Source organism: Taudactylus pleione, unplaced genomic scaffold (genome assembly GCF_031769625.1).
Source record: "Taudactylus pleione unplaced genomic scaffold, aTauple2 ptg000422l, whole genome shotgun sequence".
Taxonomy (NCBI): domain Eukaryota; kingdom Metazoa; phylum Chordata; class Amphibia; order Anura; family Myobatrachidae; genus Taudactylus; species Taudactylus pleione.
This window is the reverse complement of record NW_028284824.1, coordinates 1,868,422-1,937,470: the sequence shown is the minus strand read 5'-3', so window position 1 is coordinate 1,937,470 and position 69,049 is coordinate 1,868,422. Positions and strand designations below refer to the sequence as shown.

The following is a 69,049-nucleotide window of genomic DNA, read 5'->3' as shown; positions in this document are numbered from 1 at the left end:
CTAGGCGTTAGTGATTCACCACAAATCATGGTAATGTACATCACTAGGCGTTAGTGATTCACCACAAGTCATGGTAATGTACAGCGCCAGGCGTTAGTGATTCACCACAAATCATGGTAATGTACAGCGCCAGGCGTTAGTTATTCACCACAAGTCATGGTAATGTACAGCGCCAGGCGTTAGTGATTCACCACAAGTCATGGTAATGTACAGCGCCAGGCGTTAGTGATTCACCACAAGTCATGGTAATGTACAGCGCCAGGCGTTAGTGATTCACCACAAATCATGGTAATGTACAGCGCCAGGCGTTAGTGATTCACCACAAGTCATGGTAATGTACAGCGCCAGGCGTTAGTGATTCACCACAAATCATGGTAATGTACAGCGCCAGGCGTTAGTTATTCACCACAAGTCATGGTAATGTACAGCGCCAGGCGTTAGTGATTCACCACAAGTCATGGTAATGTACAGCGCCAGGCGTTAGTGATTCACCACAAGTCATGGTAATGTACAGCGCCAGGCGTTAGTGATTCACCACAAATCATGGTAATGTACAGCGCTAGGCGTTAGTGATTCACCACAAATCATGGTAATGTACAGCACCAGGCGTTAGTGATTCACCACAAATCATGGTAATGTACAGCGCTAGGCGTTAGTGATTCACCACAAATCATGGTAATGTACAGCGCTAGGCGTTAGTGATTCACCACAAATCATGGTAATGTACAGCGCTAGGCGTTAGTGATTCACCACAAGTCATGGTAATGTACAGCGCCAGGCGTTAGTGATTCACCACAAGTCATGGTAATGTACAGCGCCAGGCGTTAGTGATTCACCACAAATCATGGTAATGTACAGCGCTAGGCGTTAGTGATTCACCACAAGTCATGGTAATGTACAGCGCCAGGCGTTAGTGATTCACCACAAGTCATGGTAATGTACAGCGCCAGGCGTTAGTGATTCACCACAAGTCATGGTAATGTACAGCGCCAGGCGTTAGTGATTCACCACAAATCATGGTAATGTACAGCGCTAGGCGTTAGTGATTCACCACAAATCATGGTAATGTACAGCGCCAGGCGTTAGTGATTCACCACAAATCATGGTAATGTACAGCGCTAGGCGTTAGTGATTCACCACAAATCATGGTAATGTACAGCGCTAGGCGTTAGTGATTCACCACAAATCATGGTAATGTACAGCGCTAGGCGTTAGTGATTCACCACAAATCATGGTAATGTACAGCGCCAGGCGTTAGTGATTCACCACAAATCATGGTAATGTACAGCGCTAGGCGTTAGTGATTCACCACAAATCATGGTAATGTACAGCGCTAGGCGTTAGTGATTCACCACAAATCATGGTAATGTACAGCGCCAGGCGTTAGTGATTCACCACAAATCACGTAATCGAGTCTGCAGACAGCCCACTTTCCTGGAGGACACTATGAACAGCTCTTCTTCGCTGCTATTTGTCAAAACTACCACATGCATAGAATAAAACTTTCATTTTGCTGTAAGTTCGGGGGAGCTGCCCTAAATTCTGAAGTGTCCCAGACATTTGGGGAGATTGGTTAAGTGTGGTTTAAGAGCCACAAATTGCCAAGCAGTATAATAATGAGGGAGCAGCACAGATTGTATATAGCATTGCAAAAATATGGTCACATATACATTTTTTTCACAGACATCAGCCTGATACAGAGACAGACGCAATGTTGATATTTTCGCAGAACGAGCAATTGTTTGCTAATTGCGCATGCGAACACCAAAGTGTGCAGCGATTACTCCATACATGGGAATTTACTTGCAGAGTGAGTGACAGGTAGTTAGCGTTTGGGGGAGGTAATGGGGGGGGAAGGGGGTGGTAGTTAGTAAAACGCATGCCTGTCTAACCGTTTAAACGCCATTCCATGGGCGTGCATAAATTGGCCACTGAGCTCTCATTTGCAGCATGAGCGCCCTCTGCGGACTGATATTAGGCAGCACTGGAGGCGTCCCTATGCTCGGCTAAGCTTTGGAAGGCATTAGCATATTTTAGCAGCTGCAATCCGTAAGAGATCGCAGTCGCGAATGCATTAGCGTACATCTCTGAATCAGGCCCTCAATTTTTAATTCCTGTAGCTGGACCTATGAAGAGTTTTGCTTTTAATCATTGTGTTCGGTACTAGTTTGCTGCAATTTGGGTGCAATAATAACATTTTTGAAAAGTCTGCTGAAGAATACATGAAAGAGTTGTTTTAGAGATCCATCAATTGCAGAGTTTGACTAGTGCATTTGCAGAGAACTGGCATCCTGGGTTCTGAGATATATACAGGGTCTGTTTACTAAGCAGTGTTAGGAGACAGAGTGCAAAGTGATCAGAAAGTGATAAGGTGCCAGCCAATCAGCTCCCAACTGTCATCTCACAGGCTGTGTTTGAAAAATGACAGTTGGGAGCTGATTGGCTGGCACCTTATCACTTTCTTATCACTTTTCACTCTGTCTCCTAACACTGCTTAGTAAATAGACCCCACGGTCTTATACTGTTATAATATGCTAATTTCTATAGCTTTGTATTTCACGCACAAATACAAACTGTAGGCATCATACGATTCTCCCACTGACAAAGCATCTGTCACATCAGGTTACAACAAACCAAATGAGTGCAGTAACATCCCCCTTCTACTACTAATAATGAAAGTGACCAAGCGCAAACAAGGATATAGGACCTGATTTAGAGTTGGGAATAGAGTAATAAAGAGCAAGTAACCGTGCGTCTTGGTAAAGCTATGCTGCATGTGCAGAGAGCTTTAGATGTGGGAGGGGTCTGTCCTAACTGACATCTAATTTGCAGTGTAAAAATAAAGCTGTCCAGCATTTGTGGGCTACATGCAAAAGCAGCCAATATTTACCCTACATGCAAAAAAAATTGAGCTTGCATTGCAACATGGTTTGTCCAGGTACACAGTTACTTGCTATATCTTACTCTATATAATAAATAATAATGATATTGCTGACTGTTTACAAAGACCCTCATCTGATTAGAGGAAAATACACAATAACTCTCATTTATGAACATTGCTTTTAGGTGAAAACTTGCAGAAAACCATACCAACCAGTCTGACATTTGCTTTCATTATCTAACTTGTAGTAGATAAATAAAAGGTCATTTTTGATTGGCCAATGTGTTTTCACCTAAATATAACATTTGTAGATTGACATCATGTCTGTCGACCACATCTGGAACATTAGCTGAATAACAGATGCTTCTTTTTAGCAGTGTCAAAAATTCCATATACACATATAGGATAGAAACAATATGTCCGCTTACAGCAGATACATGTCTGTAGGCAAAAAAAACCACAGATGGTAATAAATTACCAAATAGGAGCGCTGCAATGGGTGATTTTCAGTAAATTGAGAGCAGCTAGAAAAATAGGGATCGTTAGTCCCTTACACAAGGAAAAGCATACAAATAATACCAGCGCTCAAATATGATGACATAAAAATGTAAACCGTTAAAATCAAAAAAATAAAATAAAATATACACATAAATTACAAATAGTAAAACCAATACACTGTATGAAATTGGTAAAAGACAAATACGTGTTCTGGGCAATAAATGGACATGGAGTTGGTCCACCTCAAAGGCTGTATATGATCCGTTAGGTGAGTGTAATTAGCAGTGTATTTTGCCACAATATCGCACTGCAGCCGTGTTGGTAAAGTCTAGTACTGCAATAGTCTAGAAGTGGCAGAGTCCCAAATGGTGGTATAGTGAGAGGAGGTGTACACTCTCAATAGGAGATATAGTTACCAGTGTCAATGTCCTCAATCAAACGGGGTCTTGATTTTTAGCAATGCTCTCAGAGCTCTCGCAGATAAGTGGTCCCCCTGGGCATGAATTCTGGTCCAAAAATCCAGAATCTCCAATAATGGGTAATCCCACCAAAGGATTTGATTAAGCTGCGGTTTTACGCAGCGAAACGCGTCAGGTTTGGCCTAGGATTTGGCCTACAGGAGACCACCCATACCGCTTCACTTACATTTGTTTCCCTCATTTTGGTGGGATTACCCATTATTGGAGATTCCGGTCAAAGTGTCAACTAATTCCCTAACTGTAAATACTTTCTGGCAGTATATATATCATACAGAACAAAGTAACTCTGTCCTGAGATATTTTGCAACATACAGCACTTAACACATCGAGTAGAGGTCCAACTGTGGACAATGCAAGGAGCGCATGAACTGTTTTCCTTCACCATAGGTGTATGTGCAAGATGGCATATGCGAAGTCTCCAGCTATAATTGTTAGCTTATTTGGATCACAACATTAGTCATGAAAGACAAAGAAGTCTTTTATCTGGTACAAAACCCCAAGTTTAAGCATACAGAGAATGGGTAATACTGATTTATAATGTTGACATTTATGGTGTCGGGATGTTTAAAATGTTGACATATGAATTGTTGTCATTTGCTTTAGGGTTAACAAATCGAGTTATTTGTAGGGTTAGGGATAGCATTAGCGTTTTCCGTTAGGGTTAGCATTGTGGATAAATTGTAAATAATGTGTTGACATTACAATCGTGTCCACATTACATCAGTGTCGTTATGGTCAATGTTGACATTCTGAACATATGCACATTCTCAGGTAGATCTAATGAACAGAGACCTAATATACCAAACCCAATTCCAGTGCTACAAGCTGGGGAGCTAATCTTCCCAATATTAGAGCACAAGAGATTTGTGGGAGGGATGTATCAAGCTGTGAAAGAAGTGCAGAAGTTGCCCATAGCAACCAATTAGCTTCTGCCTATCTTTTTATAGAATGTACTTGATAAATGCTACCACAAAGCTGATTGGTTGCTAGGGACAATATCTCCACTGGTCCACTTCTCCACTGTTTTCACTGCTTGAAACATCTCCCCCACGTCCCCAAAAGACGAAGAAACTCCACAGACATGTACAAGAAATGAGCGCTGCATGGAAAGCAGTTCAACATATTCAGTTACTGGGGAAACATCTCAGAGTGTTCTCAGACAACAGAACAGTGGTGACCTTCATAAATCACCAGCAGCAGAATTATACAGATGTTGGAAGTAGCAAAACTGATACCTTGAATGGAAAAATCACTTTCAGCGTTCCAAGTCACAGGGGCTGATTACCTAAGCCAGAGGCAGGTTATTCCAGGAGAATGGTCTCTACTGCAGAAAGTCTCTCAGCTGCGGATAGAAAGCTTTTTCCTACTGCAAATGGATATTATGGCAACAAGTCAGATTGCCAAAGTACCAAAATTCTTCTCTTGATACAAAGTTCCAAGGACAGTAGGAGTGGATGCATTGTCAAGAAGGTTCCATGTGGCCTGTCTTCCCTCCATTTCCTCTCATCCACTGAGAAGGATCAAAAAGAAAACTAAGGTGGTAGCAGATCTTCCATTTTGGCCATAGCTTTCATAGTTCTCAGTTGCTTGGGGGATGCTTCTGGAGGAACCATGGCATCTACCTCCTTGTCCAGATCTGTTGTTTCAGGTTCTTGTCTTTCTCTCAAATGTGCAATAACTAAATTAATGGGATGGAAATTGAGCAAGAACTGCTCAGAGATAAAGGAATATTGAACTCCGCAATCAATACACTCCTTGCGAGCATTATGGCATATAACAGAGTTTGGAAGACCTTTTTTCACATGGTGTCAATGTTAAATAATTCCATCTAGAGTTACTTTTCCAAAGATACTTAATTAATTTTTTTATAGGTTGGTCTCCATAATATTCTTGGGCCTGATTTCTGATTTGGATGCAACTCCAAATGTGGACATATCCCACGAATATTTGCAGACTGAATATGCACCACAAAAAGCAATTGCAGACTGAGCATGGTGCAAATGGGACTTTCACATTTATTAAAATACAATTCTCTTGTGTATATGACACAATATCATTCTATTGTGTACAAATAGGGTACACACTTCTGATTCCTAGTGCAAATTATATTGTTTTTGTACTGAAAATATGTAGATACCCATTTATATTTGCCTTTATACCATATATACATTCTGAGTGCATATGTGTAGCTAGTCTCTAAAGGAGCTCCAGCATGTGCGCGACTGTTTCTTTTACTGTTTTTTCCTAATGTTTTGTATAATTTTTCAGTAACCATTGAACCTGTTCCTGTTGGAGAAGCGGCTAAGGATTATCTAAACCTTTTTGTTAACCCAACACTACTTTCTGGACTCACAGAACTTTGCAAACAGAAACCAGCTGATCCATATGTAAGTTACGTTTATGAATCCTACAAACATCTGCGTGTTCCCTGCATGTTTTTATGTCTCTGTATGAGTAACAATATAACTTTGATGTTTTGTTTTTTCTATTACATTTTAAAAGATAACTTGACTACTTTTGCTGTTAGTATAGATGACGGGAGTTTGTATAATTGAACAATGTATTATGTAATATAATTATGTATTATGTTTTGAAGTCATTGAACCAATTCATATACACCAAAATCTACTAGGTGTGGATGTTTTGATATTCTTACGCATATAATTTTCAGGTACTGGAATTGAACAAGTATTCCTATTATACCAATGCCACAATTTACTTACATTATTCCCTCAGTAAAATTTCTTTGAATTCTAAAACTGGGTACACACCTGAAGAAATATTGGCCCTCATTCAGAGCCGTACGCTCTGAGCAGAGCGCACGCTCTGAATGAGGGCCGCCCTCAATTATGGAGCGTCCTCCTGGACGCTCGTATAGCTGTGGGTCACCACCCACAGCCTATACGAGCGTGCAGTTTGATGGCCGCGATGGTCGTGACCATCGCGACCATCGAAACTGCGAGCCGGAGCCTGCGGTTGAGGTTTTCAACCGCAAGCCCCGGAGTGATTTTGGCTCTACCAGAGCCAAAATCACTCCCACTGACATCACTAGTGATGTCAGTGGGCCGGCTTCTGACGGTAGGCGTTCCCGTGGGAACGCCCCCGTCAGGGAGGCACGCCCACCAAAGGGGGCGTGCTGTCAATCAACATCGACAGCACGCCCCCTTTGATCAGACACAACGAGCGAAGGAAAGTCCTTTGCTCGTCGCGTCTGGCGCATGCGCACGACGGAGCTCCCGCCGTCATGCGCAGAGCACAACATCGACCCACTTGCGAGCGGACAGCCGCTTGCGAGTGGGTCTGAATCAGGCCCATTGTTCGTTCGAACGATATATCGGTAGCGTAGCGGCGATTGCGTACACCCAATATGTCTGTGAACGACATCGTATAGACATATCAGATCGGCCCTGCAGCACAGACAATGCCCTCTGGCTGTGTGTATGGTCGACCATCCAACCGCCCGTACAATGCCCGACATCACAACTGAGCGGACAAATTTAAATGCTTGCCCTGTTGTGATTTATTTACATAAAGGTGTGCTTTGCAATGTTTGTTATTTTAGGTCTAGGGATCAAGATTTATCAACAAACAGTACATAAAGTGTCTTCCTTGTTTGAATGAGGAAACACCCTTCAGTTGTATACGTGAGCCTGTGCATTTTGCAAATGCTAAGGAGGTACTGAGAAATTTGTTTATCTTCTATCATTTATTTTTTTTTAAACAGCTCCGCTAAAAATTCCAGTTGATCTGTGGGTGTTAATGTATTTAGAAGCTAAGATGTTCCTACTTAACTTAGCAATACGATACAATAAAATCGTTCCATTATTTCAAATAAAATACTAAGAGGGCGTAAGAGATATGAGATGAGGCGGAGGCACTGAATAGTTAGATGAGGTGAAGGGTATTCGGTCCCAAGGAGAATTTTGGTTATTTTACCATACTTTAGTGGCATTCAATAACAAAATATATACTTGAAATAATTATAACAAATCAAAGTAACTACGATGTCAATGTATTTTATTTTTTTTTTCCAGATCTGGCTTGCTGATTGGCTTCTTAAACATAATCCTAACAGACCTGATGTTCAGGATGAAACGATTATAGAAGAATAAACGAAAAATAATCATTGGGGAAGATAAAAATTACCAAGCCTATAACTTGATTAAATAAAATTGGGTGTGCTGTACCATTTTGTTTTCATTTTTGTTAATATTTAAGTAGCCAGTCTGAGTACTGACACAGTCTGGGTTCCTTCTCTTTGATCTGTATGTAACTCTCCCGCTCCACCACTATCCTGCAGAGTTCACTTGCTTTTTAAAGGGCTAAAGTTTTGATAAATATATCACTTTGCTCATAGGTGGGTTCACAGGCAGTGAGGGAAGACTTACTTTTGTATGGTGGTTGATAGATGACTAAAGCTAGGTACACATCTGAATGATCCGGCAATCTTGCAATGGGCTGATACGATGTAACTATATTTCTTCTTCAGGGTCCATAGGGTCCACAGAATCTACCTTGGTGTATGTAGTGGAAACGATCCATTGCACACAACAGCTTACAGCTTTGAAGCTCCCACCATGCACTGGTCCTCCTCCCTATATATCCCACCCTCAGCCACAGACATTCAGTTTTTTTGTTTGGTGCGCGGCAAGTATCCAGACGCACCTGCTATACTGCTGGACTGCCTAGGCAGTCCCAGGCTTTTTTATTTTATGATTTACTTAGTTTTTTTGAACTACTGAGTTTAGCAGTACCAGGCGTCGGTAAAGACGCAGGTACTGCGACTCCCACTACCTCCGCCGGGGCCGAAAACACCAGTACCACTATATGCCCTGAGGTTCTCGGCGGGCCTCAGCATGGCTTAGCTAGCCCCTGTGCTGAGGTCCGGACTGCAGGTCTGGCACAGAGAAGACGGGTAAGTGTGCGGCAGTCCTAACAACCGGTGTAGGAGACGCATCGGGTGCAGCTGCGGGTGAAGGCCTTGTGTGACGTGTCCTCACTAAGGCGGCTGGGACCTTATTGTCTGTCACCGGGGATGGGTACTAAACGCACTAGTAAGCGTTTACTACTATGAGGCCAACGTACCCGTGCCGTCAAAATCCCAGCTTAGGGGAGATAAGGTGCTCCTCCCCCAAACCAGACAAAACTTGTGGTACGGAGTTCAGATCCTGGCTTGCTATATTTGACCACCTTGTGGTGAGACGCTCGCAGATCGCGTTTGTGTATACTGCTGTAGCAGTTGGTCTCAGAGGTTGGTCTGTCTCCCCGTATATCTCTCCCTTGGGTCTGGTATATAGCACTCTATATCCTACCATTACCCCGGCGGGGCTGGTCAGTTGATTCAGAGTCCTTTTGCAAATAGCAATTGTGCGTATTTATGCATTGTATGTGACTTTAATGCTAGCTGCTGTATTTGTACTGCCTTTTTGTTTTCAAACTATCAGTTATACTCATCACTGTGTTTCTCCTCATCCCTCTGAAAGATGTGGGGGGTTTCATTGATAAGAAGTCACACTGCATTTACAGTGCATCCGGAAAGTATTCACAATGCTTCACTTTTTCCACATTTAGTTATGTTACGGCCTTACTCCAAAATGGAATAAATTCATTATTGTCCTCAAAATTCTACACACAATATCCCATAATGACAACGTGTAAAAAGTTATTTTGAGGTTTTTGCAAATTTAATTTAAAAAAAAAACGTTTAATGATACCGTTTATCGTTCAAAAAAATCGTTCACTTTCAGTTTTGGTCTGAGTTAAAACGATGACCGATTTTCATTCATGCGCGTTCACATTTGTAGTTTAGTCAGACTGACCAAATGAATGATTTTCATTAAGGGAATATGTAAAAATCGTTTGTGGTTCAAAAAAAACGTTCATTACACTTCAAGAAATCTGACAGATAATCGTTCATAAAATCGTTGGTAACAAAGTCTTTGTGTGTGTATGCAGCTTAAGAAATCACATGTACATAGGTATTCATGGCCTTTGCTATGAAGCTCAAAATTGAGCTCAGGTGCATCCTGTTTCCATTGATCATCCTTGAGATGTTCCTATGGCTTAATTGGAGTCCACCTGTGGTAAATTCAGTTGATTGGACATGATTTTGAAAGGCATACACCTGTCTATATAAGGTCCCACACTTGACAGTGCATGTCAGAGCACAAACCAAGCATGAAGTCCAAGGAATTGTCTGTAGACCTCCGAGACAGGATTGTCTCGAGGCACAAATCTGGGGAAGGGTACAGAAAAATATCTGCTGCTTTGAAGGTTCAAATGACCACAGTGGCCTCCATCATCCGTAAATGGAAGAAGTTCGGGACCACCAGGACTCTTCCTAGAGTTGGCTAGCCATCTAAACTGAGCGAGCGTGAGAGAAGGGCCCTAGGCAGGGAGGTGACCAAGAACCCGATGGTCACTCTGTCAGAGCTACAGCATTCCTCTGTGGAGAGAGGAAAACCTTCCAGAAGGACAACCATCTCTGCAGCAATCCACCAATCAGGCCTGTAGGATAGAGTGGCCAGACGGAAGCCACTCCTTAGTAAAAAGCACATGGCAGCCCTGGAGTTTGCCAAAATGCACCTGAAGGACTACCATGAGAGACAAAGATTGTACTCTTTGGCGTGAATGCCAGGCGTTATGTTTGGAGGAAACCAGGTACCGCTCATCACCAGGCCAATACCATCTCTACAGTGAAGCATGGTGGTGGCAGCATCATGCTGTGGGGATGTTTTTCAGTGACAGGAACTGGGAGACTAGTCAGGATAGAGAGAAAGATGAATACAGCAATGTACAGAAACATCCTGGATGAAAACCTGCTCCAGAGTGCTCTTGACCTCAGACTGGGGCGACGGTTCATCTTTCAGCAGGACAACCAGGGCCGGTTCTACCATTACGCATGGTACGCAGCTGAGTAGGGCGCCTCAGCTGTGACCATGCGGGCAGACTGTGTTTCTGTGACACAGCTGCACCGCGCGTGTAGCGCTGACCGGACGGAGTTCTGTCAGCACTACACAGTGACAAACACAGGCGCCGGCAGTTGTGTGTTTGTTTTGATTGTCAGACTCTCATTGGCTACTGTGCCCACTGCCGGAGCCGGACTGGAGCTTTCCAGTTCCCGCAGTGGGTAATGTGAGAGACGTCATGGGGTCGCTCCCATAATGCAGAGCGGCCCGGCCCAGACTGAGGAGCGGATGGTGGGAGCGGGGATTCAGGTAAGTGGCTTTATTTTTATTACATGTGTGTCTACTTTGGGGGGGGGGTTACTCCTGGGGCACTGCATAGGGGGGGAACCTCCACTGGGTGCACAACAAGGGGGGGGGGACTACCACTGGGGACACTGCATCGAGGGACCACTGCTGGGTGCACTATATAAAGGGCAATATTGGGGGCACTACATAGGGGGGAAACTACAATAGGGGCCACTGTTTAAAGGGCACTGCATAACGGGTACCACTATTGGGGGCACTGCATGGGGGAGTACTACTGGGGGCACTATATAAGGGGCTTACTACTGGGGGCACAAGGGGCACTGCACAAAGAGGACCACTACCAGGGGCACTGCATAGGGGGGCGCAAAATATACTCACTTACCGAAAAATTTGGGCTAGGGCCGGCCCTGAGGATGACGACCCTAAGCACACAGCCAAGATATCAAAGGAGTGGCTTGAGGAAAACTCTGTGAATGTCCTTGAGTGGCCCAGCCAGAGCCCAGACTTGAATCCAATTGAACATCTTTGGAGAGATCTGTAAATGGCTGTGCACCAACGCTTCCCATCCAACCTGATGGAGCTTGAGATGTGCTGCAAAGAGGAATGGGCGAAACTGCCCAAAGATTGTGGCATCATATTCAAAAAGACTTGAGGCTGTAATTACTGCCAAAGGTGCATCAACAAAGTATTGAGCAAAGGTTGTGAATACTTATGTACATGTGATTTCTTAGTTTTTTTGTTTTTTTAAAAAACCTTTTTAGAGGTGATCATTATGGGGTATTGTGTGTAGAATTTTGAGTGTAAATGGTGCAGGGAGCTAGCGCTCACTCATTTGTGAAAATGAACAGACCAAAATTGTCACTTTCTATATCAATTTATTGAATTTTTAAAATTTGCAATAAAAATTGGCATATATAATGCTTATCAATTATAAATGAATAGGGTTACTAATACCGGTATACAGACAATAAACAACACAGACATAAAAACATATATAGAAAAAATGATTTCAAAGTCCTGCTGATAAAGAAAATCCAGCAAGCTGTAAAAGTAAGTCTATATGATATAGTAGGCACTTGATAGTAGATCTAATTAGATACTTTTGTTCGCCTACAGCGTTTCTCACCCGACACAGAAGGCAAAAATCAGTGATACCAGTTCCCAAAGTAGAAAAAATGGTTTTACCTTCTCCCGGGTGCAGCGTTTCCCGGTCAGAGTATCGTTGCTGGGATCACTTATGGTGGTGTGAGTGAAGTAGGCAGAGAGGAGCTTGTATATATATATATATAAGAAGCACACAAATACCGAGCGCTGTCAGAGAGCTGCTGGTATATAGGGGATGTAAGCCCCTAAAAAAGAGTAACACAGATAAATGAAAAAATACCAGCGCTGATGTATATAATAAAAAATATATCAATGGACAGTTGATATCCTTATAAAAATCAGTTTAATACACAATAATCCTAAAAAACATCATCTATATGTAGAAAACGGGAAGCAATCGGGAAGCCGACTGCCTATATACCGGCAGCCGGCTTCCCGACTGTCTTATCCCGGCATGGGTGAAATGCCGGGCGTCTAGATGTAGACGCCCGCATTTCCCCGACGCCGAGAGACCGGCATCACGATCGTAGTGATGCCGGGCGCCGCAAGCGGACAGCCGCGGGGGGTGGGACTTAGGGTTAGGCACCCCCCGGGAGGTATAAAAGCACACACACCGCGCTGGTATGAAATGAATAGGAATATGAATAAAAATAGAAATATATTGGAAATTTAATATAAGCAAAAATAGGCAAAAAAATATAGTAATGAAGATAAAAATAAAAACATATCAAAATGAGCACATAAATGACAAAAATTCAGAGATAAAAAATGAATGACTAGCACATATACACATAATAATGACAGTTGTACTGGTCATGAATCAGAATAGACGATTCCTGCATGGAAAAGTTCCAAATTAGCATGTGAAGGATGTTTGGATACACTTGCTTGGAAATGGAAAAATCTGGAGCTTATATAGCAATAAATGGCTTGAGTGCTAGAAGTGTTAACCCCGTCGGGCACACAGTGCTGAAAGAAAATAGTACTCGCCAGTTCCAGAGATCTCAATCAATTGCAGGTGGAAATAATAGTGTCTCACCGGCTGAACAGTGTATGGCTGACCAAGTCGGAATATTCAGGGACACGTTGTCTCAAAGATCTGGTATGGTGGGTCTCCGTCCGGCTACACAGTCTGGATACCTGCCGGGGTCAGAGCCAAATGAACGCTGGGAGGAGATCCAGGTAGGAGTGAGCGCGGCCGCGACTTGTGGATTCTCCTCGCGCCGGAATTATACACTGGGAACCGGAATCAGGCACTACGGACACTGACAGCACTCGGCAAAAACAAGTTGCAGGACAAGGCACTTTGAATAGATAAGGACAGCAACGCGTTTCGTCCCGTTCCTGGGACTTTTTCAAGCTGATTCCGGTTTTTCAAGCTGATTTTTCCTTATAAAAATCAGTTTAATACACAATAATCCAAAAAAACATCATCTATATGTAGAAAACGGTTTAGGTTTAGGGCTCCCGGGGGGGACTTAGGGTTAGGCACCCCCCCCGGGAGAGTTAGGGTTAGGCTAGGGGGAGGGAGGGATAGGCACCCCCGGGGGACTTAAGTTTAGGTAGCGGGGAAGGGGGTGGTTAAGGTTAGGCACTTGGGGGGGAAGTTAGGGTTAGGCACGAATTCTGGTCACATGATAGAATTTACGAGGGTGATGGGATTTGGCGTTTTTTGTTTAGTATGCAATGTTAATCATCGATCATGTGACCATATACAATCTTATGGTCATTTAGGAAAAGTGTTTAGCACTTTGGGGATATGTAGTCCCATGTAGATTAATTGTGCTGAATATACGTGTCCGATATATTTAGATGTGCCAGTTATATGATAGATTATAATAATTGTGGTTTATAGGCCTTATAGAGTTAATAATCATCGGGACTTCTGGGACATGTATTTCTATGTATGTAATGTGTGTTTTTTGGCTGCTTTATCTAAGTATTTTCGGTCACGTGATAGGATACATGAGGATGATGGGACATGTAGTTTTTTGCCTAGCTACACAATAGATAGCAGCGGTAATGCAATTTTCTATATTATTCGGGATTCCTCATCCTCATTAAAAGATCTGACTTAAGAGTTTGTATACTAAGCCATGTTATTATCATTATTACGTTTGTATACTTCCGCGTCCCGGCGCACTTCCGGGTCGCGTGACTTGTCACGTGATACGGGTGTCTGCCGAGATGCGGAGTATTGGATGTAAATCAGTATTAAACTGACATATATATATATATATATTTCTGAATATTGGGATTTGTGACATGTAGGATTTATATTATTTATATTTATTAAACATTGGACAGTTGATTTTAATCAATTTGATTAGTGCTAATGATGTTATGGTGTTTAATTGATTTACACATGTGCCACTGAACTTTTAATGAAGAACCATATAAATACACCACTCTGGGTCACTTTTGGATATGCTCCTGAGGAAGCTGGAGGTATATTGAGCCAGCGAAAGGCGTTGAGTTTACAGACCCTGGGACACCCCTATTCTTTGCTGGTACTACGTATGCTGTGGAATCTTCATCCCTGTTTACTTTGGCACTATCAACATTTTCCGGTGGACTATCACAGCCCTGCAAAACTATCATTAAGGCTGCTGCAGGCTGCCAAGGACTGTGACAACTTGTGAATTTAACCGGTAATTACATCGCCTAAGGGATACAAATATTTTATCTTATTCTATCCAGCACTTGAACGGTCATAATCTGGAGGGAGTGCCCATTAAGGACTAACTTATTGGTTCTAATATTTTTTCATTTTTTATTATTTTTTATTTTTAATATTTTGTGGCTACATCAATCATGCACATGTTTTCTACATATAGATGTTTTTTTAGGATTATTGTGTATTAAACTGATTTTTATAAGGATATCAATTGTCCATTGATATATTTTTTATTATATACATCAGCGCTGGTATTTTTTCATTTATCTGTGTTACTCTTTTTTAGGGGCTTACATCCCCTATATACCAGCAGCTCTCTGACAGCGCTCGGTATTTGTGTGTTTCTTATATATATACAAGCTCCTCTCTGCCTACTTCACTCACACCACCATAACAGTGATCCCAGCAACGATACTCTGACGGGGAAACGCTGCACCTGGGAGAAGGTAAAACCATTTTTTCTACTCTGGGAACTGATATAACTGATTTTTGCCTGCTGTGTCGGGTGAGAAAGGCTGTAGGCGCTGGTATTTTTTCATTTAGAGAGGAGCTTGTATAATTACCGGCTCCACGATGTGGCAGATTCCGGTCAAAGTAGCTGCACTGTCCCGAAAAGAGCACTTCAAGTAGCAGGATGCAGTGGTAGGACGTCTGCTGGCAGACCGTTTACACACTGTATGAATTCAGCGTGTACCGTATTCCCACAAGGCAACGCGTTTCACCCATCACAGCGGGCTTCGTCAGGCAAGGTTTGGGGATTCTGCTCTCCTGTCTTTTTATACTGCTCGCAATTGATACTTTAGTTCATTGGGGATTAGATAATACACGTGCACAGCTTGTCGAATGATTAAATCTGGATGGATAGTAGTTCTCATTGTTTTAACTCTATATTCACACATATATTTATTTGTAAGCAGCAATTCCTGGAGAGTCATAACAAATTCATATAAAAAGACTTCAGCCAACAGACATTTAAACAAACAACAGAACAAAACATAAAACAAATAGCAATATTGTATAAGAATACATCATTGCTACATTAAATTCTAAATTGGATTATAAAGGTCACGTTTTTACAAAATGTTACTAAGTTGTTTGTTACATGATATAGTGACAGGAAAAAAATTGCAAGGGTTTATTTGTAAGAATAATAGAGAAAAAAAACGAACTTATTTTATATTTATATTCTTTATCAGAAGGATCCATAACACAAATATATGTATATTAATATAAATACATACAGAATATATAAAAAAAATATATGTTGAATTTTTTTTTTTACTGTGTAGGAACATAAATAAAGAGGGGGAAGGGAAAGGGGAAGCGCATATCAATGTGGTAGAATATCCAAATGTAGTATATCCAAAGAGAATCCTTTAACAATAGATGGTCATAATTGGTAAGGGGGGGGACTACAGGGACTGTACAGAAAGAAGAAGAAAGAAAAAAGAGAGAAAGAGGTCAGTTCTTAGAATGGAGGAATAAGCAGAGAAAGGATAAAAAGAACAAAGGGTTATGGAGAGTAGACGATAGTTATTGTTTTAGAAAGGGTGCAATCTCAAAATCGATGTTCAGACCTTCTGGGGTAAGTGTTTCCATTTCATAGATGATTCTAGTTTCTTCTTTTGTGAGAATGCTGTTAACATCACCTCCTCTCCACGGGGGACTAACTTTCTTTAGGCCTACAAACGTCAGAAGGCTAGGATGGTTTTCATGTTTCTCTGTGAAATGGACCGGAATGCTGTGATTTTCTTTTTCTTTTTAATGTTACATAAATGTTAATTAATTCTTACAGATGGTTTGCGAATCGTCTTGCCGATACATTGCAGGCCGCATGGACATTGAATTAGATATACAACTCCTTTTGATTGGTAATTTAGATAATCCTTGATAATAAATTCCTTGCCATTGCTACTTGAAATAATTTTATTTATAAGTTTGGTATTGATTTGAGTTTTGTGACAAGCTATACACATTCCACATTTTCTAAAGCAAGAACTGTCCATAGGTAGCCAAGTATTGCTCTTTGTAGTAGTTCCTTCTTTACAATAGCTGCGTACAAGAGTTTAGCCTATGGTAGGGGCTTATCTGTATACTATTTTTGGTTTATCTGGCAAAAAAGGTTTAAGATCAGGATCAGATCTCAGTATATACCAATGTCATCATGCAGAAAAAGAAGAAATTTACCCGAGATCTGGATGACTATAATCATGATTACAGACGTTGGAATCCTAGAGATAACAGAACAACTACCTCAAACTATTTTAATAGAGAGAGGATGGATAGAACTTCATGGAAGGGAGAACACACAACCTACCCTAGAGATTTGAGAACAAATAAAGCATACTATGGAAGAACTTCAAACAAAGGGATGAACCATACCAAACGAGGTATAACAACAGTACCTTCGCAGAGTGAAAATTATAAGAATAAATATAGAGATGTTACATATTCTGAGATTGTTAGAATATTGGCAAAGACAAAAAAAGAGAAGTTATAATAAAAAGCCAGAGTCACGTGATGGGGAAAAGAGGCAAAAGGAAAATAGGGGAGAGGGGGACACACCTGCAAAGTGAAAGTAGTGGCAGCTTTTCAAGAGGTGTGCAGATAGTTTGAAGGAAAAGGAGAACAAGCGCTCTTCTACTAATACTTTGCACTGGGGGCTGCTACAGCTCAGTAGGTCACCCCACCTACATATAAATTAATGTAAATGGTGCAGAGAGCTAGCACTCACTCATGTGTGATAAACTGTCACTTTCTATATCAATTTATTGAATTTTTAAAATTTGCAATAAAAGACTTTGCAATAAAAATTGGCATGTATAATGCTTATCAATTATAAATGAATAGGGTTACTAATACCGGTATACAGACACTAAACAACACAGACATAAAAACATACATAGACGATTCTGTATCTAAATATCTTTACAAATGGGAATAAGATTGAAACTAAGATATTTATAAAAACTGTAGACTGCAATGGCTACTTGAATGCTACCAGCAACCATCACAAAAAATGGATATCGAATGTACCACAAGGTCAGTTTAGAAGTATAGACGAAATTGCTCTAGACGACTATACAGATCAATCTGAAATCCTATTGAAACAATTCAAAGAGAAGAACTATGATGAAGGTAAACTCAGAATGGACCAAGAGAAGGCAGAACTTAAGAATAGAAAAGACCATCTATCATATAAGAGGAAAGAAGGAGAGAAAAGAGAGGATGAGATTATGTTTATTTCAAATTTCTCAGGACAAAGTGCCATATTAGAGAAAAGTATTAGAGGTCATTGGCATATACTGAGATCTGATCCTGATCTTAAACCTTTTTTGCCAGATAAACCAAAAATAGTATACAGACGAGCCCTTACCATAGGCTCAACTCTTGTACGCAGCTATTGTAAAGAAGGAACTACTACAAAGAGCAATACTTGGCTACCTATGGACAGTTCTGGCCTTAGAAAATGTGGAATGTGTATAGCTTGTCGCAAAACTCAAATCAATACCAAACTTATAAATAAATTATTTCAAGTAGCAATGGCAAGGAATTTATCAAGGATTATCTAAACTACCAATCAAAAGGAGTTGTATATCTATTTCAATGTCCGTGCGGCCTGCAATATATCGGCAAGACGATTCGCAAACTATCTGTAAGAATTAATGGACATTTATGTAACATTAAAAAGAAAAAGAAAATCACAGCATTCCGGTCCATTTCACAGAGAAACATGAAAACAATCCTAGCCTTCTGACGTTTGTAGGCCTAAAGAAAGTAAGTCCCCCGTGGAGAGGAGGTGATTTTAACAGCATTCTCACAAGAGAAGAAACTAGAATCATCTATGAAATGGGAACACTTACCCCAGAAGGTCTGAACATCGATTTTGAGATTGCACCCTTTCTAAAACAATAACTATCGTCTACTCTCCATAACACTTTGTTCTTTTTATCCTTTCTTTGCTTATTCCTCCATTCTAAGAACTGACCTCTTTCTCTTTTTTCTTTCTGTACAGTCCCTGTAGTCCCTCCTCCCCCTTTACCAATTATGACCATTTTATTTATTTATTAACAGTTTCTTATATAGTGCAGCATATTCCGTTGCGCTTTACAATTGTCAACATTGATAGAACAAAACTGAGTAATAACAGACAGATATATAGGTAGGAAGGCCCTGCTCGCAAGCTTACAATCTATAGACCATCTGATGTTAAAGGATTCTCTTTGGATATACTATATTTGGATATTCTACCACATTGATATGCGCTTCCCATTTCCCTTCCCCCTCTTTATTTATGTTCCTGAACAGTATAAAAAAAAATTCAACATATATTTTATATTTTTTATATATTCTGTTTGTATTTATATTAATATACATATATTTGTTTTATGGATCCTTCTGATAAAGAAAATAAATATAAAATAAGTTCGTTTTTTTTCTCTATTATTCTCACAAATAAACCCTTGCAATTTTTTTCCTGTCACTATATCATGTTACAGACAACTTAGTAAAATTTTTAAAAAACTTGACCTTTATAATTCAACTTAGAATTTAATGTAGCAATTATGTATTCTTATACAATATTGCTATTTGTTTTATGTTTTGTTCTGTTGTTTGTTTAAATGTCTGTTGGTTGGAGTCTTTTTATATGAATTTTTTTATGACTCTCCAGTAATTGCTGCTTACAAATAAATAAATATATTTGTGAATATAGAGTTAAAACAATGAGAACTAATATCCATCCAGAATTAATCATATGACAAGCTGCCCACCTGTATTATCTAATCCCCAATGAACTAAAGTATCAATTGCAAGCAGCATGAAAAGAGCTTCAGTACAGGAGAGCAGAATCCCCAAACCTTGCCTGACGAAGCCCACTGTAACGGGTGAAACGCGTTGCCTTGTGGGAATACGGTACACGCTGAATTCATACAGCGTGTAAACAGTCTGCCGGCAGACGTCCTACCACTGCATCCTGCTACTTGAAATGCTCTTTTCGGGACAGCGCATCTACTTTGACCGGAATCTGCCACATCGTGGAGCCGGTAATTATACAAGCTCCTCTCTGCCAACTTCACTCACACCACCATACTGCATAACAGTGATCCCAGCAACGATACTCTGACCGGGAAACGCTGCACCCGGGAGAAGGTAAAACCATTTTTTCTACTTTGGGAACTGATATCACTGATTTTTGCCTGCTGTGTCGGGTGAGAAACGCTGTAGGCGAACAAAAGTATCTACTATCAAGTGCCTACTATATCATATAGACTTACTTTTACAGCTTGCTGGATTTTCTTTATCAGCAGGACTTTGAAATCATTTTTTCTATATATATTTTTATGTCTGTGTTGTTTAGTGTCTGTATACCGGTATTAGTAACCCTATTCATTTATAATTAATAAGCATTATACAGTCAGGTGCATAAATATTGGGACATTGACAGAATTTTCATATTTTGGCCTCTATTCACCACCACAATGGCTTTGAAATGAAACAAACAAGATGTGCTTTAACTGCAGACTTTCAGATTTAATTTGAGGGTAATTACATCCAAATCAGGTGAACGGTGTAGGAATTACAACGGTTTCTATATGTGCCTCCCACTTTTTAAGGGGCCAAAAGTAATGGGACTATCAACTCAAAAGCTATTTCATGGACAGGTGTGGGCTATTCCCTCGTTATTTCATTATCAATTAAGCAGGTAAAAGGTCTAGAGTTGATTCTAGGTGTGACATTTGCATTTGGAATCAGTTGCTGTCGACTCTCAATATGAGATCCAAAGAGCTGTCACTATCAGTGAAGCAAGCCATCATTAGGCTGAAAAATCTAAACAAACCCATCAGAGAGATAGCAAAAACATTAGGTGTGGCCAAATCAACTGTTTGGAACATTCTTAAAAAGAAAGAACGCACCGGAGAGCTCAGCAACACCAAAAGACCCGGAAGACCACGGAAAAGAACTGTGGTGGATGACAGAAGAATTATATCCCTGGTGAAGAAAAACCCCTTCACAATAGTTGGCCAAATCAAGAACACTCTCCAGGAGGTAGGTGTATATGTGTCAAAGTCAACAATCAAGAGAAGACTTCACAAGAGTGAATATAGAGGGTAAGATGTAAACCATTGGTGAGCCTCAAAAACAGGAAGACCAGATTAGAGTTTGCCAAACAACATCTAAAAAAACCATTACAGTTCTGGAACAACATCCTATGGACAGATGAGACAAAGATCAACTTGTACCAGAGTGATGGGAAGAGAAGAGTATGGAGAAGGAAAGGAACTGCTCATGATCCAAAACATACCACCTCATCAGTGAAGCATTGTGGTGGTAGTGTCATGGCATGGGCATGTATGGCTGCCAATGGAACTGGTTCCCTTGTATTTATTGATGATGTGACTGCTGACAAAAGCAGCAGAATGAATTCTGAAGTGTTTCGGGCAATATTATATGCTCATATTCAGTCAAATGCTTCAGAACTCATTGGACGGCGCTTCACAGTGCAGATGGACAATGACCCAAAGCATACTGCAAAAGCAACCAAAGACTTTTTTACGGCTAAAAAGTGGAATGTTATGCAATCGCCAAGTCAATCCCCTGACCTGAATCCGATTGAGCATGCATTTCACTTGATGAAGACAAAACTGAAGGGCAAAATGCCCCAAGAACAAGCAGGAACTGAAGACATTTGCAGTAGAGGCCTGGCAGAGCATCACCAGGGATGAAACCCAGCATCTGGTGATGTCTATGCGTTCCAGACTTCAGGCTGTAATTGCCTGCAAAAGATTTGCAACAAAGTATTAAAAAGTTGAAGTTAGATTTAGGATTGTTTAGTTTGTCCCATTACTTTTGGCCCCTTAAAAAGTGGGAGGCACATATAGAAACCGTTGTAATTCCTACACCGTTCACCTGATTTGGATGTAATTACCCTCAAATGAAATCTGAAAGTCTGCAGTTAAAGCACATTTTGTTTGTTTCATTTCAAAGCCATTGTGGTGGTGAATAGAGGCCAAAATATGAAAATTCTGTGAATGTCCCAATATTTATGCACCTGACTGTATATGCCAATTTTTATTGCAAATTCTTTTATTGCAAATTTAAAAAATTCAATAAATTGATATAGAAAGTGACAATTTGTGTCTGTTCATTATCACACATGAGTGAGTGCTAGCTCTCTGCACCATTTACATTCATTTATATGTAGGTGGGGTGACCTACTGAGCTGTAACAGCCCCCAGTGCAAAGTATTAGTAGAAGAGCGCTTGTTCTCCTTTTCCTTCAAACTATCTGCACACCTCTTGAACAGCTGCCACTACTTTCACTTTGCAGGTGTGTCCCCCTCTCCCCTATTTTCCTTTTGCCCCTTTTCCCCATCACGTCCCCCTGCCTTTTATTATAACTTCTCTTTTTTTGTCTTTGCCAATATTCTAACAATCTCAGAATATGGTATTTAATAAAGAGGAATGTTTAAAGCACTAGAAACTTTTTTTTCCATCTAGGGCGATACCCCCAGAACAACCAATGGTTTCAGAAAACAATTTCTGTAGCCTGTATTTAAAATTAGAGAGATTAGAGACTACTGAAATGAAACAATGGTGGGAGAGTATTACCCTATCTCGTTATATAGAACATAAAATGATACCAACATTTAACTCAAAGAATGAGAAGTTTTTATCTCTGTGGAATGAAGTCCATGATATTTGCTCATTTAACCTTATGAAACTAATAATTGAAGATAGAGAAATTGCCATAAAAAATGCTGAGATTGAAGAAATTAGGAAAAGATTAGAACCTCTAAAAAATTTGGAAGATTTTAAAATTTTAGAAATCCTTACTAACAATAAATTGAAAAAATAGAAGATGTCATCATGCAGAAAAAGAAGAAATTTACCAGAGATCTGGATGACTATAATCATGATTACAGATGTTGGAATCCTAGAGATAACAGAACAACTACCTCAAACTATTTTAATAGAGAGAGGATGGATAGAACTTCATGGAAGGGAGAACACGCAACCTACCCTAGAGATTTGAGAACAAATAAAGCATACTATGGAAGAACTTTCAAACAAAGGGATGAACCATACCAAACGAGTTATAACAAGACAGTACATATGCAGAGTGAAAATTATAAGAATAAATATAGACACAGTACCAGTACCCATAAATGTTGGATAAAAATGAGGAAAAAACAAAGTCTTCATCAGGACTATATTATCCGCTTATAAAGGAACCCAACTTTAACAACTCTTTTCAACAACAACAAAGAAATCGAGATTCTAGAAAACATCCAGATCATTTGAACACAACCGATAAAGAATATCGAAGTTCTAGACGACAAGAAAATTAAACAAAAGGGAACATCGATGTAATAGAAAGCTTCAATTGTGGTAGAGATGATCAACAAGCAAAATTAGATCTCTCAGCCCGTGCTCTTATGGAACGTCTAAATGAGAAAACCACTAGAGATCTATACAAGATATAAAAACACATGATGAAGCTGAAGATTATTTGGATAATATTTTAGAACTAGCTCAAATGAGTGCATCCATGCAGAACATGGGAGCAATCCCGAAAATAAAGTCCCAGGAAAGACCAAACAGGAGACGAAAAAGAAGTTCTTCCATAAGCGTGGGAAGCGAGGAGGAATCAAGACAAGAAATAAGAAGAAGAAAGAGAAAATTAATGAAGAAGCAAAAACGGAGGGGATACACAACATAAGTAATATGTATTGAAAGAGACAGAAATAAAAATTCTATACAAAGGCCTGAAATTTGCTCCTACGAATAAATTACAAAAGTTTGATACTTACATAACTTGCAGAAATTTGTAAGAAAAATGAAGTTGAAAAAATTCTATAGGAATCAAGAAAAACCTTCCAAAAACACACAGGTATGCCAAGAACAAACATCAGATGGTTATAAACATACCAAATTTAAGGATCAATCGACTTTTTACCAACAATTCCTCAAATGTCATGCTATCAAGATTTTCCAAAACTTAGTGGAACAAGACATTAAGAAAGTTCCGAATAATTTTTACACAAATAAGAAAGGAAATGGAAACAAAAGAGGAGAGTGTAACATCACCCGTAAAGAAAGAGAGGCATTAAATCTTTGAAAGAAAATAAGGATATTGATATCAAACCCGCCGACAAGGGTGGGAAATTGGTAATCGTGGATCGGGAAGATTATGATAAAGAGGCACAAAAACTTCTAAGTGATGAAACAACATACCAACTTTGAATAAGAATCCAACGGAAGACTTCAAAAGAGAACTAGCCAGTATCTTGAGAATTGGACTCACAAGTGGAGTAATCAACAAAACTGAATACAATTACATTTGGCAAGAACATCCGATTCTACCATTCCTATATCATCTACCAAAGAAACATAAGGATCTAGAACACCCACCAGGGAGACCTATTGTGGCAGGTGTAGGCTCCCTAACTACAAATCTATCAGGATATATTGATAGTTTTTTACAGCCTTTGGTAGTACAACAACGCAGTTATCTAAAAGATACCACACAAGTTCTACTTGAATTGGAAAAAATACAATGGAAAAACTCTTATTTATTGGCCACCTGTGACATTAAATTTCTTTACATATGTATAGAGCATGTGAAAGGTTGCAAGAATGTTAGAAAAATCGTGGAAGATAGTTCTGGCCTTGATAAGGTTCAAATTGACTTTATTATGGAAGTAATTAATTTAAATTTGAAACACAATTTCTTTTGGTATGGGAAGAACTTCTACCTTCAACAGTGGGGGACAGCGATGGGAACTAAATTTGCGCCGTCATATGCCAACCTCTTTTTGGCTCAATGAGAAAACATCTGGACAAATAACAATCTAACTAATCTGATATTGTGGGCACCCTATATTGACGATATTATCATCATCTGGAATGGAACTAAAAATTAACTGGAAATGTTTATAGAAACTATTAATAAAAACGATGTAAACTTGGAGTTCACAAGTGATATAAGTGATGAGAGAGTCAACTTCCTGGATCTAAATATCTTTACAAATGGGAATAAGATTGAAACTAAGACATTTATAAAAACTGTAGACTGCAATGGCTACTTGAATGCTACCAGCAACCATCACAAAAAATGGATATCGAATGTACCACAAGGTCAGTTTAGAAGGATACGACAAATTGCTCTAGACAAGAAGACTATAAAGATCAATCTGAAATCCTATTAAAACAATTCAAAGAGAAGAACTATGATGAAGGTAAACTCAGAATGGACCAAGAGAAGGCAGAACTTATGAATAGAAAAGACCTTCTATCATATAAGAGGAAAGAAGGAGAGAAAAGAGAGGATGAGATTATGTTTATTTCATATTTCTCAGGACAAAGTGCCATATTAGAGAAAAGTATTAGAGCTCATTGGCATATATTGAGATCTGATCCTGATCTTAAACCTTTTTTGCCAGATAAACCAAAAATAGTATACAGACGAGCCCCTACCATAGGCTCAACTCTTGTACGCAGCTATTGTAAAGAAGGAACTACTACAAAGAGCAATACTTGGCTACCTATGGACAGTTCTGGCTTTAGAAAATGTGGAATGTGTATAGCTTGTCGCCAAACTCAAATCAATACCAAACTTATAAATAAAATTATTTAAACTAGCAATGGCAAGGAATTTATTATCAAGGATTATCTAAACTGCCAATCAAAAGGAGTTGTATATCTAAATCAATGTACATGTGGCCTGCAATATATCGGCAAGACGATTCGCAAACTATCTGTAAGAATTAATGAACATTTATGTAACATTAAAAATAAAAAAGAAAATCACAGCATTCTGATCCATTTCACAGAAAAACTTGAAAACCATCCTAGCCTTCTGACATTTGTAGGCCTAAAGAAAGTAAGTCCCCCATGGAGAGGAGGTGATTTTAACAGAATTCTCACAAAAGAAGAAACTAGAATCATCCATGAAATGGGAACACTTACACCAGGTCTGAACATCGATTTTGAGATTGCACCCTTTCTAAAACAATAACTATTGTCTACTCTCCATAACCCTTTGTTCTTTTTATCCTTTCTTTGCTTATTCCTCCATTCTAAGAACTGACCTCTTTCTCTTTTTTCTTTCTTCTTCTTTCTGTACAGTCCCTGTAGTCCCCCCTCCCCCTTTACCAATTATGACCATCTGATGTTAAAGGATTCTATTTGGATATACTATATTTGGATATTCTACCACGTTGATATGCGCTTCCCCTTTCCCTTCCCCCTCTTTATTTATGTTCCTGAACAGTAAAAAAAAAAATTCAACATATATTTTTTATATATTCTATTTGTATTTATATTAATATACATATATTTGTTTTATGAATCCTTCTGATAAAAATAAATATAAAATAAGTTTGTTTTTTTCTCTATTATTCTCACAAATAAACCCTTGCAATTTTTTTCCTGTCACTATATCATGTAACAGACAACTTAGTAAAAATTTTTTAAAAAGTGACCTTTATAATCCAATTTAGAATTTAATGTAGCAATGATGTATTCTTATACAATATTGCTCTTTGTTTTATGTTTTGTTCTGTTGTTTGTTTAAATGTCTGTTGGTTGGAGTCTTTTTATATGAATTTTTTATGACTCTCCAGTAATTGCTGCTTACAAATAAATATATGTGTGAATATAGAGTTAAAACAATGAGAACTACTATCCATCCAGATTTAATCATTCGACAAACTGTGCACCTGTAAAGGATTATCTAATCCCCAATGAACTAAAGTATCAATTGCGAGCAGTATAAAAAGACAGGAGAGCAGAATCCCCAAACCTTGCCTGACAAAGCCCGCTGTGACGGGTGAAACACGTTGCCTTGTGGGAATACGGTACACGCTGAATTCATACAGCGTGTAAACAGTCTGCCGGCAGACGTCCTACCACTGCATCCTGCTACTTGAAGTGCTCTTTTCGGGACAGCGCAGCTACTTTGACCGATCTGCCACATCGTGGAGACGGTAATTATACAAGATCCTCTCTGCCTACTTCACTCACACCACCATACTGCATAACAGTGATCCCAGCAACGATACTCTGACCGTGATACGCTGACTCTGATACGCTGCACCCAGGAGAAGGTAAAACCATTTTTTCTACTTTGGGAACTGGTATCACTGATTTTTGCCTTCTGTGTCGGGTGAGAAACGCTGTAGGCGAACAAAAGTATCTAATTAGATCTACTATCAAGTGCCTACTATATCATATAGACTTACTTTTACAGCTTGCTGGATTTTCTTTATCAGCAGGACTTTGAAATAATTTTTTCTATATATGTTTTTATGTCTGTGTTGTTTAGTGTCTGTATACCGGTATTAGTAACCCTATTCATTTATAATTGATAAACATTATATATGCCAATTTTTATTGCAAATTCTTTTATTGCAAATTTTAAAAATTCAATACATTGATATAGAAAGTGACAATTTGTGTCTGTTCGTTATCACACATGAGTGAGCGCTAGCTCTCTGCACCATTTACATTAATTTATATGTAGGTGGGGTGACCTACTGAGCTGTAGCAGCCCCCAGTGCAAAGTATTAGTGGAAGAGCGCTTCAAACTGAAACTGAAATTTGAGGACAAAATTTAATTTATTCCATTTTGTAATAAGGCTGTAACATAACAAAATGTAGAAAAAGTGAAGCGTTGTGAATACTTTCCGGATGCACTGTATACTGTACACCTTATTTTATTATTATTTATTTATTACCAGTTATTTATATAACGCACACATATTCCGGTGCGCTTTACAGAGAATATCTTACCATTCACATTTGTCATGTCTAAAGGTGTAGGTGAGAAGGATGATATGCCAGTACTAAGATCATGTGTCTCTTGTTTTGCAGGCCTGTCTGAGCAGGATGTTAACCAGGATGGATTATGTAGCCTCTGTTGTAAACAGCTACCTAGTCAAGCCAGTACATCTAGAGCTCCAGTGCCAGAACCACCCGGGTGGTATCAGGTTTTGTTTCACTTGGTGGACAAAATCGCAGAAGTGCTGGCTCCGGCTGCGGTATTTCTCCATGCTATGGGGTATTCACAGCAGTTGCATCCTTCTATGTATATACCCCCCATGAATCCGTTGGTTTATTCTACTGCTCACTCTAGTCAGAGTATGCCACCGTCTGTAGCTGCTCAGCAGCCAGATAGACAGGTGGTGGCAAAGCAGGGGCATAACAGGTTGCCTCATAACGACCCGGAATCCTCTTCAGCGTCTGAAACTCAGTTCTGTGTCTTACTCAGTGGAAGAAGACCATCAGTCTCTGTTGCTGAAGGACAAGAAACTGTAAGAATTGTTGGTGGAATGGTATAATAGGAACATGCAGATATGCATCCTGAATGTCCAGGGAAACCATGTAATCCCCCAGCTCCATCGCCAAAATAATTGACCGGAGAGTTTCCATATGAAACTTGGGTACATAGATAAACCTGTTGAGGGTTTTTAGATTTAGTGCAGGGCGATCAGCTCCATTTGGTTTGTGAACCAGAAACAGATTGAATAACCCCTTCCTTGTTTAGACAGGAACGGGGACTATTACCCCTGCAAGTAGCAAGGAGTGAATGGTCCCCTGAAAAGCTAAGGCCTTGTCCACATCTGATTGGAGATCTGTGCAAAAACAACTTCTGGGGAGGATGTCTCTTGAAAGTGAGGGCATACCCCTGAGACACCACTTCTCAGACCCAGGCATCAGTTATTGTAAACAATCCGCAAACTGAAGTAGTTGGCCTCCCACAACGGGATCCCCAGGAGGGCCGAGGGCTTGTTGTCCAGCTTGGAAGCTGGAAGTCCTGCCGGGCCAGACCTTTTAGTTTGTCGCTTAGACTTGCGAAAAACTAGTTGGCCTAGAGCAAGACTGTTCCTTTGCTCATCCCTGAGGATGGAAAGACTGAAAGGAAACCTGCCTAGATTTAGTATTTGACTTAGATGGAAGACCTGCAGATTTTGAAGCTGCCAGAGTAGTGATTAAATTATCCAACTCTGCTCCAAAAAGTACCTTTCCATAGAGAGGTAAGACTTCCTGCACCCTCTTTGATCCTCTATCAGCTTTCCAAGATCTTAACCAAAAGGGCCCTGTGTGCCACTATTCTGCCGATTCCCTAAAAGCTAAAATTGCAGCATCCACTGCAGCCCCTCCCAGATAGGAAGCTGCTTCCCGTATGTGGGAGATATTCATCATCTGTTCTCTGGTAGCATTTGGTAGCGAATCTCCCAATACCCCTATCCATTCTTAAACAGCTTTGGCTACGCAGGCTCCAGCCATAGCTGGATGAGCGACCGCCCCATATAATGAAAATATTGCTTTCGTGATAGGCTTCAATCTTTTTATCTGTGGATGCCTTCAGCAAAGATGCTGATAGAATAGGCATGTAGCATTTCTGATTAAATGTGTTACATGAGCATCCACAGTAGGAGGTACTTCCCTCTTAGTATATACAGAAGGTGGGAACGGATACAATGATGTTATTCTTTTATTCACATAAAATCGTTTATCAGGGTTACCCCATGCATCCAGGATAAGCTCTGTAAGCTGTTTGGATACAGAAAACTCAGTTTTGACCACCTTCCGGTGGTGATTAAACATTGGGGCCTTCTTATTATGAGCTGGTATATCATCCTGAATATCTAGGACTGATCTAACCGCCCTCACCAAAGAAGGAACATTCACCGTGGACCGATGATCCTCCTCCCCAGAACTAGATCCTGGAGAGGAACCCTGTGCATCATATTCCACTGATGATGTGTCTGAATTCATATGTTGGGCGGACTGATAGATGGATAACTTGCACTTAGGCGCTTTGGTCACTACCGGTCTGTTATCAAAATTAGATGGTGCCATACTCTGACTAGAATGGCCATAAACATCCTTCCATGAAGGCTGCATAGGAGGTGCAAACATAGCATACTGTGGGCACCCCATCCAAGGAGGCATCGTGGGAACAGCCATACGATTCACAAACTTCATCGTAACCTGGGAAAAAGAGGAAACCCAAGATGTCTCTTGCCCAGAGACAGGTAAACCCGGACTGATGAGATGGCTCTTTAGAACAGACAACACACCATCCTTTACCTCCTGAGAGGACACATAAGCCGTACATGATTTACATAGAACCAGCACAGGCTGTTCCCCCTCCTGTTTCCCTTTATCTTTTGACATGTTCAAAGTTAAGGCAATAATTGCAAGGTTATGTGACAGCCTTCAGTACTCACAAAGAAACCTCCACCCCAAGATGGAGAAAAAACAGTGATAGTTACAATTGACAGATTTAGAAATAAAAGACAGTGTCAATCATCAGCTAGCCCAGTCACAGCAATGCAAAGGAATGGTAGGACATAGAGCACCACATACCTTAACCAAGGGAGAGGTATACAGGGAGACTGACCCAGACCCTCCTGAGACTAACAGCTACAGGGTGCACTGAGCGTGGACCGTGAGCATCTCATATATACACATCTCATATATACACATGGCGGGTAGGCGGAGCAACCTAGACGCGCAAAACCCTTCGTAGGGACTGCGTCTGGGTCAGAGCGCCTTCCTCCGCTAAGCTGCGTTAGCCAGCCGGGTATGCTGGCCTTGTGGCAACAGATAGCATCTGCTGTCGATCCCCAGCATCAGACGATAAGGCCCCGGCTGGTGTAGTGAGGATGCGGACAATCCCGGGCCCTGACAGCAGTGGCTTCTGGTGCGTCTGACACCAAAAGCAAGGACTGACACGTGCGATTCCTCATAAACGAGGAATCACCTTACCTGACATCTCAGAACATTTGCAGTCCAAGTCACAGCATTGCTGCGAAGCTCATTCGCGACCCGCCAAAATCACCAGCACAATTACGGATGTTGTGGCCCGGAAGAGGTAGATGGAGCCGCAGTACGTGCGTCTTAATTCAGATGCTTGGTACTGCAAACTCAGAAAAACATAAATTAAAAACAAAGTAAAAGCTTAGGAATGCTCTAAGCAGTCCTCCTGTTACAAAGGTGCGTCTTGATCCTGTTGCACCAAACGAACAACTGAAGTCCTATGGCTAGGGCCGGGGTATATATGGGGAAGGACATTCATTTTCATACCATCCCTTATCCATTATTACTACTCCACCGCCTTTGTCGGTGGGTTTGATGACCAACTCCATATTTTCTTGTAAATTTTTAAGAGCTGATCTTTCCTTAAAAGTTAGATTGCATCTGGTATTCCTATTTTCTTGAACTAAAGCACAGAAAGTGTCTAAGAAATTTCCTTTCACATGGGAAGGATAGAATACAGATCTTGGTCTAAAAGGGGTGGAAGACATATTGGCCATGGAAGATTCTCCATCTTTCTCTTTTATGGCAAAACATTTTTTTAGAGACAATTTTCTCAAATTTATGATAATCAACAAATGTGGAGAATTTATTTACTCCAGTGGAAGGGGCATATTTTAATCCTTGTTCTAGGACTGATATTTCATATGGGCACTTTCTGGGCTTTAGACAAAGGCGGTGGAGTAGTAATAATGGATAAGGGATGGTATGAAAATGAAATGTTGGAGTTATTAGAAGATAGAACAACTTATCATAAGTTGCGATCTGATCCTACTAAACATTCTAGAGAAGCTCATATGTTTAGTGGATAAATATGGTAATTTAGGAGTGATTGAGGACAAGGAACAGAAATTTCTGATTAACTCAGGCACTATTGTGGTTGTTTCCCCCTGGTGGTCCAGAGGATCGGTGGATTATTCCCTGCAGACAGACGGTGCTTATCCGGGTCTGAAAGCCCTGCTGGTAATTAGCCCTTTTATATCCATATGAATCCGGGGGAGAATATACCACTTTGATACATTGATTTTGTTGTTGTCCATGTTGTTCTTTTGATTAAAACAGTATTACACTAATATATATATAGTGTAGCAATACGGGCGGCACTCTCAGTGAAAAAATTTTTTTAAACTGAGGATCCCAGTCGAATATGTCAACAATCCTAGAGGCTCATCAAATCAACATATAAGACACACTGGCGGGCACTGCTGCAGACGCCGGCGGTACACGTGCCCACCCCACATCCAACCTGGCTATTTTTGGCTTAATCGCTAACTGTCTACTAGTAAGACATTGATGATTGCATACTAGCAATATACCGCCAGTGGGTCTTATATGTTGATTTGATGAGCCTCTAAAATTGTTGACATATTTGGAGCCTTATGTAAATTGGGGCAATTATGCTAATACAAACCGTATAGAAATTTTTGTCATTTCATATTTGATGTCTACTATTTGAAATGATGTCTAGGATGTCTACTATTTGAAAAGGTCTTGAGAAAGGTTCATCTGGGAACCGAAACGTCGACCACATTGCAAATTCTCTGTGACTAACATGATGTCTTGTAATAAGAATAAATTGTTTCATCGCTTTTAAAAGGAGAGTGCATCCTTTCTTATTGGATATATATATATATATATATATATATATATAAATATAATATGAGATATGGTAAGAACTTACCTTTGTTATCTCTATTTCTACGAAGTCCATAGGGTTCCACAGGATACCTTGGGGTATAGGTGATGACGTCAGGCATCGGGCACCATAGAGTTAAGTTTTCAGTCCTCCCAGGATGCACTAGGGTCCCCCTCCTATACCCCGCCCCCGAGCCAAGGCACCTCAGTTAGTTACCAAGCCATAGGCCGGAGGAGGAGAAGGAAGAGAGAGAAAAAAGATCTGGACACACACAAGAATCACATTCTCACCAGAGGGAGACGGAAAAACCGGTGACCACAGTAAAAGCCCATCTGCAGCACAGGTGCGACAGGGCGGGAGTCCTGTGGAACCCTATGGACTTCGTAGAAAGAGAGATAACAAAGGTAAGTTCTTACCATATCTCATATTTTCTACTTCAGGGTCCATAGGGTATCCACAGGATACCTTGGGGATGTCCCAAAGCAGTATCCTTTAAGGGTGGGGACGCTCCTGTGCTGAAAGGAGAATCCGCCGCCCGAAGGAAGCATCCTGAGAGGCGAAGGTGTCAAAGCTGTAATACCTCACGAAGGTATGGACAGAGGACCACGTAGCAGCCTTGCAGATCTGGACTGCAGAGGCACCACGTCGAGCTGCCCACGAAGGACCCACAGACCTAGTGGAATGAGCCTTCACAGAAGGAGGAACCGGCAGACCTTCATGAAGATAAGCTTCAGAAATAGCCATACGGATCCAGGCTGCCAAAGTTTGCTTTGAAGCAGGCCAACCCTTTTTACGGAAGTCATAGAGGACAAACAAGGCGTCCGACTTCCTAAACGAAGAAGTGCGTCAACATAAGTCCTTAAGGCTCACACAACATCCAAAGTGGCCTCACCCACTGAAAGGCCAGGTGAGTTAAAGGCCGGAACAACTATTTCCTCGCTAACATGAAACTGGGAAACAACTTTGGGAAGAAATTCAGGACGAGTGCGTAGCACTGCCCTGTTCCCATGAAAAATCAAGAAAGGGGGTCTACAAGAAAGAGCCCCTAAATCAGAAACACGTCTGGCCGAAGCTATGGCCAGAAGGAAAACACAGTCTTAGCTGTTAGCCATTTAAGATCCACTGAGCCCAGTGGTTCAAACGGCGGTCCCTGGAGAGCCCTCAGGACCACAGCCAAATCCCAAGGCGCCACAGGTGGAACAAAGGGTGGCTGAATGCGTAGAACACCTTGCATAAAGGTGCGCACATCCGGGATTGTAGCAATCCTACGATGGAACCAAAGAAGCAAGGCGAAGCCCATGGTCTAGTCCCGCTTGCAGGAAGGCGGGAACCTGAGACAGACGAAACTCCCGCGGTGCATAACCTCTCGGCCGACACCACTGGAAGAACGTATGCCACACGCGATGGTATATTCTCACGGAAGACGGTTTCCGAGCTCTGAGCATGGTACGCACTACAGAGCTGGAAAACCCCCTGGACCTTAACATGGCCGTCTCAACAGCCACGCCGTCAAAGACAGCCGAGTCAGGTCCGGGTGAAGACAAGGACCCTGTGACAGAAGGTCCGGACGTAGCGGCAACCGCAGAGGACTGTCCACGGACAGACCCTGAAGGTCTGAGAACCAGTGCCGTCTGGGCCATGTGGGAGTTAATCAACAGGAGCGTCCCTGCTTCCTGTTTGAATTTCCGGATTACCCGTGGAAGAATGGAAACCGGCGGAAAGAGATAAGCAAACCGGAACGTCCACCGGACTGACAGAGCATCCACCAGAGACGCCTCTTCGTCTCTTGTGCAAGACCCGTACACCGGCAACTTGTTGTGTCGGGACGCCATGAGGTCGATCTCTGGAAGACCCCACCTGTCCACCAGCAGTTGAAAAACGTCTGGGTGCAGGGACCATTCTCCCGGATGAACATCCTGGCGACTGAGAAAGTCCGCCTCCCAGTTTAGCACTCCCGGGATGAAGACAGCTGATATGGCCGGAAGATTGCGCTCCGCCCATACCAGGATCCGAGACACCTCTACGAGAGCCGCCCGACTTCGGGTTCCTCCTTGCCGGTTTATGTAGGCCACGGTGGTAGCGTTGTCCGACTGGACCTGCACTGGGTGACCTTGGAGAACTCGACGTGCCTGCTGGAGAGCGTTGAACACCGCTCGGAGTTCCAAGATGTTTATGGGAAGCTCTGCTTCTGCCGGAGTCCACCTGCCTTGGAACAAGTGTGGACCCGAAACTGCTCCCCAGCCCCGAAGACTGGCGTCCATCGTCAACAGGACTCAATTCGCCACCCAGAACAGACGACCCTTGTTGAGATGGGTCGTCTGCAACCACCAGGCAAGTGACAGGAGAACCTCCGGAGTGAGCACTATCATCTGGGATTTTAGAGACTGAGGCAGTCCATTCCACTTGGACAGGATCAGGTGCTGCAGAGGTCTGGAGTGAAACTGGGCATATTCCACCATGTCGAATACCGACACCATGGAGCCCAGTAACCTCATCGCCGAGTGTAGAGACACCCGGCCGCTCTGCAGACAACTGCGCACCCCCGACTGTAAGGCAGAGATCTTTTCCCCCGTCACAAAGATCCTTTGCTGTCCCGAGTCCAATAAGGCTCCAAGGTGCAGAATCCGCTGAGACGGGACCAGGGTGGACTTCTGCCAGTTTATTAACCAGCCGTGCCGTTGGAGTAGCGCAATGGTCAGGTCCAAGTGGCGCAGAAGGAGCTCCGGAGATCCTGCCACTAATAGAAGGTCGTCCAAGTACGGCAACATGCGGACCCCCTGCAGCTGCAGGGAAGCCGCCATGACCGCCATCACCTTGGTGAAAACATGTGGTGCTGTCGCCAGGCCAAAAGGTAACGGCAGGAACTGAAAGTGGTCGCTGCGGATTGCAAACCTGAGGAACCGCTGATGGCGCAAAAGAATAGGGACATGCAGGTAAGCGTCCTGTATGTCCAATGACACCATGTAGTCCCCAGGTTCCAGCGCCAGAATGATGGACCGTAGGGTCTCCATCCGAAACTTCGGCACCTGCAAAGATTTGTTGAGAGCTTTGAGGTTGAGAATGGGACGAAACGACCCATTGGGTTTCTGCACCAAAAATAGATTTCAATAGAAACCCTGGCCCCTCTGGGAGAATGGAACAGGCACTATAACTCCAGCCTGGAGCATAGTGTGCAAAACTTTCCGCAGCTCCGTGGCTTTGTTCTGGTCTGATGGTAGACCCGTAGTGAAGAATCGAGCCGGAGGTCTGTGCCGGAAGGAGAGGGCATACCCGTGTGAGACCACCTCGAGAACCCAAGTGTCTGTCGTGGTGACCGACCAACACCGGGCGAACTGCAGCAGGCGGCCTCCCACTTTGGGATCCCCCAAAGGGAGGCCCGGACAGTCAGGCCGCAGGCTTGTCATCTGGCTTAGGGGCCGGACGTCTGGTACTCCAGGCCTGCTTCCGGGGCTTGGCCGATTTCTTGGGGCCAGCCTGTCGGGGAAAGGACTGTGTCTTAGGCCTACCCTGGGCCCTATAAGACCGAAAGGACGGAGTACCTGAACGAGAAGGAACAGCAGCCGACGGGAGACATGCCGATTTAGCTGCCGCCAGCGTGGCTACAATTTTGTCCAGGTCCGGACCGAAGAGAACTTCTCCGTTAAAAGGCAACGCCTCCAAACCCTTTTTGGAATCAGTGTCCGCCTTCCAGGATCGCAACCACAAGGTGCGACGAGCAGCCACAGCTGTCGAAGAAATTCGAGACGCCAGGGTACTAACATCCAAGGCCACCTCGTTGATATAAGTGGCCGAATCCCGGAGATTGCCGATCAACTCCGTCTGCTCAGCCGAACAGTCGGAATCGAAGGACGCCTCCAACATATCAGCCCAGCGCTCCATAGCTCGGGCAACCCAGCAAATGGCCATAGCCGGCCACGCAGCCCCCGCCGCAAGGGAATAGATGGACTTCAGGCAGATCTCCACCTTGCGGTCCGTAGCATCCTTAAGGGAGGACATGGATGGCATGGGTAATGTGGCACTACGGACAAGGCGTGTCACATGAGAATCCACCTGAGGGGATTCCCACTTTGCAAAATAATTGTCCGCAAACGGATACGCCACTGCTAAACGCCTTTGAGGCTGATATCATTTGCCTGGCTGTTTCCACGCTTCCTCTAGGTGGTCAACTAATTGCCCCGAAAGAGGAAACACTGTGGTATCTCCTTTAACATCTTTGAAAAAGGCGTATTTGGACTCTGATACCGGAGGCTCCTCATCCTCAATAACTAAAGCAGTACGGACTGCACGAATAAGGCCAGGTATATACACCTTAGACTTAGCGTCCGACTCTTTAGGGCTGGAAGTTTCCTGGTCAGAAAGATCCAGAATCTCCCCATCATCAGACGTCCCGTCGTCATCCTCATAAGGAGCAGACAGAGACGCCACCGGCCGCTTGTGAGGCCGCATCACAGACTCCCCTTGTAACACTTCTGACAACTGCTGTACAGAGCTTGTTAACGAATTAACCCACGCAGGCTCATGAGAGACCTGAGGGGCGGAAATAGGGAGACTGGGGTACCATCAATTGTCTTGGGAAACCCTGCATGGGTGACGACACCACTGACTGCTGGGACAAACCCATCTGAGGGCAGGCTGCGGAGCTAACTGGCCCACGAGGGTTGTAAGCGCTTTGGCAAAACAAGCCCAGGGCAGCTCCTGTACCGGAGCTGTGACCGTAATCGGTCGCGTCAACGAATAACACCGTTGACATAGTCCTTCCGCACTGCCGTCCCCCTCCGCTATAGGTACCTTGCATGTAGTACAGAACAGCTGGAGAGGAAAATCACTTTCAGGCATAATGGTAAGTATGTGACCCCTCTCACTGATACTCGTTAGTATAGTGTGAGACCACCCTGCAAGCACCGCACCGCAAGGGCTTTAGTAGAAAGAACAGGGACAGTTAAATGCTGACAGATAGAAAATGAAAGTACAGGCAGCAGACGCTAGCATAGGTCACATACAATGCAAAGAAATCAATTCCTGCACTATCAGCGCTGATCCTCAACTACACAGACTCAGAGCCTGGTAGGACACAGCGCTGCATACACAGACCTTATCCAACGGAGGAGAGGTATGCAGGGGGACCCAGACCACGATGCCACCGTTCTTCAGCGTCCACCATGCTTCTTGCAAAGATGGCCACCGAGGAGCAGAGAGGAGGCTGGCCTGCGGGAGGAGCGCTGACACAGGACCAGTCAGCGTGTGCAGAGAGGGCTGTGTGCAGTGGGGGAGGCGCCGGCTGTGAGACAGGGAAGGCGCGCTCCCCTGGCATGCATTCAACCCCTGGGATGCCGCAGCGCTACCGCTCTGCCGCGGCCCTGCTGTCCCGGGGGGTAGTGGAAGCGCAGGTTAGAACCTGGCTCCACGCTGCAGCCAGTCCCCAGGGAGCCCCCTGCCTGGGGACTCTGGACCATGTGTTTCAGTGGGGACGCACCGCGGGACCCCGCTGCTTACCTTTGTCCCCCTTGATTCCGGCCATGGTCCTAAACATCTGGGGTCATCGCTAGCTGTGACCCCAGATGTCTACCAGCATCCCCGGATCAGTACCGGCGGGGGTGTAGGGAAGACAGCATGGACGTCAGGACTGACCATGCTGTACTTTCAGATGTGCCGCCACAGCTGCTTGAAGAAAACTTCAGGGGCTCTTCTTAGCCCCCACTCCAACAGGTGCATCTGACTCCGCCGGGCACCAAACTAAACTGAGGTGCCTTGGCTCGGGGGCGGGGTATAGGAGGGGGACCCTAGTGCATCCTGGGAGGACTGAAAACTTAACTCTATGGTGCCCGATGCCTGACGTCATCACCTATACCCCAAGGTATCCTGTGGATACCCTATGGACCCTGAAGTAGAAATATATATATATATTTTTATTTTTTTTCCATGTGCTTTATTCTTGAGATCACCCATGGTGAGAAGATCGGGAGGTGATTTGGTACAGTGAGAAGGAGAATATACAAGGAACCTTCATCTCATATTATCATTAGAGGGAAGGATGGATTATGACATACTTCTGATTATTATAAAAGGAATGTAAGCTTACCCATTGTCTGAGTGACATGGGTGTTGTGAGCGCTGGTGGTATTCACACCCATTTTCTTTTTATTAAGGAACATTTTTCGTTCATCGTTGTAAAAATTGTTCATTACACTTCAAAAAATCGTTCACTTTTTCAAGGGAAAATCTGGCAGAAAATCGTTGGCTACAAAATCGTTACGTGTGTATGCACCTTTAGTCCTTATGTACAAAATAATTCTGATAAGTATCCCCTCCCATGTAAGATCTTCAAAAGACAGCATATATATTTATAGATATTGGGGTTATAGATAGGAGGGTCATTATCAAAGTATTTAATTATTCAACATTGTACATGCTGTGGACTATATTTAAGAGAGTTATTTACTTATTCATTATAAAACTATAAAATATGTACTATTGTGTGTGTATAAATTAGTGTTGTTCTACACTATTTTAATAATGAATACCAATCACTCACTTACTGGGTTTATCCAGAACATAATTTAAATATATATGGACCAGGGGGGATACTGTATGTAAAGAATTAATACCATGAACTCCATTTAGTTACCGTTTTTCTCTGGTCTGAATAATGTTAAATAGGATTACCAAATAATAAACAGAAAAGTAGTAATTAGATACTTTATTACTGTAAAATAAACAGGAGGCTTATTTTAATAATAATTGATAAATAATATGAATTACATTACAATTTTATTATAATTTGTATTGTTATTTTGGAGCAAAATATTGATGTATTATATGTAGTCACAATTTCTGATATCTAAGGTTGGAGTCAGCTTATATGTATATTTTAATATTCTAGGTATATACTTTCTATAAATATAGAAAGGAATTTGTGCTTTTTCTATATACTGGAGATCAGTGATATACAGAGAAAATGGAAAACCTAGACATACATTGAATTCAGGTGCCACTGATCTAATAATGAGCACTTGGATGGATATAAGGAGACACCAGAGGTTCTGGTATCCAGTCTTGAGAAAGTCCCGGTGATTTGCAGGACGAAACACATTGACGTCACCTTCCAGGCTACTGTGGTTCCTGCCACCGCTCTGGTATATGCTGGGAATTACTTAGACGTTATGCTGAGCAGCCGGGATAGAGACCGCCAACAACTGCTGCGTGTCGGTGTGAGTTCCTGTCTTCACCCCGGTGCACGCTGTGAAACGATCATATCTTTGTGCTGAGCAGCCGGGATAGAGACTGCCAACAGCCGCTGCATGAGTGTGTGAATTCCACCCCCACCTTCAGCCGCTGTTCTCTGTGGAGATTAGAGCACCGGCCAGAACGGGCCTTGGTGCGGCCGTACCATTACATAGTTCCATCCACCATCAACTTGGGCACAAATAAGGACACCAGCTTAAAGATTGAAGTAACTTTTTTCTCAGGAGTCCATATCGGAAAATAACTGTGTAACACTGGGACGCCAGTGTTAACAAATTGCAATTAACAGTTGTGTACTAATTAAACCTGCATGCATGCACTACAGTATTAAGTGGGGATTCTGAAATGACCAACAATTCATTTACATTATGCTGAATAGCTACCTCACAATATATCTGTGGAATTTCTTAACGCAACTTAGTAACCTCCTTGTGTGGCTTGGAATCCTAGCAGAGGTTCAAGAAATAGATATTTTATGTTGTCTGTTATTACCCAGTTTTGTTCTATTAAGGTTTCCAATTGTAAAGCGCAACGGAGTATGCTGCGCTATACTGTATATAAGAAACTGTCAAATACATTTTATATCTGTATTGAAGCTGTTAGAGCTGAGACATTATTGCATATGTAATTGTCAAGTGCTCCATTTATGTGTAGTAATTGCTTCTTATATTTTATTATGTGTCTATGTTTTTTTATATTAAAACTATATTGGTACAATTCATTCAAGCCTCCAGTTTATTAAAAGAGAGCAAACAGATTTGTACATTTTATTTATTGATTATAAAATATTTTTCAATGCCAAGCGCAGTAATTGCTGTATTTAGAATTTTTCGTTTGAGATTATATATCTCTAGGGTCTAAACTAGACCCAAATTACTTGCAGCAGGTATTGAACGTATTATTTATAACGTATTATTCAGTAAACTATAACAGTGCCAGGAATTGCAGTGATTCACTGCTCAGTGTGGTGGAAGCGGTATGAAATGACGCCGGCCGCGAGTTCGAATCCCGGCAGCGTCAGGCAGACAAATGAAGAGATAGCGGCAGCCCGACAGGGGGGGTGCCTAATCCTAAGTCCCCCCCGGGAGCCCTAAATCTAACCCTCCCGCCCCTGTCCGCTCGCGGCGCCCGGCATCCCTTCGATCGGGATGCTGGGCGCCGGTCACCCGGCGTCGGAAAAATTACAGGCGTCTAGATTTAGACACCTGTTATTTAACCCTCGCTGGGATAAAGCAATCGGGAAGCCGGCTGTCGGGCTTACGTCAGCCGGCTTCCCGATTGCATCCCCAGTGTGGTTGATCAGAGACTTTGTATGGGGAAGAATAAGGCTGAGAATACGAGAAGAGAATATATTTTATCCAGTTTTGTCTTTCTAATCCTTTTCAAATACAAAAAAAAAAAAAAAAAATTCCTCAAGTTGATAAGATAAATAAATACATCAAGATAGTCACCATATTTAATGAAAGCGTTTACTGATCACGTTAAATATGAAGTATATATGCAGACAGGAACTTAATGTAAACAAAGTGTTATAAAAGGCACAAAACAACTGTGCCTACATCTGTAAAAAAGAAAAGCTTCTGAATCATGTCATACTCCAGACAATACTTATACTGTTATACTGCTGCTAATGTGCTTTTCTGGCCATTAACATTTCTCTAATGTTATCTTCAGCGTCCTTCACACTTCGCTCCAGATAAGACTTTTTCTGCTGTATAACAAAAGAAAAAACAAGGTAAATCTCTCATATAAAGTGCACTGTGATTTATATGATCCATATATCTGACCAAAATATATAGGAGCTGCTTTGAGCTCATCAGGCCATTTCCCACTATACCATATGGCCTACTGTCTGGTCATGCTGCTTTTACAGCACAAGGGAGAAGGAGGGATGTGCAGTATCCATCACATGGCTTCCCTCCTTTATCCACAGGACTGCGCTGCATCACTCCTGCTTACTTCATTAAAGTAAGGTAGGGTAAGGTATGTTTGGGAACCCTGTTCATCAGAAGCTGCAAAGTTGTTGTCTCGCATTGGTTCCACTAATACCCATTTCACACCAAAATCCCAGGTCACTATTTTATTATTTTTATCTGTCACGGGAACTCATTGTGCAATACGCTATGATCATTGGATGACTACGTAATATATCCTATACAATTCCAAACTTCTCTTGGCAGTTCTGCTTGTAGTACACACCTGAACCAATTACAACACTGCTAGTGCAGTTCATGTGTGTCAGGTTTTAAAAGTGAAATAAATGCTGGCAGTAGCTTTAACACTTTCTACATGGGACACTCTTAATAAAAAATTTGCTCTTTCCAAGTACCCTTCCCCTCAGACTCCCCTGTGGCACAATCCTTCCTTTACACCGGGGCTCTCGTCAGATATTAGGATATCAATCTTGCACTAATATGTAGTGTGCCCGCTAGGCTGTTCAAGCGGGTCGTCGCACCCTGCTAGATTTTAAAAGGGCAAAATGCAACCTGCCCTTTTAACGGCGGCCCCGCTAAAGCAGCCTGCCCTACGCTTACCCACCTGCGGTCTGCAGTGTCCCGCGGGTGGGAAAAGTTGCAGTGACCGATCACCGGGTGAATAGACGCTGTGCATTCACCATGATGAGAGCGCTTGGGGGAAGCCCAGCACCTCCGTAAATGCTGGGCATGCCCCCAAGGGTGACGAATTGGGGGCATGTCACAAGGACACACCCCCTCCCCAATCGGCCACACACCCTTTTTACGGGAGCGCACTCACCTTCGACGCGTGCAGAAGATGCCCTCCCCACGAGCCTGCGCCCTGCCCTCCCCGCTTCCTAGTGGGAACACTAAATATGGCTGATATTAATTACACTTATCTGAAGCAGACACAATAGGGCCTATGTAGAGTTGAAGGTACACCCATTATTATAAATGAGCACACACATATGGCCATGCAGTCATAGCATTGTCATTGCATCTACACACGAGGTAAAACAGGAGAGGAACGTTCTCACTTAGGCAAAGTTCGGGAAATGAGTGCTTACGCAAATGAGGCCTATTCACGTAGTATAAGGCCGGTACAATTACGGACGATGATTACTTGTAGCTATTAATCATCGTCTGTACACACAGCGGTGAGAACATTTGGAGATGTGCACAGCTTTGTAAATAGATGAATATACGCATTATTTCTTTTAAGCAATTTATATCCAACTCTGCATTGGCCCAAATGTGTTTCCTGCTGCTCTTTATTTGCTGACCAGCGCAGTAGAACCAAAGGCCGTTTAGGACGCTTACAAAGTGGGATAAATACAGACCTCCAGCTCTGCAATCTTCTCATCAGCTACTTTTTGTTTATTCAGTAATTGGCTGTGAATTTTTCCTTTAGTTTGAAGAACAAACCTAGAAAACAAAAGAAATTTGTATAACTAGAAAATTAACATTATCTGATTCAGTAATACATAAATATGCTAATTACACAGACAGGTTTCCTTTTTTTTTTTTTTTTTTTCAAGTCAGAAGACAACAAATTGCATTAACAGAATAGCACAAACATTAAATATTTGCACGTACATATTGAAATTATTAATATTTAATTTGCCACCCTTTAGCCTGGATATTTGAAGCACAGCATTTCGTCATACTGTACAAGGTTATCCATTAGAACGGTGGTGACTATCCAATTCCATGAAGCAATAAAGAGCTTAAATAGTCTTTTTTGGTTTTAGAGATCTTGTAGCCAATATTTTGCCACAATTTCTTAATCAGACAGAGGACTGGTAATTGCCCTGGCCATTAATTCATGTTGCTATAGGATGGGTCTCATACCATTTCTCCACAACCTTTGTACGATGAGACAGTGCGCCATCATCTCGAAAAATAAATTCACCTTCCAGAAACATCTGTTTAGCTGAAGAAATCATCCTGCTTCAGAAAACTTCATAATATTTTTGGCCATTAGTCATTCGATCGATATGAAGATGACCACCGAGGCAAAATCCTTCATGTGTAAAATGTCTCGCGTAAGGGCTTCCTTTGTTTCCAAATCAGCAAAAATTAAAGAGAAAAAAGGTTTACTCCACGACTAATATTCTTTAGCCATGGTGAATTGGCATTATCTCTCTTGCTTTGTAACCGCTCAGACCAACTGATTGCAAACAGCTACAATCAGTACGTGTGCAGACACAAACACCTGGCTTTGTTATCCATTGTGACAGAAGTTCAGGGGAGAGGGAAGGTGCCGATCTGCAAGACTGATGCACCTTATCTTTACATTTCCTTGTCTTCCTTTGGAGCCTTGATCATAGAAGATCGTCCATAGTAACAGTGTGTATTTTTTCACAATTCTTGACGATTAATATGGATTACGTTTCAACGCAATATTACTGAAAGTCATGCCTTGTTCTGCCAGGAAAACAATTTGAAGCCGATTTTTCTTGTCAAAGTTGAGAGATGGTTTCACTATTGAGGCGCACAACACAGAGTTACCTCCTAATGGTGCAGAACAGTAAGCTTAAGTTATTTATATCAAATGTCTGAACACTAGTCAATAAACAGCAACATCAGTCAGCTAGTGTCCGCTCAAACATGCTCCAAGATGTTTACAGTAAATCCTTTAAGTCCTGTAAGTTGCCATAATATTAAAACCACTGACAGGTGAAGTGAATAACATTCATTATCTTGTTACAATGGCACCTATCAAGGGGTAAGATATAGCAGGCAGCAAGTGAACACTCAGTTCTTGAAGTTGATGTGTCGGAACCAGGAAAAATGGCCAAGCATAAGGATCTGAGCAACTCTGACAATGGCCAAATTGTAAAGGCTAGACGACTGGGTCAGAGCATCTCCAAAACTGCAGGACTTGTGGGATGTTTCCGTTACGCAGTAGTTAGTACCTACTAAAGGTGGTCCAAGGAAAGACATCCGGTGAAGCGGTGACAGGGTCATAGGCGCCCAAGGATCACTGATGTACTTAGGGAGCATAGGCTAGTTCCATCCCACAGAAGAGCTACAGTGGCACAAATGCTGGCTATGATAGAAAGGTGTCAGAACACACAGTACATGGCAGCTTGCTGCACATGGGGCTGCGTAGCCGCAGACCAATCAAAGTTCCCATACTGACCCCTATCCACCTCTGAAAGTGCCTACGATGGGCAGGTGAGAGTCACAACTAGACCATGGATCAATGGAGGAAAGTCGCTTGGTTTGACGAATCATATTTTCTTTTACATCATGTGGACGGTCGGGTGCATGTGCGTCGTTACCTGGGAAAGAGGTGGCACCAGGATGCACTATAAAAAGAAGGCAAGCCGGCAGAGGCAGTGTGATGCTCTAAACAAAGTTTTGCTGGGATGTTACTCTGACACATACAACCTAAACATTGCTGCAGACCAAGTACACCCATTCGTGGCAACGGTATTCCCTGATGGTTGTGGCCTCGTTCAGCAGGATAATATGCCCTGCCACCAGTGGTTTGAGGAACATGAATAAGAGCTGAAGTTGTTGACTTGGCCTCCAAATTTCCCAGATCTCAGTCCAATCAAGCATCTGTGGGATGTGCTGGAAAAACAAATCCGAGCCTTGGAGGCCCGACGTCACAACTTACAGGACTTAAAGGATCTGCTGCTAACGTCTTAGGTGTCAGATACCACAGGACATCATCAGAGGTCTCATGCCTCAAAGGGACACAGTTGTTTTAGTGGCACGAGGGGGCTCTATACAAGATTGGGCAGGTGGTTTTAATGTTATGGCTGATAGGTAGGTGCATATATATATATATATATATATATATATATATATATATATATACACACCCACATATATACATACACATTATATATATATATATTTAGATTCAAGTGGAGTTGCAAAGCTTTTCTAGGAATCTGTAGTTCAAAGCGCTGCGTGCTCTTCTAGAAATATAAAAGTGTCTCTACTCAGACACATTTTAATGTCTCAACCTATGAGTCACTATGCTATTAATATCTGCTACTTTTCAATACCTCTATTACGTTACCTAAAGTAATAAAAATAGCATTACTTCCAATGTTTTGAATTGCTAGACAGTTACACATGCGGCAAAAAAAACACGTTTAAACCCTAAAATAAAAAAAACTTATTTGATATCAGGATCGGATAAATGGGAATACATATTAAACTTGTCTGTACTTTAGACTTTAATTTTGTAACAGGAATACTTGCAGCAATCTTGGGCACTGCTTTCTAATTGGTATTTACAAAAAGCTGCAGAACAGCTGCTAATAGTAAAACACATTTTCCATTAAGGAAAACACCAGCATGTGATTAACTATATAATATTTACAAAGAATTATATAAATCTGGTGGAAAAAAATACAAAATGAAGAGACAGCATATAGAATATAACATACCTGTATGGTGAACCCCCCCCCCCCCCCCACCCCACATGTTTTAGTGCAATCATTAAAACCAATTCAACCCCCTGCTGTATGTAATTGTTTTGCAGATCTGCTGCCGCCAACCTTTAACACTTACTGGTGGAAATCAGACCAAACTATCTATACAGGTGAAAGGACCGACATAGCACAGGAGCAGAGAATGTGGTAGTCACAACCTGCGCGTTACTGGTCACGCAAATAACTGAATAGCTCCAATCACTTTAGACCGCAGTTTCAGGCACCCAAAATAATTGAATCACTCAGTGTATGTGTATTGTATTATACTTGTAGTTAACAAAATCATTTCTGTGCCAGAGGGGACAGATCCTCTTAAATCCAGTACCCTAAATATGTTGAAGCTCTTGCAAAACATTTGACTTACATCCTTCCCACACCTTCATACATTGGTGTTGTATCAGGCAAGGTCTTAATTTCACCATCAGTAAGATGGGCATGCTTCTTTGTTCTATTCAACTGCTCTATCTGTAGATCCGCTAGTTTCACCTTCTGTTGTGTATCCATTACTTTGGCCTGAAGTTCTGTAAAAGCCTGTAAAGTATATTTATCAGTTACTTCATTCATAAAATACCATATTTTTTTAAACAATACTTTAATGGAGATGTATGGAGAAAAACAATATATAAAAAGAAACCATTAGTATTACAAGTACAGTAAAACATGAATTCATTCACCAGTGCATACATGACAGTTCTGTATCAATTTAATATGCACAGGTAAGCATCATTTCTCATCATCTATTTTAGCAGAGGCAGAAGTAAAGAGTTTTTAACCCACAAGATGCATTTGGGGTTAAGTCGGGTACACCCTAGATGATGTGTGTACCCAGCGACGGCAGATGCGGCTGGACAATATATCGGGCGGTCCATACACACTGCACAATCTGGTGTACGACCACCCGATATATCGTTCCACCCACATCCAGAAGCATGGTGTTCTTTGCAGAGTCTTGAGATTAGCCTGTAGTGTTCCCACTAGGCTGTTTTAAAATAGCCTGCCCTGTGCCTTTACCATCCGCAGGTCGCAGTATCCCGCAGGTGGGAAAAGCTACGGTGAGCCATCTCCGCCGGGTGAATAGATGCCGCACATAAGTTCTGGACACGCCCCTGTGATGAATTGGGGGGGGGGGGGTGTCAATGAGACGCCCTCTCCCCACACTCAGTCACGATCTCTTTCTGGAGCATGCCTTCAGCAGGCGCAGATACTCCTTGACCGGACCTTCCACACTCTGCCCTTCCCGCAGTCTAGCGGGAACATTAGTGCGTACACAGACAATTTGCTGTTCCGATTCGTTTCACAACTAAAAATCATCCTGTGTGTACAAGGGGGTTAGAAATGAACAGGAATCTATGGTGGGTTTGGTTTAGAAGGTCAAAACGACTGTTGTATTTTGGACTTAGAACCAGTCACCAATATTTGGTCTGGCGGGTCCCATCGGTTTCTAAACCCCCGGCCACACTGATGTTTAGTGAATTTCCCCCTTAGCTCCTTGAAGCTCTGAGTCTTGTCACTTGAGGTCTTCTTCCAAAGAAACCTAGCTGGGTGATCTGTGGTCCAGACATTTACGCTGGGTACACATTGCAGCGATGGGCATTCGTTCGACATTGGAACGAATGCCCGTGAACAGTGATTGTGCGTCCACACTGGACAACTTTAATGAACAATGGAATGATCATCGTTTGGGCATTCATTAACGATGCACTGGGTGCTAGCGATATCGCTAGGTTTGATGTGCAGCACATCAAACCTGGCAACCGTCGCTAGAGACAGCGGGAGCTCGCAATCTCTGGTACACACTGAGCGATGTAGGTGACAGGTTGTTACAAAACAGCTTATTGGCCAGACACCACTCCAGTGTGTACTCGGCTTTATTTTTGCAGGTGATATTTGCAAGTACAAATTTCCATTTTTGCCACCCTGCTCCATGTGATCTTAATCTTGTGTTGAATGCTTTACAGCATCTTCCAATTGAGCCTTGGGATTTGTGGATTTAAAATTTCTCTCCTGGAAAATAGTTTCAGAGCCAGGGATCTGTCTTGTAGGTGTCAGTTTCACATTTTCTATCAAGATCATACTAAAGCCTCTTTTGATTGAAAAATGTGAGACTACTACATAGACAAAGAATAAACTCCTAAAAGGCAATTAAGTTGTAATTGGATCTGCTGTTCAAAAAGCAACAGTGCTCCCTCTCAAAAGGGCATATTTAATCACGGAATCGGTATGATTTACTGCCGGACCCATGCCCGGCGGTTCAAATCCCGACATGGATGAAAATCCCAATCGTCCCCAGGTAAGTATTCACTAACCTATTCTACCCTAACCTTCCCCCCCAGTGCCCAACCCTAATCCTAAATCCCCCCTGGGGGGATGCCTAACCCTAAATCCCCCCCGGGGGTGCCTAACCCTAACCCTCACTCCCCCTAGCCTAACCTTAACCTCCCGGAGGGGTGCCTAACCCTAAGTCCCTCCCGGGAACTCTAAACATAACCCTCACCCCCCGGCGGCTATCCGTGCTCGGCATCCCTTCGATTGGGATGCCGGTCTCCCGGCATCGGTAAAATGACAGGCGTTTAGATTTAGACGCCTGTCATTTAACCCTCGCCGGGATTAAGCAGTTGGGAAGCCGGCTGTCGGGATTAGGTCCACCGGCTTCCCAACTGCATACCTTTATCACAATCCTCATCTCAGATGCATATGGGATGTGAGAATATCGGACAAATTCGCAATGCGATATTTGAATACATTGCAAGGATGTTTAAAATATCTCATGCAAGGTCAGAGCTTGTGGGAAAGCTGTGTGTCTGCGAATCCTCTCCCCACACATCTCAGGGTATTTTTCGCATGGAGCAGAAGCAAACCGATCAGCTAACCAGAGTCACGGAGGAGTTCACCGATCACTAGACCCTGGTGAAGGTAAGCTTTTTTGTTTTATATTCTATTTATTTTTTCTTCTTTGTAATCAGCCTGTGGTCTATCAGACACACAGGCTGATCACAGAAGCCTGCTCCGTGCTCTGCTTTCCCTGTCAGCAGACAGGGAAGGCTGAGCTAGAGTAGGTGAGAAGAGGGGGAACCCACCTTACCGCCATCTCCAGATTGTGTTATTATCGCGAGCCCCCCTTCCAGTATTTTTTCACAATTTTAGTAAATTTGAAACAGATGGCATTTCCCATTATAAGTATGGGAAATGCGATCTGCTTACTAAAATATTGCAAATTTAAGGGCTTGGCAAAAATAATGTGAAAAGGTGTGAAAACACCTGTTTTCACATTTTTGTAAAATATTGATAAATATGCACGAAACACAGATAAACCAACAAAGGAATGAACAACGCTGTCAGCTCACCATGTAAACAAATATAAAAAAAAAATTGTAAATTGAGATAAATAAAATAAGTATATAATAAATGGTGCAATAAATGATGTTTTCTTCAGCAATTCACTGCACATCTTAATATTTAAAACTAAATCAATCACAATAAAGATGAAGCTACATCTTTAAAACTACGTTGGAAGACCTTGCATCTTTAACCTGGGTAAATCCACTAGACCAGGGGTAGCCAACCAGTCATACCCCTTTCAGACATACAGAGATTCCCGGAAATTTGGCCTGCCTCGGCCAAATTCCAGGGATGTCGTGTATGTCTGAAAAGGTACACCCGGGTAGCCGACCCTCCAATCGACCAGGGAATTTCCCAGCTCATGTCTGAATGGTGCTACCCAGGAATTTACTCCCGGCCTTCATCAAACAGCTCCTGATTGGCCGGCCACGGCTGCCTGTTGCATGGTGAAGACAGCAGCAGCCAGAGAGACGCCGGATATACTGCACATATTGCAACAGAACCGCGATCTGGAATTGGTGAGAGGGGACAGGAGAGGAGTGGCAATAAAGGCCTTTATTAAATAAAACTTTGTTTTGAAAACACAAATGTTGTGCCATAATTTTTTTCAAGTTACACCGTTGAATTAATGTTGCATGACCTCATTAATGTGTGCCAAAAAGCGTTCACTTTAAATGAGAAAACGGTTTTTCTGTGTAGAAAACAGAAAAACCCTGCTTATGTCTGAAAGGGGTCTACCGGTTGAAGCTGTAGTGTGAAAGAGGGGTCTCGTCCAAATACCCGGGAATTTGCACAGGAGAAATTCCCGGTTCTGAGCAGGCAATTTCCCGGGTCGTATGTCTGAAAGGGGTATCAGAGGCAAAGAGCCAATAAATATCCATAGTCAAGGTAAAGAGGAGATAGCATGTGCGAGCAAAAATGGAGCATGGCTTAGCTGTGACAAGGTCATGCCCCATTTTTGTGCACACACCTTTGGTATGACATTTGCAGGAGCATGAACTTGTGTCACACCCCCGTTTTTAGTCACGCTGGGGATGAGCCCAGCACACTGAAAATACACAATTTACATAATCTTCCCAATATAATTTTTTCACTGTTGAAGTGAAAGAAAAAGCCAGAGCAATATAGAATACATTGAAAAAGCCACGTTCACATAAAATACACTGAAAAAGCCAGAGCCACATAAAATACATTTTGAAATCCAGAACTACATAAAATACATTGAAAAAGCAAGATTCACATAATACACACTTTAGCTTCTCCATGTGTCACTCCAGCGCCCTCCCTTGCCATTCCAGCCCACATTCATGTGTCATTGCAGCCCCCCCTCTCTCCCCATGCCACTGCAGTGGCCCCTCATGTGTCACTGGAGCCACAGCCACCCCCACCGGCGTTATCTCAACAGCCCCACACTGCCCCAATAAGCATGAAAGCAGTCAAAAAGTTACAGCTGAAATGGATCTGCTTGTTAGTGGTCTTATTTAAATCTGATGTTAAATCTGAACGAGCGCTCGCTCTAAATCAGGGCGTTTTTTTTTCGGCCTCCTGGCCGCCCGCATAGCTGTGGTGACCACCCACAGCTATTGCGAGCGACCAGGTTGATGGTCGCGATGGTCAAGACAATTGCGACCATCGGGCTTGCGACGAGACCCTTGTGGTAGGGTCTCGTGGCCACAAGCCCCAGAGAGCTTCTGGCTCTAATAGAGCCGGAAGCTCTCCCACTGACATCACTGGTGATGTCAGTGGGGCCGCCCCCAAATGGCAAGTGTTCCTTCGGGAACACCTCCGTTTGGCCAGCCACCCCCCCTGCCCGCCTACCAAACGGGGCGAGCTGTCAATCACCATCGACAGCTCCCCGCTATTGGTGCGAGACCCGGAGCGATGGAGCACCCATCGCTAGCCGCGTCCTTCGCATGCCCAGTGGGCAAACATCGACCCAGTTGCGAGCGCTCAGCGCTTGCGACCGGGTCTGAATCTGGCCATAAGTTTCTGCGCTGTGTTCTATATCTATATATATAGTCCAATAACTGCCAGCACTCCACTGACACAATGTTATAATACTCTGGGTGCCCCTCTGGAAGTAGGTAGAATATAGACAAAATATCAGATGGCAATCAGAGAGATATTTTTAAAACAGGGTTAATGCATCAGAAATAAATCACCCGGCACACCGAGGAAGTGGTTCGTTTCATGGCCTTCATCATTTTGTCAGGAACAAACAACATAGACAAAAGACATACCTTTATAGAGACATATTCACCCCGTGCATTCCGACTACCACCCCCCACTGGATGCCTAGTCATCAAAGCACACACCGGTGAGGCGTCACGGCAGCCCAGGGGGGCGTGGCCATAACATAGCATGTACCCATCACCAAGGAAACCTATCAAAACAATGAAAAATTAACAATGACACATACTGTTGACACCGTAAACAGAACTAACAATAAAGGTAATATTGGCAGCTACAAAATGAACTGCCTGTGTAGTCCTTTGACTAAACAGACTATAATAGAACAGCTTCAGTCAAGCTAGTGTGAGGGCTGTCTCTGCATCTAAGTGGTGCCATGAACAACATGGGTAGTAGCAAAAAACAAAAAAAGGGGCAACAAATAGGCGAGGGAAATCAGTGGGCTGGGGAAGAACTAAGTCATGTGTATGCAAACATACATAAGGAGGCCAAAGGGCAAGTCGATAGTATCAGCCAACTAAGAGTCACGTATCACATATAACAAGAAGCATAATGGTGACACAAAGTTGCAATTTACTAAAGACAGCAGCCCAATGCTAATTGCTCATTCAGGCCCAATGGTGGCACAGTTTGCAATTCGTGAATCCAAAAAGCCTCTTTCCATAGCAAGGCTTTATCTCGATTCCCCCCTCTCAGACTTGGGGCTATCCAGTCAATCATTTTATATTTCAGGCTCGCTAGAGTGTGCCTGCAGTCTCTAAAGTGTCTGGTGACTGGTAAATCCAGGGTTTCCCCTCTAAAGCTTGTCTAATAGAGGAACAATGGAGTGCCATGCGTTCTTTAAACATTCGGGATGTTTTGCTCACATAAAGTTGTCCACAGGGGCATTTGATGGAAGCGAGAAGTACATGTCAGCGGGAATCTGATTTTGTACAGTTTTCCAGATCTAGGGTGATGGAAATAATCCCCTGTGTCAAGGTATCGGCATGTGGTGCAGCCAATACATCTGAAGTTGCCTGGTTTTCTTGTTAAAAAGTGTTGGGGAGCTTGCAACATTAAACCTGTGGCATCATTACGGACTAGATAATTTTTAAGGTTACGACCTTGCTTGAAACATGGCAATAATTGCTTGTCTTTCAATGCTGGTATTTCAGGATCTTGATTGATAAGGGGCCATGCGGTTTTAGCCCCTTGTACAATTTGTTTGCTTGCTGTCGAGTACTCATTCACCCAAATAATCTTGTCGCTTGTGGTTTTAGTAGAAGTAGATGTTAAAGTGCCTGCCGTTGGCAGAGCTAAAACTTTTTCTTTAGCTTTTTTCAATGTCTTGGGATTGTAACCCCTAGCCAAAAATGTATTGAATACCAAATCAATTTGTTTGAGAGCATCACTAGGGTCACTACATATTCGATACACCCTTAAAAATTTAGAAAAGGGCAAGCCTCTTTTTAGAGGTTCCGGATGATGGCTGATGGCATCCAAGAAAGTATTACGATCAGTAGGCTTTACGTATACTGATATATTGAAGTTGTTGTAATTTTTGACTACCAAGACATCCAAGAAATGCACTGACGAGTCACTGATGTCAAAAGTAAACTTGATGAGGTGAGTCCAAAGAATTGATCTCATCCATCATATAAATATATTCTTGCTTGGCGCCTGCCCAGAGTGAAAAAATGTTGTCTATAAATCTTGTGTAACCACTGATGTGAACGGCTCTATTAAGGGTTGACAAAAAAAGGCCCCTCTCAACCTGGAACATATAGGCGTTCGCAAAGCTGGGGGCCACACAAGAGCCCATTGCACACCCCAGCTTCTGGATATAAAATGACCCATCAAATAAGAAGTAATTCCGGGTAAACGTGAGCTCAAGGAGTTGCATAAAGAATTCAATATCCGGACCTTGATATTTGGGATTCTGGGTTATCAACTGTTTGGTTGCTCATTTTGTAGCTGCCAATATTACCTTTGTTGTTGATTCTGTTTACGGTGTCAACAGTATGTGTCATTGTTAATTTTTACATTGTTTTGATAGGCTTCCTTGTTTCCTTGGTGATGGGTACAGGCTATGTTATGGCCACGCCCCCCTGGGCTGCCAGGGCGCCGTCACTGATGCGTGCTTTGATGACGTCATCAGGTGTCCAGTGGAGGTGGTGGTCGGAATGCACGGGGTGAATATGTCTCTATAAAGGTATGTATTTTGTCTACGTTGTTTGTTCCTGACGAATTGATGAAGGTCATGAAATGTTGAACTACTTCCTCGGTGTGCCGGGTGACTTATTTCTGATGCATTAACCCGGTTTTTAAAAAATCTCTGGGAGTGCCATCTGATATTTTGTCTATATTCTACCTACTTCCAGAGGGGCACCCAGAGTATTATAACATTGTGTCAGTGTAGTGCTGGCAGTTATTGGACTGTATATTTGAGGAATCTTTTACTCTCATTCAGCTTGGCACCCACTTATGTTCTGGGTTGTTTGTGGACCCGGTTTGGTAGCAGGAGCGATCACAGAAGCAGATTTGAAAATAAAACTAGGATTTTTAATAAGTGCTTGAGTAGACATATAATGTGGCAGTAAATAAAAGTCCAGGAATATATAAATGTGCAGAAGAGTTCTGTGGTGGGAGTAAAAGGGTTAATGTCCAAGTAGAAACAATTAGAGCTGTCCAGGTGTGCAGGTAGTGAAACTGAAAATAATCAAACCAGGTATGCAGGTAGTGAACTGAAAATAATCAAGCCAGGTATGCAGGTAGTGAACTGAAGCGCAGGATGTCAGCAGGCTCAGGCACTCAGGTATGGGCAAGGGTGATGGAGGAAGCGGGGTAGTCCAGTGAGAGCTAGGAGCTGACAGGCAGACTGGCAGACAGCGAATTCACAGGAACAGGATAACCACAGAGAACTCCCTCTCAGCTAGGCTGAGATACACGTTGCACTGGCAAAGAAGGAAGGCACTGACACTTCCTAAATACCCCATGCCGTGCTGTTACTGGCCGGAGGGAACATGTGACTCACCAGGATTGGCCAGCCGTATCACATGGCCAGAAGGCAAGATGGTGGCGCCCATGCCAAACGGAATGGAGATGCCGCCAGGCCTTACCAGCGCAGAGTGACAACAGGCCCGCACAACAACGCGCGCAGCCAAAGCCCCCCGCCAGACACCAGCTCCGCCACCAGACAGCCCGCGCCACAATGACCTCACAGGTAACACTCGCCTAGCGCCATGCTGAAATACCCTGGCCGTGACACCCACATTTGGATTTATTGATTTTGGAGAGTTTATATTACCAGTACCTTTTCCTCAGGTATATCCCCCCTCCCTTTTTTTCTTTTGTGCACTGCGGTGTGTTTGCACAAGTGCCATGTCAATAACAACAGGGGCTACAGATGTCAGCGGCTTCACCAGTATTAGTCTACCCCTGGGAGAACAATTCACATACTCCAACGCCGATGCAGAGAACATTTTGTTCAAGGGACAGCTAAGCAGCACGGGATGTGGCATAACTGCAGAACAAGGATATTTGCAACTATTGAATTTGCACAAAAGGGAGGTGGATTTTTTTCTCCACGGGGTAAGTCTCTCCGACTACTAGAGAGAAAAGAAAATTCCCTGTGGTTTTAGAATACGGAATATCCCCACTATTGGCCGTTTTAATCAGGATTTTTGCAGGAAGTGGGCAGCGATTTTAAACAAATGTTCTTTTGACCTTATTTTATTAGTCATTGAGGAAAGCACAAGGGAATTAAAAATGACAAAAGAAAGGATTGCTGCATTTGAAAAGTCATCTCGATACCCTGAAAAAGGACACTACTAGAAACTGGCTGGATGAATTGTCAGCAGCAGTAGACAAGTGTAAGACCAAAATTTTTGAAATCTCACCAATTTCAAAAAGAATACATTAACCATTGTCAACAGAGACTACAAAGAGCACAGAGTATACTCGTGGGTTAATATAAAAAATCCTAGGCAACCAGGTCCCTATAGAGCGCCTGCTACCAGGAGGAAGTCTAAACCTAGGTTTGAAACCAGTCACCAGCGCAGAAGCCACATCTAGTGAAGGAGAATGTGCCGAGGTAACCTCCTTGATATCAAGCCAGAAACCCCCTTTAGGGATAGTGACCCGTGCAAAAGGAGACCCCCCAGAAACCCGACCAGGAGGGAAGGGCAGTGCGCACGGAAAGGAAAAAGTGTAACAAAAAAGACTTCGGTCTTCAATCTTTCCTCCCGCGATCTTACCACCGAGGAGGTGAAAGTTCTTAACCTCGGTTTATCTTTTGTTCCGACCAATAAACCAGATGTATTTAGGTACAAAATTGATATGTATTAGATTAAATAGGCATCTTCATCTTAAAGAACATTTCGGCGAGAATAGCGGGGGAATGCCAGGCACTCCCTTTCTTAAAAGCAACCACTTTTGACCCTAGCTCCTCGAACCCTTCAATTAAGAACTTTTCTTGCCGTCTTACCCATGCCATTGAAGAAGTTCAATCTGAAACACATTCTACTCAACAGAATTTATCTTCGGCAGAATTTAAAGAGTTACAGAATTTAGAAGGCTGCACAGACAATCATCCGTTCGGCGGATAAGGGAGGGGGAATAGTATTACAGGACTTGAGCTGCTATAAAGCAGAAATCTATCTCCAACTTAGTAATACACAGGTATATGAGAAGTTACCCCAAGATCCCATGATTGCATTTAAAAAAGAATTGGACTCCATTTTAACAGAAGCTGTTGCAGAAGGTATCATCAGCAAAAAAATTGCTGAAGGATTGAAGCAAGACACCCCCGTGGTACCATTACTTTACACCTTACCCAAGATCCATAAATCTTTATCCAACCCACCGGGACTTCCAATAATTTCGGCCAGAGACTCCCTTTATTATGGAGTTTCTCAATTTCTGGATCATTATTTGCAACCAGTTATACAAGCTGAAGGCACATTTCTGAAAGATACGACTGCTTTCTTATCAAAATTGCAAGATTGGAACAAGATTCTAAATAACCATCTATTGTGTACGGTTGATGTGGTAAGCTTGTATACCAGCATTCCACATCAAGCTGGCTTAGAAGCAACCAGACAGTTGATAAACCACAATCCCAAATATCAAGGTCCGGATATTGAATTCTTTATGCAACTCATTGAGGTCACACACTTACCAGGAATTACTTATTTGATGGGTCATTTTATACCCAGAAGCTGGGGTGTGCAATGGGCTCGTGTGGCCCCCAGCTTTGCGAACGCCTATATGTTCCAGGTTGAGAGGGACCTTTTTCGTCAACCCCTAATAGAGCCGTTCACATCAGTGGTTACACAAGATTCATAGACAACATTTTTTTACTCTGGGCAGGCGCCAAGCAAGAATTTATTTATATGATGGATGAGATCGATTCTTTGGACTCACCCATCAAGTTTACATTTGACATCAGTGACTCCTCATTGCATTTCTTGGATGTCTTGGTAGTCAAAAATTACAGCAACTTCAATACATCAGTATACTTAAAGCCTACTGATCGTAATACTTTCTTGGATGCCAACAGCCATCATCCAGAACCTCTAAAAAGAGGCTTGCCCTTTTCTCAATTTTTAAGGGTGTATTGAATATGTAGTGACCCTAGTGATGCTCTCAAACAAATTGATCTGGTATTCAATACATTTTCGGCTAGGGGTTACAACCCCAAGACATTGAAAAAAGCTAAAGAAAAAGTTTTAGTTCTGCCAAGGGCAGGCACTTTAACATCTACTTCTACTAGAACCACAAGTGACAAGATTATTTGGGTGAATGAGTACTCGACAGCAAGCAAACAAATTGTACAAGTAGCTAAAACCGCATGGGCCCCTTATCAATCAAGATCCTGAAATACCGGCATTAAAAGACAAGCAATTACTGCCATGTTTCAAGCGAGGTCGTAACCTTAAAAATTATCTAGTTCGTAATGATGCCACAGGTTTAATGTTGCAAGCTCCAACACTTTTTAACAAGAAATCTCGTTTCCTCGTTTCGTGGTGTATTACATCAAATGCCCCTGTGGACAACTTTATGTGGGCAAAACATCCCGAATGTTTAAAGAACGCATGACGCTCCATCGTTCCTCTATTAGACAAGCTTTAGAGGGGAAACCCTATATTTACCAGTCGCCAGACACTTTAGAGACTGCAGGCACACTCTAGCGAGCCTGAAATATAAAATGATTGACTGGATAGCCCCAAGTCTGAGAGGGGGGAAATCGAGATAAAGCCTTGCTACAGAAAAAGGCTTTTTGGATTCACGAACTACAAACTGTGTCACCGTGGGGCTTGAATGAGCAATTAGCATTGGGCTGCTGTCTTTAGTAAATTGCAACTTTGTGTCACCATTATGCTTCTTGTTATAGGCGATACGTGACTCTTAGTTGGCTGGTACTATCGACTTGCCCTTTGGCCTCCTTATGTATGTTTGCATACACATGACTTAGTTCTTCCCCAGCCCACTGATTATCATGCTGCGGCCATCCCTCACCTATTTGTTTCCCCTTATTGTTTTTTGCTACTACCCATGTTGTTCATGGCACCACTTAGATGCAGAGACAGCCCTCACACTAGCTTGACTGAAGCTGTTCTATTATAGTCTGTTTAGTCAAAGGACTACACAGGCAGTTCATTTTGTAGCTGCCAATATTACCTTTATTGTTAGTTCTGTTTACGGTTTTCCACAGTATGTGTCATTGTTAATTTTTCATTGTTTTGATAGGTTTCCTTGGTGATGGGTACACGCTATGTTATGGCCACGCCCCCCTGGGCAGCCGGGGCGCCGGCACCAGCGCGTGCTTTGACGACGTCATCAGGCGTCCAGTGGGGGTGGTGGTCGGAATGCACGTGGTGAATATGTCTCTATAAAAAGGTATGTATTTTGCATATGTTGTTTGTTCCTGACGAAATGATGGTCATGAAATGTTGAACCACTTCCTCGGTGTGCCGGGTGATTTATTTCTGATGCACTAACCCGGTTTTTAAAAAATCTCTGGGCGTGCCATATGATTATATATAAATTAAAAAAAAAATAGTTCTCCTGAACTTCTTTAGGAGTATTGACACCACTCCTCACAGCTGCATACCCAGTACTAAATTAATCAATTAATCACTTGTTAGCGCCTGTTTAAGGGTTTTTATATTTCTGGTTTTGTTTGTGTTTATTCACCATTTTGTGTTATACTCTCTGGCTGCTACAATGAATTGTATTAATTACTTTGACAATAGATCTATTAGAAGGCAATTGGGAAAATGGCTCTATTGATTCCACCCCTTTTGATTTACACTCATTAAATAAAACCTTTTACCATCTAGAAGACCTTTTTAAAATCTGAAATCAAGCATTGGCTAGATAGTTTTAATCTACAGAAATAGGTCGATAACATGATACTGAGAGGATTACGATTAAATAAACCCTCCATATTTGAGGAGGATGAATTGTTACAGAAGGAGTGGAATTCTATTTTGGATAATTGTTCTTTTAGTCTGATGAAAATGGTTATAAAATATAGAGAAAAAAAAACTAAACCATACAGAAAGAAATCGCTGACATCAAAAATATATTGGAACCACACCAATCTGAAATGGGATTTGTTGAATTAGATAAAAAATAAATAAATAAGTAAGCGTGTTGACAAATTTGAAAAAAGCTTAATTGAAAATAAATAAAAGAAATTTAAGAAATCTGGAAGATTACAAAGGTGGGGATATAAGGAAATATAGGAAACACTTTCGGTTGAGGAAATGTAATAATAATAACAACTTTAATACACCATCACGTGAATCATTCCATTTCTCTAAATATAGACAACATAATACCACTTCTCATCCTACTGCTAGTAGGGTTAAAAACAAACAGATATCAATTATTAGGTACCCCAAAAAGAACAAGGGATGTAATATTCAGAGGAAGAAGATGTGGATTACGTAACAAAAAGGAACAAAAAACAGGTGTTTGCGGCAGGTGCAATTTTTACGAGTTCACTTTAGCCACTTAAAAATATGCTTGCACCCATTTTCAAGTACCCCAAATTTGATGGGACTACTTATTTTGGCAAAAAAAAAAAAAAAAAAAACAAGCCTCCTAAATGCTATTCTTCACCACCTTCTTAAAAACGCAAAACAGCACCTATTGACACCATTCAAAGACCCCAAATAGATTTTGCAGGGCTATTTGGGGGTACCATAGTGAACCCCTATATCAGAGCATCTTTTGGGGGGTGTCAGGCTGATTTCCCCAAAAATGACAGGACTTTTCGGCGATTTCTTTTTCACCGGGTCCCGTTTTCACCAATTTGGAATTCAATACGGGGATAAGCGGGGACGCACGCGCAATTAATATTTCGACAGCAAAACCTCCGATGACGGCGAAAAGTCCAGCCTCTGACTTTTCTCTCCAAATTGAATACGGGTCCTAGCCTTTATTTCTAAATACAACAGTTTTTCCTTTGAGATAAAGAAAAATGGGATTTTGGTACCTACTGGTAAATCCTTTTCTCTGATTCCACAGGGGACACTGGAGGTGCTTACGCTGGGGTATAGAGGCGTGGATAGCTGGAGCCGGCACTTTAAATAATTTAGAAGTGTGAAGCTCCTCCCCCTCTATGCCCCATCAGCCCTCAGTTTAGAAAATGAAGACCGAGAGGAGATGGAGAACAAGCGGAGTAAGAAAAGGAGAGAAGAACACACAATATATCATACAACATACAGAACAAGCCGAAACAGGCAGGCTAAGAGCACTGAGGTGGGCGTCCAGTGTCCCCTGTGGAATCCGAGAAAAGGATTTACCGGCAGGTACCAAAATCCCATTTTCTCTTTCATCCACCCATTTTCTCTTTCATCCACTAGGGGACACTGGAGGTGCTTACGCTGGGGACGTCCCAAAGTTTTCCCCACGGGCGGGAGCGCTCTGCGGCACCTGCAGAACTAGGCGGCCAAAACGGGATGCCGAAGTAGCAAATGTATCAAAGTTATAAAACTTGACAAACCTGTGAACTGAAGACCAAATGGCCGCACGGCACAATTGTGATGTGGAGGCTCCTCTACCGGCCGCCCATGACGCACCCACAGAACGTGTGGAATGAGCCTAATGGACGAAGGAGGCCGGCAGTCGGCACTAACATAAGCCTGATGAATAGTCAGCCGAATTCAACGTGCCAAAGTCTGGTTAGACGATGGCCAACCCCTCCGAACAGCATCATAGAGGACAAAAAACGACTCAGACTTACGGATGGACGCTGTCCTGGCAACATAGATGCGGCGAGCCCTAACCACATCCAAGGTAGAAGAAACACCAGAGTCCTCCACCAACAACGATACCACAATAGGCTAATTGATATGAAAAGCCGACACAACCCTGGCAAGGAAAGCGGCTGCCGTCCGGCTTATAAGACAGAGCACCCACTTCTGAAACTCTACGAGTTGAAGCTAGAGCCAGGAAGAGAACAGTCTTCCAAGACAGGTACTGAAGATCAACCTCCTCCAAAGGTTCAAACATGGGCGACTGAAGAAACAGAAGCACTAAGTTTAGATCCCAGGAAGCTATTGGAGGTACAAAAGTGGGCTGCACGAGCAAGACCCCTTGAATAAACATCTGCACCTCAGGAATGAGGGCCAATTTTCAATTTCCCTTGAAAGAAAATGGAAAAGGCAGAGACCTGCACCCTTAAGGTTCCCAGACGAAGGCCAGAATCCAGACCTGTCTGAAGGAAAAGCAGAAACCAGGTGAGATATGAGCACGCCAGATGCGATAATAATGCGCAGTCGAAACTGGCGAAAGAGCCACCCCAGTAAACGCAGTTGTGCTAGGTTGGGGTGTATGAAAGGGCCCTGCTGTAGAAGATCTGGGCGCAGAGGAAGGGACCACGGATCGTCTGACAATAGGGATCGAAGGTGCGAGAACCAACTTCTCCAAGGCCAGTTCGGAGCCACGAGAATTACAGAGGCTGTCGCTTGTCTTATCCTTTTTTAGAAGACAAGGAAGAAGCGGAATCGGAGGAAAAAAGGTAAACGAAGTCGTAGATCCACTGACTTGTCAGAGCGTCTACTGCATCCGCCTGCGGATCTCGAGTTCTTGACACGTATACTGGTAGCTGACAATTCAGTCGTGACACCATGAGGTCCACCTGAGGACATCCCCATTGACGTATCAGCACGTTGAACACGTCTGGATGAAGCTTCCATTCGCCGGAATGGATATCCTGTCAACTTAGGTAATCTGCTTCCCAGTTGTCCACACCCGGGATGAATACCGCCGACAGGATTACTGAATGGTTCTCGGCCCACCGGAGGATCAGAGTTACTTCTCGCATAGCCATGCGACTCAGAGTTTCTCCTTGGTGGTTGATGTAAGCGATGGCCGTCGCGTTGTCAGACTGAACTCTTACCGGATGAGCCTTTAGAAACTCGGTTGCCTCTATCAGAGCATTGTAAAGCGCTCTGAGTTCCAATGCATTTATGGGCCATCTCTGTTCTAAAGGGGACCCTCTAAAATTGGCAATTGAGGACTACTGCTCCCCATCCTCAGAGGCTGGCATCCGTTGTTACAATGATCCAGTCCCACACTCCGAATCTCCGACCCACTAAAAGATTTGTGGATTACGTCCACCAGAGAAGGGCCATTCTGGGAATCGGGCTCAGACGGATCTGTTGATGCAGAAGCAGATGAGACCCTGCCCCGTGCCAACAGGTCCAGCTGAAAAACCTTGGAGTGAAATCGGCCGAACTGTAGTGCCTCGAAAGCAGCTACCCTCTTTCCTAAGAGACGCAGACAAAGAGGCATTAACACCTTCTTTGGACTGAGGACTAGCTGAACTAACAACCGGATATCCCTGGCCTTCGCTGTTGGAAGAAAAATCCTCTGTGATTCCATATCCACTATCATGCCCAGAAATAGAAGCTTCTGGGACGGATTGAGATTTGACTTCTTGAAGTTGATTATCCAACCGTGTTGGGTTAGAGTGTGATAGGTCAGTAAGGCATGATCTGATAGAAGAGATACCGATGGAGCCTTGAGCAACAGATCATCCAAATAATGGATTATGGGCCTAATTCAGTGGTGCCCTAGTGCGCATGCGCACGACGGAGTGAGCTCCGTCATACGCATGCGCTAGACCCGCATAGCGACAGCCAAGCTGTCGCTATGGGTCTCGCACCAAAGGGGACGTGCTGTCGATGGTGAGTGACAGCACGCCCCCTTTGGTGGGCGTGCCGGGGGCGTTGCTGCCCAGACGGAGGCGTTCACATGGGAACGCCTACCGTCTGGGGCCGGCCCCACTGACATCCCTGTTTGAACCAGGGTCTTTATTACATCTTTGGGGTGATTACAGGACTGTACAAGTGTGATGGTACGGATGTCCTCATTCTGTTTTAGTCTATTTGTTTACCAATAAATATAAGGTTGTTTTATACATCTGGAGTTTGTTCCCTCTCTTTATATGCACTCTTTTGAAGTGGAAAGGAGGAGGATTCCACAAAAGAAACCTTGATGAGCATGTCACATGTTTATTTATGTAAGCATGAAATGTAAGCCTATACTGAAAATTGCCTATATACACAGAGGTGGCTTTCCTTTTCCGTATACCACTGGAGAAATTTAGAGGTGTTGGCTGAAAAATACCTTTCATTGGTCATTTGGGAAATTCTCTCTATCTGAAGTGATTCTGGAAGGATCGTATTCCTAATTAGTGTCTATATTTTCTTTTCTCCTGTTTACACTTATATGCTTTGGAGAAACATCGTCAGTGGATGAAGGAGGACTTTTCTTTGTTTGGAACAATCTTTTGGCGCAGACGGGACCCCTTGTTCTTGAAGTATTTTAAAACATTATGCTATTTTGAAAAAAAAAATGCATCCCAGAAAAACCTTTGGTTGTTATTTACAAAAAGAATAAGTCTCTTAAAACACTATTGGCGCCTAACTTTTTGAAACCCCTAGAAGAGCATAATTCAACTACGAAAAATTGGCTACAAAATAGACCAAAAGGTTTCTTAAAGTGCAGCAAATTCAGGTGCACTACTTGTCGCTGCGTTTCCAATAACACTAAATCTGTATACTGTAATGGTGAGGATAAGATGTATGAGATTGAAACATATTAATGGTGATTCGAAATTCAATATTTGTATGTTAAACTGCGAATGCAATTTAATATATGTGGGTCGGGCAACAAGGTCCGTAAAGCTTTGCTTTGTGGAGCATCGTCGAAACATTATAAACAAATATTTAAAACATAGTGTCTCTAGACACTTCAATTAAATACATGGGGCCAAACCAGACTGTTTGAAACAAATTAGTCAATTAGTTACAACTGAAATGGATCTGCTTGTTAGTGGTCTTATTTAAATCTGATGTTTGGAGCAAGTGGCATATGCCTCTGACAAAGCCGTGGGAGGAGACACGGGGAAACGCGTCAGCCACTGCCGCTATTACTGACCTTGCAGGAGGACTGAATATACTGGTGTCAGTTTCACTTGCTGACGGCTTTTTTCTCTGGCCGCAACATTGCCAACAATTCAGATTGTCATCACCTACCAGGACCGGAACGGGACTCTGCATGTTACCACTTGTCCACCGCATAGCTAGACAAGCTGCGACTCATGTCCACGCGCTAGCCGGACAATCGGAGGTGGTCGCGGCGTTTACAACTGCTGCATTTGGAATATACACGCAGTCCTGCTAATTATTGGATCATTCCATCTATAGGCGAGAGCTTACTGCACATATACAGTTCTCACCTTTTACTGACTTCCAGCTCACGGTCACTGGTCTGCTCATACAATCAGCATTTTTTACATTGGGATATTTTCCGGTTATTGGATAAGCACCGTAGGAGACCTCCTGTGGAGGGCAGAACTTTCAATATTTCAGCTTACACGGACTAATTCCCATTGGAAATTTGATTAATGAATAATATGTATGCTATGATATATATGGGCTTATAATTACCATTTTTGCCACTGGTATCAGCTCTATCTTGAATATTCCTGCTTTTATATTGAATTTTATATATGTGTAATTGTCACATTTATTGTGAGTTATTAAAATCATTCTTTATTTACTTGATAGTACTGAGTTTCTGCACTGTTATATATATATATATATATATATAACAGTGTGTGTGTATATATATATATATATATATATATATATATATATATACATACACATACACTTTTCTATTTCTAGTATGATACAATGGGCTTGATTACATTTATGGTTCTGTCTGTGCATGGGTAAGTTCTACACAGCCCAGTTTCATCTGTTTGTACATAATGTACTTACTAAATTGCCTGAGAGTATTTGCTGTGTTTGACCTCTCTGATAACTTTAGTATCTGTTTTTCTATATGTTTTTTGACATGAAGTATTATGTATTTCCTTGTTGTCACTGGGTGTGCGGGTATGTGGTTTCACACTGACTCACATATTGTGTACATTTAACATGGGGGTTGTTACAATCACTTCTAGTAGTGAGCTACATTGCATTTCCTGATACTGTGTGATGCACCGCCAAGCGCCCAGTATTTGGATTTCAGCATTTAGCTGGAGCCCTTAATTCTTCCCTGTTTGTCAACAGTTCCCAGGGAAGTTATGTTTGTTTATTGTGAAGTACCACCGTGATTCCTAGCCAAAAATCCGCCCATCATAGCAAGTGTTGCCATGGGCGTGACGCAGACGCACCTGTGTGACCTGAGCCGATGGGAGAGCAGCTTGGCCAGTGATAATGGATAGAACCTGGAGGTGTTCAGGAGAGTGGGGGTTATATAAGGTGAGCACTTTTCTTATTGAATTGTATCAATGAAGATGGTTTTGTGATAAACCGAAACGTTGTAAACTCTTCTAAATACCAAGTCCCTGGGTGCCACCTCTGCTACCTGGTATATATTTTATTAAGATAGGCACCTTGGCTAATATTACTGTGTTCTGGAGTGCTGGATCTATATATACACACACACACACACACACACACACACACATACATACAGAGATCTTCGAACTCTGTAATGTTCCTCAAACCATTCCTGAACAATTTTTGCAGCGTGGCAGGGCACATTATCCTGCTGACAGAGGCCACTGCCATCGGAGAATACGGTTGCCATGAAGGGTTATACTTGGCCTGCAAAAAATGTTTAGGTGTACGTGTCAAAGTAACATCTACATGAGAGTCACATTGTATCTGTAAAAAACATATAGGCGTAGATGTACTAAGTCTTGGAGAGAGGTAAAGTGAAGAGAGAAAGTACAAACCAATCAGCTCCTCTCATTTTTCAAACACAGCCTGTAAAGGAGCTGTTTGGTTGGTACTTTATTACTCTCCAAGGCTTAGTACTTCTCCACAACCTGGTCCAGCAGTTTGCCAATATCACCACCAATAAAAACACAGTATCTGAGAATAATCAAATAGTTTTGCAAACGATACTGGTGTGTTGAGGAGCTGAGAGGGTCCCCCATGATTTACTTAAATAAATTTTTACAAAGTGTAATGGGAGGCCTGGAAGATGATTACACAGCAGGTATTGCTCATAGATGACGATGTTGCATTTCTTTACACCTACATTGCTGAAAAAGTTGAGGATTTTTTTTTTATAATTTTTTTTTTTTCAAGTCAACATTTATTTTTCTTAAACTGCTGTGTTTCAAATTTGGCTGAACACATTCCTCTGAAAAGCATAAACAAATTATATCATACAGATACATTTTTTGAATCTGAAAACATGAGGTTTATATTGAAAGCCTCAGCCAATCCTCAAATACACTGATTCCCGAAGCCATCAGCATCTATATATTAAATCGGCTGTGGCATGTCCAGAGATCGACATGTGCAGTGGAAGTGATGACCCGCCTCCTTACCCACCAATGGCTCCCAGCCTGCGGGGGACAGAGTGAAGGAGCCAGGCTAACAAGTCTATTTATTAAACTCCAAAAAGTCATGAGTCTTAATTAATCCCTACGCTTTCTCTGTGCTAACACACATCGCAGCAATACAGAATATGATGGCGCCATTACTTATCAAATTTTCACCTGCCAGAGAAGTCCTGGATGCACATGTCCAATAAGCATGTTCACGGTTTGCCTATACTGCGCATCCGTGATCCTATAATCCCATGCATGCCCAGTAGGATGTGCAACATTTTCCCTACTGCATATTTGCAAGACAATAAGGCATGTATGTGTAGTTCAACTTCAATAGGAGTCTGGACAACTGCGGCCCCAGTAAGCATAACGCCATCCTGAGATGGTAAGTTACCACAAGCAAGGAAAAGCTAAATGCCTTAGTCGCCCTCGTAGCCTGTTAAGGAGCAAGAAAAAGAAAACTGCCACTGGAAAAACCTGAGATTTCACCATGATATGCCTCTTGATTAAGTGTAGAGAAGCAGCAATAACCCCTATTCCTGCCTAAAATTGCTGAAAAAGTGGTTATCACTGCTTGATAAATAGACCCAATAATGCTGATAAAGACAACGGCTTTCAAAGGAATTAGGATTTTTCACTATTTAACAGAGTCTAATGCTGGCAGCTAACAGGAAGCAAGATATTAGCGAGAATCTAACAAGTGCGTCCATCCGATGGCTCCTGCTATTTCAAGATGGCAAAAGTGACAAATTATATTACAAACAATTATCACTAAAATAAATCAATTTTCCCATTAATAAACTTTTTTTCCATTCAAATTTGCACTGACTGGCCAGTGATGTGGTCAGTAACACTGGTGAGGTAAGCATCGCTTAGTTGCACCGGTGAGGTAAGCATCGCTTAGTTGCACCGGTGAGGTAAGCATCGCTTAGTTGCACCGGTGAGGTAAGCATCGCTTAGTTGCATCGGTGACATTTTTTTTTTTTTTTCTTATAAAGTGGCCTGAAAAATATTTTCTGTGGTAATAGTAAAACAGTCTTTTCAGTATTATTCAATTACGTGCCTAGTTTTAGGGGGTCAAATCAATTGGGCTCTAATAGCTGAAATCAGAGCTCTTCTCTGCTTCGTGCAATTGATGGAGCACGTTTACTGTGGAGAAATGTATTACTTCTCCAGTGGTACCCCTGCTCCATGCCTGCATTGCATCGCCAAACTACTGTATGACGAGTGCGATTCATAAAGGAACGGAAAGCTCAGCTTTCCGTTCCTCTCCTGCGGTACAGATTTGCCTTCTAAAGATGACATAATCTGGACCGCAAGCCGAACATCCATTCCGAGTCTCCGGGGTCCGGCACCACCACATAGCTGCAGCGGTGGGGGTCCCCAACCTCCCGATTTGACCAGCCACTTCGGCCCATGGGTGGAACAGAGGGACACTACAGTCCCGCTGAAAACGGGATGTTGGAGAAGGGTGTGTCCTCTATGGGTGGCGCCCCTGTGTGACTGCACAGGTGGAACACCCCTAGAGCCGGCCCTGACGCCGGGGCATGTGCAGGGAAGAGCAGACATATCGGGCTCCTGTTATGTCTGTATTCTTTCTCACTGGTGTCCAGTGATTGCGGAGGGTCTTTATAGCGCCCGAAGACGTTGGAGAGGTAAGTGTACATGACTGGCCACTAAACCACTATATATCACACCAATGTGATATATAGTGAAAATATTTTAGTAGCCACTTCATGTGTACATTAATAGACCCCCAAGTGATGTTCAGCTGTGCACATATCTGCCAGTTACAGCAGCCACTACATCGCTGATTTTAAAGCGCACCGGGTGCGAAGCAAACCAGCGACGCAGGGATCCCGCAATGTGGTGTTCCGGAACACCATGTACGGCACATGGCAGCTGACTGAATTGACCCCATAATCATGTGCCATACATGGTATTCCAGAACACCTTATTGTGGGATCGATCCCTGCGTCGAATGTATTATCACCAAATCAGTACAAAGCAATTGCAGAAAAACCTCATGGGCTTACAGTTACATAACATATATTACTAAGCATCACAATCGGATGATAAAGATTTACTGGCAAATTGGTTTACAGAAAGTGATAATCATCTGGCCCATTCTCACTGACTCCTGCTGTAAAACAGAGTATTGCTAATAGCGATAATACATATACAAAATATGATAATTATGGACTTCCACTATGCAAATCTAAACTTACGAAAATACCATCCCGACCATTGCTTGGGAACTGCGATTACTGATAAAGCCCGTATTATATAGGTGTGTTAGTGTAAGACCGGCCAGCATGTAGCTTATACCTTCTTCAGCTCCAGGTCCACGGGGGTCGCCGCCATCTTGCTTCCCCTGACAAATGCGCAGTGCCCAGCCTCAGTGATACTGCCGGGCACATGATGCCTCAACAACACGCGATGTGATTGGCTGACAGGCAGGCGAGCTGAGGTTCGCTCGCTGTTTGAATGCAGTAACTAATAACTCGGAGTCGGTATCAATTCTTCGTGGACATTATTCCGATGCTGGGTGGGACTCATGAGCAGCTGACATCGCTTGAATCGTATACTTAGCTTCATATTACCTTGATATGAATAATGAAGTTGCTGTATGTTCTGTAATAGTAAATAACACAGGTTACACGTCCATGGTACACAAAAGGACGAAGTCAGAA

General features: G+C 42.6%; 2 protein-coding genes across 6 annotated transcripts in view; one reads left to right on the top strand and one right to left on the bottom strand.

Annotated features, from left to right (window-relative positions):
* The window catches only part of NME5 (NME/NM23 family member 5), a 19,166-nt gene extending 11,131 nt beyond the window's left edge, over nt 1–8,035 (top strand). For all 4 annotated transcript variants that reach the window (XM_088447173.1, XM_088447172.1, XM_088447175.1 and 1 more), the window contains exons 5-6: nt 6,127–6,245; nt 7,893–8,035. In XM_088447173.1, the coding sequence (XP_088303299.1) occupies nt 6,127–6,245; nt 7,893–7,970 (197 nt within the window). In that variant the 3' untranslated portion in view covers nt 7,971–8,035. The remainder of the gene's footprint in view (nt 1–6,126; nt 6,246–7,892) is intronic.
* A 32,955-nt stretch (nt 8,036–40,990) lies between these two features.
* Nucleotides 40,991–68,790, bottom strand: PFDN1 (prefoldin subunit 1). Of its 2 annotated transcripts, none has more exons than XM_088447170.1 (4): nt 68,685–68,790; nt 46,335–46,501; nt 42,854–42,938; nt 40,991–41,269 (listed from the first exon to the last, which is right to left on the bottom strand). In XM_088447170.1, exons 1-4 carry the CDS (start codon nt 68,718–68,720, stop codon nt 41,186–41,188), a joined length of 372 nt encoding a protein of 123 aa, XP_088303296.1. In that variant the 5' UTR covers nt 68,721–68,790; the 3' UTR covers nt 40,991–41,185. The 2 variants fall into 2 exon arrangements, with proteins under 2 accessions (XP_088303296.1, XP_088303297.1); XM_088447171.1 differs by lacking the exon at nt 68,685–68,790 and adding an exon at nt 68,585–68,678.
* Nucleotides 68,791–69,049: the final 259 nt, after the last annotated feature.

Coding starts and splice junctions, on each gene's coding strand:
- PFDN1 (XM_088447170.1), bottom strand. CDS start 68,720: ATGGCGGCGACCCCCGTGGACCTGGAGCTGAAGAAG. Junction 46,502..68,684: donor TGGACCTGGAGCTGAAGAAG/GTATAAGCTACA, acceptor TATACTTTACAG/GCTTTTACAGAACTTCAGGC. Junction 41,270..42,853: donor AGAAGATTGCAGAGCTGGAG/GTCTGTATTTAT, acceptor TTTGTTATACAG/CAGAAAAAGTCTTATCTGGA.